This window comes from Pinus tabuliformis, chromosome 9, assembly GCF_031772625.1.
Source record: "Pinus tabuliformis cultivar Carrire ecotype Pingquan chromosome 9, CPIR1, whole genome shotgun sequence".
Classification (NCBI taxonomy): Eukaryota; Viridiplantae; Streptophyta; class Pinopsida; order Pinales; family Pinaceae; genus Pinus; species Pinus tabuliformis.
The window spans coordinates 1,752,443,476-1,752,515,564 of NC_142307.1; positions in this window are offsets into that span (position 1 = coordinate 1,752,443,476).

The window sequence follows — 72,089 nt, forward strand, 5'->3', positions numbered from 1 at the left end:
GCACCTTGTCAACATGTTCAACATGATCCTTCCAAGACTTGCTGTAGATTAGTATATCATCAAAAAATACTAACACAAATTTTCTAAGGAATGGTTTGAAAATTGAATTCATCAAACCTTTAAATGTTGAAGGTGCATTGGTATGGCCAAAAGGCATGACCAAAAATTCATAATGACCCTCATGAGTTCTAAATGCTGTTTTCGAAATGTCTTCAGTCTTCATTCTGATTTGATGATATCCTGAACGAACATCCAACTTGGTGAAGTAAATTGATCCATGCAATTCATCCAGTAATTCATCAATGACAGGAATGGGGAACTTATCTTTAATAGTGAGCTTGTTGAGCTCCCTATAATCCGGACACATGCGCCATGATCCATCCTTCTTGTGCACCAATACTACTTGAGCAGAGAAAGAACTTTGACTTGGTTGAATTATACCATCCTCTAGCATTTCTGCAACCATACGTTCAATTTCACTCTTTTGGACATAGGGATATCTGTACGGCCTAATGTTTGGAGGAACACTTCCTGGAATTAGATGAATAGCATGATCATGATCATGCATAGGTGGGAGACCTTTGGGAGTCTCAAATACCTTGGAATGATTGTCCAGGACTTTTTGGAGATCTGGAGAAATAGATGATTCTGATGTGGAAACATCTAGCGAGCATAATTGTGCAATTACACCTCTTTGCTCCCTTTTTAGAAGCTTTATCATACTATTAGAGCTGATTATTGTTCCTGGTTTCCTTGCAATACCCATTAATTCAACTTCCTTTCCTTCCATAGAAAATTTGATGAAAAGTTCTTGAAAATTAAAAGCTATTGTACCCAGGGATTGTAGCCATTGGACTCCTAGTACAACATCAGCACCTTCCATTGGAATGGAAAGCATTGGGCTAGTCAATACATATTCTCCCATGGATAGCTTGATATTATGACACTTTCCAAAGAAATTTATTGTTCCTCCATTTGCAATCATCACTTGACACTGTGGTGCTGGATATATGAAGCGATTCAATTCTTTTGCTACCTTACAATGAATAAAATTGTGGGTGCTTCCTGAATCAATCAACACTATTACCTTTTTCTTCTTGATTTGTCCTTCTATCTTGATGGTTTGAGGAGTGGTAATTCCCGCCAATGCATTACAAGATATGGTCGGATTTATTTGTTCTTCATCTAGGCTTTGTTCCTAGAGTATATCCTCTTCTTTTGACCTTTCTTTCTCCTTTTCTTCTTCCTCTTCACAATCTATGTAGAATAATTTCTTCTTAGCACACTTATGACGTTTAGTGTATTTTCTTTCACAACTGTAACAAAGCCCTTTTGCTCTTTTTTCTTCCAATTGTTGTGGTGTCATCCTTATAGGTTGTGGAAGACTAGGGGCAACAACACTTCTGTCTCTATTGTTGTGAGTGGTATGCTTCCTGGTTGCCATAATTTTGCTTTCCATTTTTCTTGCTAACCTGAATGCCTTCTCTAATGAAGCAGGTTCCCAAAGGCGAACATCATGTTGGATATTATCCTTTAAAGACCTTATGAACACACCAATCCTATGCTCCTCTGGAATATCTTTTACCCTTATGTTCAATTTTTGGAACTCCTCAATGTGCTCCATTATTGAACCCTTTTGTTTGAGACTCATCAATTGGCTAAAATAAGTGTTGCTTTTTGTATCCTCATAATGTGCTATCAATTTTTCCGTAAAAATTGCCCAAGTGATAAATGGTTTACTAGAGCAAAGCCATTGATACCATACAAACTGATTTGGTTCCAAATATAAAGTTGCCATACGTACCTTTTGTGTGTTTTTCACATTATTGAGATTGAAGAATTGCTCCATATGTAATATCCATGTGGCAGGATCCTTGCCATCAAACTTGAACCTCATATCGAGTTTTGGAATATGGTGAGTCTTCAATCCAACATTAGCATCTATGGAATCATGATTAACATTTCTTTTGTTCTCATCATGAGTTTCCTTTAGTATCCTTTCATCCTTAGGGACCATTTCTTGTAGCAACTTATTCATATTTATCTTCAATTCGTCCATGTCTGTCTTCAAATCTATCGTCAAATCATCAATCTTAGCTTCCACGTGAATCATCTTAGCTTCTACGCCTTTCTTTAAATAGTCCATCTTAGCTTCTACACCTTTCTTTAAACCATCCATCTTAGCTTCTACATCTTTCTTTAAACCATCCATTTTAGATTCTGTTCCTTTTTGTGCAAGGGACAGTTGTTGCACTTGGTCTTGTAATTTTGATATATCATGTTGCATTTCTTCCTCTTCTTCATGAGTCCTTCTAGATCTTTCAGGTTCCTTACTTGGTGTTTGCATTTTCTTTCCTCGGGGTATCAGTTACCGATAATAATTCTCTACTATGCCCTTTGAATTCCTTCAAAATAAATTTTCAAACCAAGCTTAAGCAAAAATTTAAGAAAATCTACACACCTTTTTTCACTTTGTAGGAGCTCAATATTGCCTCTGATGTATCTCTGTAGTTTCCAATCATCGAGCTATGAATTTTTGAGTTGTAGTAGCTCTCTATGTCCTCTTTCCAATGCCACAAGTCTGACCCAAATTGGATTCTCCAAGGAAGAGTTATGTGAAATCTCCCACAGTGACTTGCTTATAGACTAGTTCAGTAGAGTGAACTTGTACGACATGCCACAACTCACTGTTTTGACCTTTGGATCTGAAACATGTATACAAGAAACTGCAGTCCGTCCTCTTTTTGTACCTTCTTACGAAATTTTAATCCGATCCCGATAGAGAAAGTTATGATGATTTTCCCCAGGTCACCTGTTTTGAATGTAATTCAAGAGTCTGCAAAAAGACCAACTTCCTCAAATCATATATCCGCAAATATCGCGCGAGAAGCTCTGAAATTTGGAGCCAAGGTTCAGCGTGATTTCTTCTCAAATGGGTTTTCTTTGTGACTTCTGAAATGTCACAAAAACAAAATTATAGCAAAAATGCCACGATGACCTGTTTGGAGCAGCGAAACCCTAGAATCCAAAGCTCTGATACTAAATGTTATGAAACCAGCTCAAGAAAAGATAGAAAAGATAGATCAACGCCTTATAATTCAGCCTCTTCGAGGGGGCAACCTCCTTTACATTACATAAATGAACAATTCTTGGATGATTCAAATAAAACCTCCTTTCTATATATAGGAGTCTAAGGAGTCACAATATAATCCAGCCGACCTAACAATAATAATATAAAGCCACAAAAATAACAATAGAGGGATTCTATGGGGCACAGTAATAACAATATGGGGGAAATAGGGGCACAACAATATTAATAAGGGGTATAACTACAATAGCAATTGGGTAATCACTAGTATTATAGGGACCCAACATTCATACTATTGCATTCCCTTTTAAGGGTGGAATCACAGTCATTGATCAGCTAGCCTTCTTTGCCAATAATTCACGAGCTACGGTAATCATTCTGTTGGTACACAGAACCCTGCTATCACTTCAAAGTGTTGGAGTAGGTCTCTTTAAAGATCCTTCCCTAATAGGTACTTTTACCCTACCATCACCATCTGATTTGGTGGAAGTGGCAAGAGCAAAGACTTGCAACATGATTTCCTCTAGCTCATATGATTTAAGGAGGATTACCAACAAAGTTGAAGTTGATAGTAATATTGAGGTGATGTCGTTAAGCCCCATTGGATCATCATAGCAAAAAATCTTTCGGGCTTGTGCGGCAAACCCAAATCCACACTCAACAAATGTATGGATAGATAGGTCATTAGAATATGGTACCTCTTCGGATCCTTTTTCATGTATACATTCTACAGATGAAGGAATCATCCAATCAATGATGATAGGAGAGGAACTATGGGAAGATTATCATCATCGTTCCCATCTTCCATATGGAATTGAATATTATTCAAATGAACTAAACCACCCATCAGTCGTTGATATCCTATTGAATTCAATTTTCATAGACACAATCGAATTTGAGCAAAATCTGTCAAATATTGAAGAAACGATTTCTATTAATATTTCGACCAAGCCTAATATTGTAGAGAACATTCATGTCAGAAAATCTTGTTCTCCATTGGAACTTGATAATTACCGTGCTCTTTTTCGTGAATTTAGAGATATTTTTTCATGGTATTACGAGGAGATGCCAGGCATTGACTCTAGTATTGTTGAACATGAAATTAAAATGTACCCTGATGTCAAGCCAGTTCGACAGTGGCTTCGACCTATTCATCCAAAGAAAGTTGTTGCAATTAAAGAAAAAGTTGAAAAACTTTTGCAGGCTGGTTTCATTTACCCTGTTCCTCTTACTGACTGGGTTTCCAACATTGTTCCTGTCATGAAGAAACAAGGAACAATACAAGTGTGCGTTGATTATAGGGATGTAAATCAGGCATGTATAAAGGACAATTATCCTACACCTTTTATTGACCAAATTATTGATGAATGTGCTGGATGCAAAACATTCTCATTCATGGATTGATTTTTTTGGCTATAATCAAATCAATATATGCCCATAGGACCAATCAAAAACAACATTTATTTGTTTATGGGGCACATTCACCTATAGGAAACTCCCATTCGGTTTGAAGAATGCTGAGGCCACATTTCATAGGGCAATGAATTATGCCTTCCATGACATCAAGCACATTGTTAAACCTTACCTTGACAATTTACCTGCTCATTCACGAAAGCAGTCTGATCACTAGCAACATTTGGGAGCAATATCTTTACGGTGCCAACACTACAATATTCGACTCGATCCACACAAATGTGTGCTTTGTGTTGGTTCTAGTCGCTTGCTTGGGTTTGTAGTGTCTCAAGAAGGGATTCGACTAGATCCATTAAAGGTTCAGACAGTTTTGGATTTGCGTCCACCTTCAAATCTTTTACAGTTATAGAGACTCCAAGGGAAAGCCAACTTTCTGAGGAGGTTCATTCCTAATTATGCTAAAATGACTAAAGTTTTTACACGTCTTTTGAAAAAGGAGATACCCTTTCATTGGGATCAGGTTGTGCAAGCTTCCTTTGATGCTCTTAAATATACCTTGATTAGAGCTTCATTAATGTATTCTCCAAGTTACCAAAATGACTATTACCTCTATCTCACCACTGCGAATACAACCATTGGCATGGTTTTAGTCTAGGAAGAAAACAAAATTGAACATCATATTGATTACTTGAGTCATAATCTCAACTATAAAGAAAGTAAGTACTCTTATGTTGAAAAACTAGCTTTTGCCAGCTTTACAAATTGTTCAACAGTTTCGCCACTATATCCTATTATGGAAAACAACTGTCATTTCAGATTGCAACCCTATGACATACATTCTATCACGTCAATTGTTGGGGGGAAAATATTCAAAATGGATAGTTATTTTACAGGAATTTGATTTAAAATTCATCAAGTCTAAGTCAAAGAAATCTCTAGTTTTCGCTGAGTTACTATGTGATCGTCCCTCGACCTTCATAGAATCAACATACGAACCATCAATTTTGGATTAGTCTCTATTTCTAATTTTTTCATTTGACGCCTGGTATGGAGATATAATGATCTATCTCCAAACCCAAACTTTCCTGTAAGATACCTATCTGATCTGAATTGGATCCATGAAAATAATTAGAGAGCCATGACTATATCAAAATAGGATAGACTTCAAAATTTGTGAACACAGAGCGATCAGGAAGACCTCTGACAGTGGCAGTTTGCAACCAGTGAGGAACAACGAGGACCTCGGTCAAATCACACTGACTGAGGCCCATGGAGACTATGCGGGAGGCAAAACTAGCCATTGGGAAGCCCGGATCATGAAACAGAGGGCATTTTTGATGTGCGATTATCCGTTAGCGCTAATCGCGCATCACTGGGAAAAACCCCTCAAGAAGGAAAGGCCCCGAGTGCTTGGTCGCATGGAAGCTGGGAAAATAGTGGGGAAAGCACAGAAGGCTAAAGGAGGGATCCGCGCTACAAAACCGTGGTATATATTGGGGGCATCCTTGGGCGGTAAGTGGATTTGAAGAAAAGTAAGTGATTCCATTCAGCGCCTGACGCGTGGCAGGCGGAGAAGAGAGAAAACCGCCACTCATCGCACGCTAATGGTTGAGTAAGTCAACCATGCAAAATGAGTGAATGTCGTAGGATCTAGGGGCTCCAGATCTAACGGCTGAGATCATGCTCGATGGAGAAACTGGAATTGACAGGGGATTAAGCCACGACAGGGAGAAGTTTGACGTTCGATTTGATCACTAAGGTGGTGGATGACTTGTTCCACAGTGTAACTGAAAAACTGAACTAACGAGGAAGAGCTAGCACAGTTCAGAGGAGTACAAGTGGCGACTCCCTGTGAGTCATTGATGAAGACGCAGAGACAGGGAACTCCAAGCGAGTAGCAGTAGGTGACCCGATGGGGGACGGAAGAGGAAATGAGTAGTCATGGGACAGAGTGACTTTAAGCCATGAACAGACAGAAAACAGGACAACAGAGAGGAGAACAAAGACAGAGAAAGCGAGAGCAAAATAAAAGACAGTAAAGCAAGAAGCAGAAAGACAAAAAGCCGAGCTGACCAGCAGCATAAGGCAACATCGAGTAGATAGAGAGATTGAGAGGTTCAAGCCATCCCTAAGAGGATCTGTCAGGATTTGAGCACCACGTTAGGCTCCTTCAATTGAATACCAGAGAGGTCAAGAGCTGGTAAGGAAAAGAGTCTGTGCACTCTAGTGGCTCGAGGAATCCAAGAACCACACTGCTAAGCATCATTACTGTTTTAGGAGACTCAAATTGAGCTCCTCATTGTAAATCTCTGCTTTAAAGATAGAATGAAAGAAGGCCACCATTGAAAGCTAGATTGGAGATGTAGCCCTAGAGGATGGGGTGAACTCCTTATTAATTTGTCGTGTTCTTGTATTTTCTTGCTGTGTTTCTCTTGCTATTTTCCTATTTCCAGTGTCTGTGTATTTTGCAATCTGATCGACCCGTTGCCTAAAATAACATAGACACACCAGCACATGAGTTTGTAACACCTTCATTCATAAATTATTTAACTGAGGGTCACTCAAGGGTGAATTTCAGATCAACTGCTATCAGAGCCCTAGGCTGTTAAGGTTAGACAAGATTGTGTTGGTTTAGTTTTTGAATGCTAACTAGATCAAAGCTCAAGTTAGGAGAAGGAGAGTTGGTTGAAACTAATCCTGAAATTGGGAGACTCTATCCTCAGAAGACAATGTTAGAAGAAGGTTCTATGGGGCCAGACCCTCAATTCATAGATAGTTTCCTAGCCGTAAAGTCCATGGTTGAAGAAATGTATAGGGACTTTAGAAAACATAAGGAGGAAGATTCATCAAGCTTCAAGAAAGACAAAGAAGAAGACGAGCCTCACTTCCCTGACCAATGAAAAGGAAAAGGGAAAGAGGAAAGATTTCTCACACCTCCTAACAACCGTGAACACAAAAAGAAAGCATATTTGGTCAAACTAGATGTTAAATTTGATTTACCCATATATGATGGAGAGTTGAATACAGAAAAGTTGGACAATTGTATTAGATAAATTGATGTTATTGCAGAGTATTGATTCAGACAAGAGCAAGATTCAGCTAGCAAGCCTACACCTTGGAGGCACTACCTCAGTTTGGTGGGAAGGCAGGACCCAAGCTGACATAAAAAGACATGGTAAGACTATGTCTATCTGGAGTGAATTTGTTTCTGCATTCAAAAAGCAGTTCTATCCATTGGCCTACATGCAGCAAGCCATGATGAGTTGGCAAACTCTTCGACAGTTGAAAGGGAAAAGTGTGCAAGGGTACACTCAAGAATTTAGAAAGAGAGCATTGATTCTAGGAATCTCATTAGACTCACTAGAGACTCTGTTGAAGTACATTGGTGGTCTACACAGCTACATGAGGCATACCATCCTCATTTTTAATCCCACTAGTATAGATGAGGTATTTGTACAAGCTACTCATCTAGAAGCTAGAGGAAAGAATGGATGTCCAGAAGTTGGGGGATCATCCCAACCCACTACAAGCAAGAATAAGGAGAAAATAAAGAAGAAAGGAAAGCAAGGAAGGCTAATACTGCATAGAAGAGCAAGGCTTCATGCACTCACTGTAAAAAGGATGGGCATGATGATGAGCATTGTTGGATTCTACATCCAGAGCTGATACCTAAGAAGTTTGAGGGCAAGAAGAAGAAGACTGTTGTATCCATTCAGAAAGATTTGGGGTCAGACTCGGGAGATGAAACAACTATTGTAGCCACATGTATAGAAGGTAAGAGTTCTGAATCATATACTAGTAATTCTACACAATCTATTATTGATGAAGAAAATGAGAGAAAAAGACATGAGATTTTCCAGATTTGAGTTATTTCCAAACATCAAAAGATTGATACTTTGTCTGATAGTGGCTCACAAGTAAATTTAATTTCTGAGGAAATTGTAAAGAAGTTGGGATTACCAACTACACCTCACAACAAACCATACCCATTAGTATGGTTGAATGATAAAGCACAACTACAAGTGACTAGACGATGCAAACTCAAGTTTTCTTTTGGGCCAGCATTTGTAGATGAGGTTGAGTTAGACATTATTCCTTTGGATATATGTGGAATTGTTTTAGGAAGTCATTGTATGATAGAAAAGCTATTTTCTATTGAGCTGGGAACAAGTATATGCTTGTTAAGGATGGAATCAAATACATTGTAAGAGATCATAAGTTCAAGAATAATTATACTCTCATAAACTCAAGGCAGATGAAACGAATGATAAATTCATGTAAACAATTCTTACTAATGGTTGTAAAGGAAAAGAAACCTGATAAAACTAGTGTATTTGAGGGCTGTAATGCCAAGTAGCAAGCTGATTTAGAAAAGGTTGTTTCAGAGTATGATATCTTGTTTCAAGAATTGAAAGGTCTGCCACCCAAAAAGGAAATAGTACATGATATTATTTTGCAGCAAGATGCTCCATTGCCTAACATTGGAATGTACAGGTTGTCTGCTTTAGAGAATGCTGAAATCAAGAAGCAGGTGTAGGAGTTGCTCGAGAAAGGGTTCATCAGACCTAACACATCACCATGTGGGTCACCAATCGTTTTGATGAGAAGGAAAGATGGCTTGTGGAGAATGTGCATTGATTACCAAGCATTGAATAAGATAACAATAAAAAATTGTTATCCCATTCCTCACATAGATGATCTTTTGGATCAATTGAAGGAAGTTGTTTATTTTTCCAAGTTAGATTTGCAGAGTGGATACCATCAGGTCAGAGTTGTAGAACAAGATGCATGGAAGACTACTTTCAAAACAAAGCAGGGATTGTATGAATAGCTGGTTATGCCTTTTGGCTTAACTAATGCTCCTGCTACTTTCATGAGATTAATGAATGATTTACTCAGACCTTTTCTTGATGATTTTGTTATTGTGTATCTGGATGACATTCTGATATTTAGAAAAACATGAGAATAACACTTAAAGCATGTTAAACAGACACTAGATGTTTTGAAAAGACAAAAACTTTATGTTAAACTCTCAAAATGTGAATTTGGCAAAACAACTCTAAATTATTTGGTTCATATAGTAGGGGGTGGTGAATTGAAGATAGATCCCTCTAAAGCATTAGTCATTGTGAACTGGCCTAAACCCAAGTCTGCTATAGAAGTGAGAAGCTTCTTACGGGCAGCACAATATTGGAGGAAGTTCATTTCTAACTTTTCCTTAATTGTAGCTCCGTTACATGCTTTAACAGGATTGAACAAGGTGTTTCAATGGGGAGGCAAACAGTAGAAAGCCTTCGACACCTTGAAAGAAGAGATTAGTATAGCACCTGTACTAGCACCGCCTGATCTTCAAAGACCATTTGAGATCCAAACAGATGCTAGTGACTATGCCATGGGAGCAGTGTTGACACAACACGATAAACCCATATGTTATCATTCTGAGACTTTTGATCCTGCAGTAGTTAACTATCCTACATATGATAAAGAATTGTATGCATTAGTTCAGAGTGTGAAAAAGTAGAAACATTACTTAATGGGCAAAGAGACAGTAATACATACTGATCATCAACCACTTCAATATCTACACTCCTAAACTAAGTTGCAACAATCAAGACACTATAGATGGATGGGTTTTCTACAACAGTTTCATTTATTCATTAGATATAAAAAGGGCATACATAATAAAGTTGTAGACATGTTATCTAGACCCATTATAAATTCATCTACTATACTTAAGCATAATTTTGTGCTACATGAAAGCTACATTAAACAACATGCTAAAGATATAGACTTTAAAGATCTATATGCAACTTTGAGTCAAGGAAAACGGGTAGGACAATTGGATTATCATGTGAAGGACCGACTCTTATACCATTGTGGGAAGTTATGCATTCCACAAACTAAAAGAGTAAAGATAATTTGAGAAGCACACACTTCTCTAATATCAGGTCACTTTGGGGTAAGTAAAACAGTTGAATAGCTACAAAGATTTTGTTATTGGCCAAAAATGAATGAGACAGTTTCTGGATATGTAAGAGGGTGTACTATGTGTGCTAAAAGCAAGCCCAAAAATAGAAAACTAGGCTTGTACACTCCATTACCAATTCCTTCTCACCCTTAGGAAAGTATTTCCATGGATTTTGTTGGAGGACTGCCTAAATCTAGGAAAGGTCATGATTATCTATAATTTGTTGTGGATAGGTTCAACAAAATGTGTATTTTGATACCTTGTAATAAACAGATTACAACTGAACAAACTGTAAAACTGTTCTTTGAACATGTATGGGTTCATCTTGGATTACCCACTTCCATTGTATCTGTTCGAGACACCCGATTTGTGGGGAAGTTTTGGTCAAGTCTATGGGAACTGATGGACACCAAATTGAAGAAAATCACAACTTTTCATCCACAAACTAATGGCCAAACAGAAGTAGTTAACGGGACAGTGATCTAGTTACTCAGAGGATATTGCAGCAAACATCCTAAGCTTTGGGATGAACATTTGTGTTATGTGCAACATGCTTACAACAAAGCAAAACATTCTTCTACACAAAGATCTCCTTTTGAGACCCGTTTTAGTTTCACACCAAGGTCTCCTTTGGATTTTTTCTTCGGTAAAGATACCACAGTTGAGGGACACAATGATGTGGATAAGGAAACTAGGTTCATATCCACCAGGCAGTACAGGAACAGCTGGAAAAGAGCCAAGCCAAATACAAGGCAAGGCATGAAAAGCATCGGATGGAGCATAGTTTCTATGTTGGTGACCAAGTCTGGTTGTACATCAGCAAGGAAAGGATGCAAGGTGACGGTAAAAAGCTAAAGCCTATTAGGTATGGACCTTTTAGGATACTTGAGAAGATTGGTGAGAATGCTTTTGACCTAGATCTACCAGCTTACATGCACATCTACTCAGTTGTAAATGTAGATTGTTTGAACCCTCACTGATTGAGGATCCAAAAGAATAGATTCAATTGCCTTCTATTGATGACCTGCTATCTGAATATCTTAATGAATAGCAGGAAGACAGAGTGCTACACAGGAAGGTGAGGACGACGCGCAAGGGAGATGTTGAGTGCCTCAGAATTGGCCTCAAGGGTTTAGAGCCGAGCAGTGCAAAGTGGATAGGGATTGGACAAGTGAGATAGTTGTACCCTCACTTAGTTGATGCTTAAAAACCAACTTTTGGTGGTCCAAAAGCTTTTTTAGTGGGAAGGCCGTGATCAGAATTTGATCCATGAAAATAATCAGAGAGCCATGACTGTATCATAATAGGACATACTTCAAATTTTATGAACATAGAGTGATTAGGAATACCTCTGACAGTGGCAGTTTGCAGCCAGCGAGGAACGACAAGGACCTCTATCAAAGCGTGTTGACTGAGGCCCATGGAGACCATACGGGAGGCAAAACTGTCCATTAGAAAGGTCAGATCAGGAAACAGAGGGCATTTCTGATGTGCTAATCGCACATCATTGGGAAAAACCCCTTAAGAAGGAAATGCCCTGAGCACTCAGTCGTATGGAAGATGGGAAAAAAGTGGGGGAAGTGCTGAAGGCTAAAGACAGGACTTGTGCTCCAAAACTGGCGGTGTATATTGGGGGCACCCTTGGGCGGTAAGTGGATTTCAAGAAAAGTGAGTGATTCCATTCAGTGCCTGACGTGTGGCAAGCAGAGGAGAGAGAAGAATGCTACTCATCGCACGCTAACAGTCAAGAAATTCAACCACGCGAAATGACCAAATGTCGTAGGATCTAGGGGCTCCAGATCTAATGGTTGAGATCATGCCCGATGGAGAAACTAGAATTGACAGGAGATTAAGCCATGACAGAGAGAATTTTGACGTCTGATTTGACCGCTGAGGTGGCGGATGACTCGTTCCACAGTGTAACTGAAAAACCGAACCGACGAGGAAGAGCTGGTGTAGTTCATAGGAGGACAAGTGGCCACTCCCTGTGAGTTGTTGATGAAGACGCAGAGACAGGGAACTCCAAGCGAGTAGCAGCAGGCGACCCGATGAGGGACAGAAGAGGAAAAAAGTAGTCATGAGACAGAGTGGCTTTAAGCCATGCATAGACAGAGAATAGGACAACAGGGAGGAGAATGAAGACAGAGAAAGCGAGAGCAAAAGAAGAGATAGTAAAGTAAGAAGTAGAAAGACAGAAAGCCGAGCTGACCTGCATCATAAGGCAGCATCGAGCAGATAGAGAGCTTGAGAGGTTCAAGCCATCCCTGAGAGGATCTGTCAGGATTTGAGCACCACATTGGGCTCCTTCCATTGAAGACCAGAGAGGTCAAGAGCTGGTAAGGAAAAGAGTCTGTGCACTCTAGTGGCTCAGGGAATCCAAGAACCACCCTGCCAAGCACTATTTCTATTTTAGGAGACTCAAATTGAGCTCCTCATTGTAAATCTCTGCTTTAAAGACACAATGAAAGAAGGCCACCATTGAAAGCTGAACCGGAGACATAGCCCTAGAGGATAGGGTGAACTCCTTATTAATTTGTTGTGTTCTTGTATTTTCTTACTATGTTTCTCTTGTTTTTTTCCTATTTCTAGTGTGTATGTATTTTGCAATCTGATCGATCTATTTCCTAAAATAACATAAACACACACCAGCACATGAGTCTGTAATACCTTCATTCATAAATTATTTAACAGAGGTCACTCAAGGGTGAATTTTAGATCACTCTCACTCGCAACAACAACGCATTCATTACCAAGCCAAAGATTATCTGATCATTGGCGACACACTTTACCGTCATGGTATCAATACAATTTTACAAAGGTGCCTCATGAATGAGGAGGCCGAGAAAGCATTGAATGATTGCCTTTCAGGTTCCTATGGTGGACACTTATCTGGATATGCAATTGCACAAAGAATTCTTCATGATGGTTGCTTTTGGCCAACTATATTTAAAGATTGTATTATTGTTGTCAGATGCTATCATGCATGCCAGATATATGACCAAAAAACCAGATTACCATCTGCACCATTACATCCAGTCATTTCTGTTGGCCCATTCGTCAAATGGGGCATTGAATTTATGACATGTAGCCCCACCTCAGCTGGGGGGCATGGGTATATTATAGTCATCATTGGCTATTTTACCAAATGGGCTGAGGCAATGGCAACATTTAACAACAATGGCGAAATGGTTTATCTTTTATTTTTTAACCATGTGGTTGTCTGGTTTGGTGTACCACAAGCCATAGTTACATATAATGGGTTGCATTTTCGCAATCACATGATGGCTGAGTTGACTACTAAGTTAGTACTGTCACATGATAATTCTACCTCGTATTACCCGTAAGTGAATGGACAAGTTGAAGCCATCAACAAGGTCCTGAAGCATATGCTGCAAAGAATGATAGGGGTTCATAAAAGAAACTGGCACTTAATCCTGTACTCTGCCTTGTGGGAATTGTCTAGTCAATTTAATGTCTTAAATTGCTCTACATAAATTATCAATCCGGGTATCGTAAACTGATGAAGTGTGGTGCACCATATGTGCTTAGTTAACCTTTCTCTTACTTCGTTGTTTTATAGTTTATGTTGTTTTTGGGGTTTTGTTCTTGTTGCTTTTCTAAAGTGTTTAATGCAACTAGTTCAATCGAAATAAAATGAAATAATCAAATAATGAGAGAATGACTATGAGACCCAGTATCCTTGCTGCTTCAGCAAAAGGACAAGATGATTCTATCACGTCATTAGTTCATTAAAAGGCTATGTGCATCACTAATCTACAATCAACTTGAAAGCAATTTATGTACAGCTAATATACATGGTGAAATAAAATGCAAAAATAAAATGACAACTATACAAGGCAGGGGCCCCCTACTACCTATGAAATCAAAGCAAAATTAAACACACTTGCATGAATTAAAATTGCATGAATGAAAAATCTAATCTACCTTACATTCTACAAAGCAATATTTACAAAATGAAATCTACTCTACCTTACATTCTAATATGCTCCATGACATCTACTTCACATCTCCTTCCATGTTGAGAACATCAAAGCTTTATTCAAATTCTTCAAAAGTACAAAGTACAACAAAGTTCTCCAAAGCTTTCAAAAGCCATCAAGGAAGAACTACAAACTTAAGAACTAGGAACTAAAGACTAAAAAGGACTAACAAATGAAGGAGAGAGATCTCCTATTTATACAAAAAGATGAGAAGCCATCTCATTAATGAGAGTCCATGAATCTCTCCCTCTACCTCTAGAGTCCTAATCAAAATAGGAACTGATAAGACACATGTCTTTTTAGAGTTACAATACAATTAGGAGATGTGACACATATCCTCATGATCCCATGATTCTTTCCAACCAAATTCGAATTTGGCCTTAGAGTGCCACATAAGGGTCTTCTAGAAGTCTCCTTTCAACCTACACATGTCAACAACCTCAACCCATTTGTTAGGTATAAGCATATGCACATTATTTTCTAATGTTTAACCACAAATTCACTTAAAAGGCTTAGAAATAATAAAGATTGGAAAAACATAAAGGTGGCCCAATGATAATGAAAGTGGGATGAATGTGGTGACATAGTAGTGAAATGGAGGTGAAATGGAGGTGATATAATGGACATAATAGTGAAAGTGTAATGGAAATGAATGACATTTTCAAGACTCAACAGGAATATCGGACCTCAGTGAGAAATGCAACTAGATTTACACCCTTTCATTTGGTGTATGGTTTGGAAACAATCTTACTGATACAATGTGAAATTTTATCTCTCAAAATTGCGATTGACCTGTTACGTGTCACTTCTGAAGAAGAAGCACGTTTCTTGGAATCAATCCATCTGGATGAAACTCATCGTGATTCCACATTGGCTAATGAAGAACATAAGAAACATATTAGGGCGTAATATGATAGGAATGTCAAGCCTCGTATCCTCTTAGAAGGAGACCTAGTCTTGCTTTACGATTAGAGAGTTGATAAACTTGGAGTAGGGAAATTCAAACCAATGTTGATGGGTCCTTATGTTGCGAAGCGTTTTCTGGAAAAAGGAGCCTACGAGTTAGTAGACTATGATTGGATTCCATTGTCATAGCCCTGAAACGGGTTGTACCTTAAACATTACTATGCTCGATTAAGTGTAGTAAAACTCACTGTATATATGCTTTCACTGCATGTGTGTGTGTGTGTCTTTTAGATATTTTTATCTGGTTAGTAATCTGCTTTGCATTTGTTGCAGATGTCAAAGTCTTTAGAACATTTTTTTGGTTACACCGATGGTGCTAGTCGTAGTATGCAGAATTTGTCTTCTGTAGTGTGGGCCATTTTTTCTCCAAGTGGAGAGTTAGTGAGTTTTCAAGGGATTTTTATTGGTCGATCGACGAACAATATCATTGAGTATAGTGCATTGATTGAACTACTCTCTGATGCTATTTCACTTAGAATTCGCCGAATCATCGTTAGGCTAGACCCGCAACTCATTGTACTACAACTAACAAACATTTATATTGTCTGAAATCCAGAAATTTTTTGCATGTTCCTTAGAGTTCGAATTTTGGAAAGAAGTTTTGAACACATTCAATATCAACACATTTCCAGAAATATTAACACATTAACTGATTCTCTAGCGAATTATGTGTTAAATAGACATTTTCAACATATGTTAAAGTAATCTTTTCAATTCACAACATTAGTTGAATAGGATCACATAAATTTGTGCCCAAGACACATTTAGTGATCTGACCCAAAAACTCAAAAATGCATACAAAATATCCTAAGTAGATCTAGTGGTTCTCATGGTAACAGGTCACAGCCTGTGTTATCATGTGCAAAAGCCTAGCCCAACAGTTAGGAACACCAATAGTGTGGCGTTGTAGCCTCATAGGTAACTCCTCCATCCGGATATCCGGAATACCAAGGGTTAATCGCTCTATGTGATCGTGAAACTCTACTAAGGTCTTGACCAAATCCAAGTCCTCGAGAACTTCTCTCCTAATGTTTCTTTACGCTGGCCCACTTGCAACTTTTTGGCATACCGCAGGTTAAACAATACCCACATCTGTATGCATAAGAGTAATTTTAATTTAGTCTTGGAAACATTAAAAAACACAAAAAACATGTAGAAACTTGAAAAATCAAAAAACACTTTGGTCAAACAACTTACCCATAGCACTCCACTCTGCTCCAACTAGTAGAATCAAATTTGGATCTCCATGATAATCCATCCCTAAGTTTGGATGCTTCTCGATAATGACATGTTGTCGCTCAAGACAGCTGAAAAATGCAAGGGGGGAAATGGTTGTTGACTGACCAGCATGTCGAGCCATCAATTCAACCCACCTCTGCATACATGGATCTCTAGGACCAGCCACACCCAGTGATACATGTTGTGGTTGCATCAATGAGATTTTCTCTAAGGCAAAAGAAATCAAGATCTAACCATAGCAAAAATTCTTTGTCTTACCACTTTTTACCTTAGTCAATTATTCTTTCAGCAATGAAAGTACAGCCTCGCACGAGTTGAAGAATTTTGGCTCTAGACACTCCAGTGCATACTGCATATAAGATTTGTTCACCAGATGTAGTGTCACACTGCCAGCCAATTTTGTGATCGTAAAGAGGATCATTCTTAAAGCCAAATCACTTACATCCTGGATGTTTATGTTCCCATCCCTGCTAGGCTATGTACTTGTCTGAAAAAACTGTCTGATGTAATCTCTCACTGATTCACCTCCATGGGAAAATCCAAAAATTGATATGGGGGCATCTTGCCTCGACAGACTCGTAAGAAAGTAAATATCCTCAATAGTAATAGGGACCATCTTGTGCCTAATGTGAAATTTCTGATCTGTCGGATCCCATGCACAAACAAGGAACTACAATAGTTCTATTTGTTGCCTCATTCTGAACAACTTAAAGTATTTGAGTAACCTGCAATTCCTGAGGGCCTCAACTATACCCGAATTATTTAGGGCAACCATGTCTTTTTCTTCATGCTCTCTTTCTCGCCATGTAATCGACATTCTAATCCGATGAAATCCCGAAACACAATCATAAGCTAAATTAGAATCCTTTCCATGCAAAAATAGGGCAAATTTTGAAGAAAACATCTAAACCCAACTTGGGAAATGCGCTTAGCGCAACCTAGACATAGATACAGTGTGCTGCAGAGCATCTAGCCTTCTATCTGGGTGCTCTTCAGTGCAGTTTTCGATGTGAAAGCTTGCTCTGATCCCAGGGCAAAAAAAAAAAATGAAACCCTAGGGGCCCAAAAAACTCTGAAACTTGTATGAAATTACAAAGAATGAACTGAAAGGAAAGTAGATAGGTTTAGTTCTAGCCTAGTGTAGATGGCTCGATAAATGGTCCGCAAAATCTTTTGCAATCAGCCGGTGAAGTTTGAGGTAAAAACTAAGCTCGGAGCACAAAAACTGGATGGTAAGTTACAAATGGTAAAAATGGTATGGTAAAAACTTATTTTATGTTTATTTCATGTTAATTAATCGAGTAAACATTAGTATTTGCCTATTTTTACCTATGAAACTGATATTTTTAATCCATTTGGTGATGTTTTGAGCAGGTTTACAACTGATTTGCAGAATTCAACATGCTCGATTGTAAGTTGTACTTTTGACCATAAAGCACACTTTTATCTCTTTTTCTAGCTTTGTTAAAAATGAAAAAGGAACCCCCTTGGAGTCCTCTTTAAGCTCTTTTTAGACTCTCTAAACATGAAAATATTGTCAAGCACTTGTCCTCTCCAGCTCGTTAATGGATTAGAAACAATATCTCTCTTTTATTATTTTACGCCTTTTTGGACTTGAGAGATTAATTTATGAAAAAGAACTTGTTGAGTTTTATTTTTTTCCCTTTCAAAACTCTCTAAACATGAAAAGGACTGAGTTATCGTTGTCGTTAAACTCGTTAAAAACATCAAATAGCAACAAACTTTTCCATCTAGACAAGACCGAGTTTCACCTTCGCTAGACTCATTAAAACATCAAATAGCGATGGATTCACCTGAAGGGTGAAATTATACAACAAGCATATGTTATCCTCATCAATCTTGATAAAAATAAAGAGGTACTAGTCAGAAATGACTAGGGAAAATGGAAAAAGGTGAAAACCACTTTATGGTGGCAGGTCGCTCTTGAACATGAAACTTTCACTCCATCGCCGTGACTATTTGGGTTGGGTTATTAGCTTGATGGTTATCACACTGTTGGTATATCATACCATCCATTTCTTTGTTTTGGGTCAATGCTACCAATTCACTTTAGTGTCGCGGACATGTTCAATAGAAGTCATTCAGTCAAAATCCATCTTTTGCAATACCATAAACCTTCATTTTCGTGACCGCCATTCCCAAACCTTGTGTCGTTAGTCAAATTACATCTCTAAAATCACTACACTCATTTCGTTTTGTTTATGTGGGATACATCAAGGCCCTTTTGCAACAAGTCACTTCTTGTAGACATCAACTCATTATCCAAGAAGTTGACTTAGAAACACCCATTCAGTACCTTGAGGCTTGCATACATCAATGGCAGGTTTCTCGCTTTTGGTGATAGGCATACGTCAATATCCTTTGACCAAAAGACTTTGTATGGTGTTCAACATCAAATCATTGATTCACACTAAGCAGAATGTACTACATTACCTTGAGAATCATTATCATTATCTGTGATTTCTCTCTCATATGTTAACAGCTTACATCATCGGCTGGTAATTGGATGGTGTCTTCCCATGTTCGAATTCAGATCACATATTCACATTGTTAGACTCGTACTTGAGCAAACGGATGAATGAGATTGAAGACCCCAGATCCAATTTCATCCATCTGGGCTGCGATATCAAAAGTACTAAATCATATGTACAATGGCTTTACATTGATGGTCATTATGATCATGGGTCTATATCTGTAGACGACTGTTTATGTACATGTAATGAAAGTTTATAAGCTGAGCATGGGTATGCCTTCCCTCAGAAATTCAAGTAAAATCAAATATCATGATATATGTATTGCAATTGATGCAAGTCACCTTCACTTCGATACCTCCTCATCACATCGTAAAGCATTTCATTTGACATTGGCATTTTCCGACTTCATGCTTTAGGAGGAAACTGTTACAGATCCATTTGGGAACATGAAATCCCAACATTCAGATTAGTGATTTAGGACTCAACAAACCCTAAAATCAGTTATTTGATGCCCTAAACAAGTCAAACCCTTTGAATGCCTCCTTCCCAGACAGTTTCATGACTTGAAGACATCCAGAAATTGCCTCTAGATGGACCAACGTAGGTAAGCCCTTATGAAGGTGTGCTGTAGAGCAGCTAAGACCACTACCAAGGTGCTCCGAATAGCACTTAAGCTTCCTTTCACCTATGTTGGGTGAGAATGAGTGAAATTCACATAGGGTTTGGGGAATATTCTTATCTTGTGGAGTCATCTAGAAGTTTCCCTATCTTATCAACTCCTATGAGCTCGGAAATGGATGAGGAATGAGTTAAGGATCATCCTATCCTCTCATCCCTTCCTCCATGGAACTAATTCTAAGTATGGAATTCCATTCAATGTCACCATTAATGACAAAACCTCCTTCATCTTCCTATAAATTGACCACTCATCTAAGTGATCAGGGGCAGGATTATGTTGAATTGTAAGGAGATAATGCTGCTATGAGACTTGAATTTGGAGCAAATGATGTGATGCCACAAGCTTGTCTTGCTTTGATGTGATGTGGATGGGATCCAAGCTGAAGGAATGACTCTGAATTGGACACTGATGGTTGTAATTCTTTCCTCTACCTAAATAAAGTGTTTGACCTTTTTTCCATATGTTGTGTTCTTTCATAATGCTTATATGTATGATTTACTTCTGATTCCTTTCATTTACGTTTAATGGATCATATGCTTTGATCGGTTTTTGTATTTTGTTGTGTTTACAGGGTGCTTCTCAAGTGGATTAAGTATGGGAAGGAGTGAAAGAATCGATACAAGGGAGACTAGTGGAAAGCGAGACTATAGGTAGGCTTTCTATACTCTCTTCTTATCTATTGTTCATAAAGAAAGTTGAAAACACTTTAAACTGTTGTTCTACGCACAGCTACTGTCTAGTGAATTAGTGTTTATCCGTAGGTGCTAAATTCTCAAAAATAGATATGTGGAATGATGGGAATTCATGTTCAAACGAGGAAAAATTTGGTCAACCATAGTCAATCATGATCAACCAAATTCAAACCATGGTCAACCATAGTCTTGTACAATTGTTAACCATAGTCAAAACATAGACAATGGTATTTTAACATGGTCACCATGGACAACTAAAGTCAATTGCAGTGAACCATAGTCAAACACTTGTTAAACATAGCCATTCATAGTAAAAAAATAACCAGTGATGTTTAAAAAGGGTGAACATGGAAAACCATAGTCAATCATAGTCAGTCACTATCAAGATTTTAAAATGTTTATTAATATCAATATCAATATTAATAAATTTGAGTAGTAGTAATAATAATAATAATAATAAAAATAATATGTTGTAATGGTTGTGAAATATATCCAACATTACAATGTCATAAACATTATCGCAATGTTACATTACATTGTAGTTTATCCAATGTCACAATGCAAGATTACAAAATTAGGCAGAGACATTTGCTAATGTGGTCGATTATGTTTGACTATATTTGATAGTTAGCATTCTTCAATTTTGGTCAAACATAATCGCTTGTTATTATAATTGATGAATATTAATAGTTAAAGATAGTCAACCACATTAGTTAGAGATAGTAAAAGATAATCAACCTTTATAGTCAATGTTTAAATATTTGACGATAATTTTCAACTTTGTTCAAACATAATCTCCTATTAATATTATTGATTAATATTCATAATCAAACATGTTGTGACATTGGAATGGTATGGAATTTATCCAACGTCGCATTGTGACAAACATTGTCGTAGTGTGACAATAGTTTTCATAATATTACATTACGTTGCAATTTATCCAATGTCACATTGTGACATCACAAAATTAATCAACCATATTACTAATGTGGTTGACTATGTTCAACTACATTTGTTGACTATGTTTGACAACCAAAACTCTTCAACTTCATTCCAACATAATTGCCTATTATTATTATTGATTAATATTAATAGTGAAACATAGTCAACCATATTAGTCAACAAAGTCAAACAAATTCACCTTTATAGTCATTTTTTAAATTGTTGAGAATGATCAAACTTTGTAGCAATTCCACAATCATTGTTGCAATGTTACATTACATTGCAATTTATCCAACGTCACATTGCAACTTTACAAAATTAGTTAAGCACATTTACTAATGTGGTTGAATATGTTTGGTTATGTTTGACAAACATAGTCAAAGAAATTCAAACATTGTTAAAGAAAGTCAACCATAGTCAATGTTTAAACATTCGACAATAATCTTCAATTTTGGTCAAACATAATATCTTATTAATATTCATAATCAAACATTTTTTGACATTGAAATGCTACATAAATATATCCAAGGTTGCATTTTGACAAACATTATCGTAATATTACATTACATTACAAATTATTCATTGTTGCATTGTGACATGACAAAATTAGTCAACCACATTTACTGATGGGTCAACTATGTTTGTTGACTATCTGTGAAAACCAACAATCTTCAACTTCAATCAGACACAATTCCCTAGTATTACTATTGGTTCATATTAATAGTGTAACATATTCAACGACATTAGTCAAAAATGCTAAACAAATTCATCCTTTATATTCATTTTTTAAATTGTTGACCATGATCAAACATTGCCGCAATGTGACAATCATTGTTGCAATGTTACATTACATTGCAATTTATCTAACATCATATTGTGACATTAAAAAATTAGTCGATCACATTTACTAATTTGGTTCACTATGTTCGATTATGTTTGATAGTCAACACTCTTCGACTTCATTCCAATATAATCAACTATTAATTTGTTAATTGATATTAATAATCAAATATGGTTAACCACATTAGTTAAACAATGTCACTCTCCATAGTTAATGTTTGAAAAGTTGACCATGATGAAACTTTTCCAACCCTATGTTTATGAAATTTAATAATTATCAACCTCATTCACCATATTTAATATTTAGGTTTGTAATATTGGGTTTGTAATATAGGGTTTATACTATAGGTTTTTTAATATTTGATTTAATATTAAGCTTTATAATATTAGTTTTAATATTAATGTTTATAATATAGGGTGTTTAATATATAGGGTTTAATATTAAGTTTATAATATGGAGGATTTAATATTATGGTTCAATATTGGGTTTATAATATTTAGTTTAATATTAGGGTTTGTAATATTGGGTTTCTAATATTTTGACTTAATATTTAGTTTAAAATATTTGGTTTTAATATTAAAGCTTATAATATTACAATTTATAATATTAACCACATGCACAACCACATTACATTTTATCCAATGATGCATTGTGACATTACAAAATTAGTCAACCACATTTACTAATGTGGTTGACTATGTTCGATTATGTTTGACAATTAACACTCTTCAACTTTGGTCGACATAATTAGCTATTGATATTATTGATTAATATTATTAATCAAACATAATCAACCATATTAGTAAAACAATGTCACCATCTATAGTCAATGTTTAAATAGTTGACCATGATGAAACTTAGTCAACACTATGTTTACCATATTTAACAATAGTGAACCGCATTCACCATATTTAACATTTGGGTTTATAATATTGCGGTGTAATATTTGAATTTATAAAATTGGGTTCAAAACGTCAGGTTTTGTGATATTGGGTTCAATATTAGTGTTTATAATATTGGATTTATAATATAGGGTGTTTAATATGTAAGGGTTTATAATATTACAATTTAATATTCCAATTTATAATATATAGGGATTTATAATATTGAGTCTTATGTCAGGGTTTATAATATTATGATTTATAATATTGAGTTGCATATTACGGTTTATAATATTATGATTTTATATTAGGGATTTATATATATTATTAATTTTTTTCCCCTGGAAAAATCCGTAATTTTCATTAAGATAGAGAAAATTACATATTGTAAATGCAGAAGCATATGCAGTATCAGTACCGTCAAACAAAATCCACCACGCAGGGTGATCAGTCTGTTTAAACAAAAAAGTTGTTTGTCTTGCGAGTTTAACAGTCTAGTTGATAGTCGCCTGTACATGACCATGCAGGGTCCTTTATCAATGTATCTTTCTATATATATCAAAAAGATTTACAAAAAATTTCCAGATCTTGAACATTTAATCATTAGCTATGGTCAGGGACTATTGTCCCTCTGATATCGCTGATCTATATACGACCTGTGGTAATAGCGGTATTCCTCAGTCCCTCGCTGCTCCAATATTAACCATTCTCCTCTGGGAAGTAGCACGGCCTCCTTGGATAATTGATCAGTGCTGCAGTTATGTTCCCTGTATATGTGGATACAAGATATATGGTTAAAAGCTGCCTTGAAAGTATGTGTTTCATACAATATGTTGCTAAGTGTGTGAATGTGACATATTGTAGAAAGATTGAACCAGTTTACAACAATCTTTGAATCCCCAAATATGTTAAGATTTAAACACTGATGTCCCAGAGAGAAATGTAATAAGTGTCGTAGGGTCATGAGTTCCGCAAAATTGTTAGAGCCCACACCGAGCCCCAGTTTTACTTTGTAACTGTGGTGTTCATTGATATGGAGAATGAAACCACCCCCACAACCATTTTGATTTGCGGCCCCATCGAAGAAGGCCCAAGGTACTGATTTGTCAATGATGGGGGTTGGTTGTATGTGTCTCTCCCTAAGGGGATTAGAGTCGGGCAGTTCATGGTATGCGGAGATAATGCCGGCTTCCGTTCACGGCCAACACACAGCCAAGTTATCAAAGATATATCTGTGCGGGCCTTCCATATATGCCAAATGACCACTACGGGAAGGTTCAGTAATTTTGATCCCGAATGTCTACGATTCCAATCTTCCCATGCACTTTGTATATCGTCACCAGCCCAAGACCCAACAAAACCAATAGATGTGGAGATGTTTTTCCAGAGAGTGCGGGTTGCTGTGCAATGTAGGAAGAGGTGTATAGTTGATTCTAATGCCTCTTTGCACAGTATACACCAAGATGGCCCATAAATCGCTCTATGGGTTAGATGCTCTCCCGTGGGAACAATATTATTAAGTACACACCAGAAAAAAAGTCGGGTATGTGGGGGAGCAGTAAGCTTCCATATATCTCGCCACTAGTGCAATGTCAAGGCCGGTTTTTTATGCTGAATGAGGGAACAGTAACCAGGCTTTGGTGTGTATGTACCATTATCTGCCAAACACCAAATTAGTTCATCAGGCCCCTGTTTGATGCGGATATGCGATTCAGTTAATGTTGAGGTATATTCTAGCCACTCTTGATGCCAATGACGGGGGAGATCAAGTTGAAGGGCTGACTTCCATGCTTGTGAGAAGATATCAGTGTTCTGTTGATCGACAATGTGTGCAAAAACCTTGATCTCTCGTGCATGAAGGTGCCTGATAAGTTCTCTACTAAGTATGTGTCTTCCTCCACTTCCTATCCACGGATCTTGTCCAATCCTTCCCGTCGTTCCATCATTGATTCTCCAATCCAAATTTTCTTCAATGAGGGGAAGGGAATGGAGCAGTGCCTTCCATACAGAAGAGCATCCCGATGCCTGCCATGATGGTAGTCTGATCCAGTCCAATAAGCTCTGAGGCCAAATGTATTTATGGTATGATATTTGTGCCCAAAGATTCTGACTTGTCATTAGTGTCCAACCCATTTTTGCAGCAAGTGCTTGGGCGAAGAGGGGAAGGTCCTTGAGCCCCCATCCGCCCCATTTCCTTGGTAGGGCGATCTTTTGCCAGCTTATCTAGGCAAATAAACTTTTGTCCTGATTGCCATTCCAGAGGTATCTGTTACAGAGTTGTTTTAAACGCCCTAGTATGTTCCGCGGAATCCATGCAAGAGCCATCTAGAAGACCGGAGTGGCCTCCAAGACAGATTTGATAAGTACCAGTCTGCTTGCCCTAGATAAGTATCTGAAGCTCCATATAGTGAGTCTCTTTTCCAACTTTGTAACCAACCAAACTCAATCAACAATTCTTTGGCAGGTAGGTTTTAGGTAGTACCACAGATATTTTAGGCCCCTATCCAGGGGGTGAATGCTGTAGGGAAAGGCCTGCTGTGCAAGATGAGATTCCTGAACTGATGTATGAGTGAAAGTGATAGTGGATTTAGTATGATTTGCGAGCATACCTGTAGTGGAGGAAAAGAGATGAAGAATCTTGGAAAAAGTTCTGGTATCCTGAATGCTACCATCCAACAAAATGAGAACATCGTCCACAAATAGAAGATGAGTGAGAGAGCAATCATCTGAGATCTGGAGAGCACCGATATCGCCATTCCTTTTTGTAGAGGCTATGAGCCGACTAAGACCTTCCATGACTATCAGGAAGAAAAGAGGAGACAGAGGGCATCCTTGCCTCAGACCCCTTTTAGAGTGAAAAAATGGTGAGGCCGAGCCATTGATGAGAATACTGAAGGAAGGAGATGTAATACAGGCCATGATCCAAGTGATGTATATGTGAGGGAAACCCAGATGAATAAGAAGCATTTTGATGTAGAGCCAACTGACATGATCGAAAGCTTTGGATAAGTCAATCGTGAGAATGATGCTCTTGAGATGCTTGAACCAGATAGAATGGATGGCTTCTTGAGCCGAACCAATGGCTTCATGAATCTGTCTGGATTCAAGGAAAGCAAATTGTTGAGGGGCAATATGTCTGGAGAGAATCGGTCTGAGACGGTTGGCAATGGTCTTGGAAATGATCTTGTATAGACAGTTGCACAAAGAGATAGGTCTATAATCATCAAAAGAAGAAGGGGAGTTAGATTTTGGGATGAGAGCTATGAAGGTCGAGTTGATGGCGTGGTAGATGGATCCCGTAGTTCTGCTCTCCTCCACGACATTCAGAAGATCCTTCCCCAGTATTTCATAAAATGCCAGATAGAATTCAATGGTCCATCCATCCGGGCCTGGACTCTTATCTTTTTTGAACCATTTTAAAATACCTTCTAGCTCCCCAGAAATAACCGGTGCATTAAGCTCTGCAGCATCATCCTCATCAACAAATCTCGGAAAATGTCTCGCTATATTGATAATTTCAGGAAGATTTGTTTCACGGGGGCATTTGTAGAGATCTCTGAAATGAGTGATGCCAAGGTGGGCAAGCTTATTAAAGGAGTCAGCCATATCTCCCTCAGGAGTGGGGAGTTTCCAAATGGTGTTGGACACCTTTCGAACCTTGGCATAACTATGAAAAAACTTCGAATTATCGTCCCCTGCTTGTAGCCAAATAGCTCTACTCCTCAATCGCTGGGATTCTTCGCGCTCCTTTAGGATTTTAGCCTTCTGGTTTTCCAATTCAATCAGTCGACCCTTGTTCTCAACTGAGATGAAACCCAGGCCCCGTTCATCCAGTAGTGCGCTCAACTCTGATTCGATATGAGTGAGTTGAGAGGTTTCCCGAGCATGCTTATCCTTGGCCCAATTTATGGAGAGGTGCTTGATCTCATAGAGGTTTTTGCAGAACCCTTTTGCAAGTGTTTATGTGCCATCAATGGGATGAGAATTCCAATATTCAGAGATCATCTTAATATATGACGGGTCCCTCAGCCAGGTGTGATTGAATTTGTAAGGGGCTTTTGGTTTCTTAAAAGGCCCCTGGATTTCCAGATATATAGGCGCGTGATCCGATATGCCTCCCGAGCCCACCCATTGCTTGTAATGATGCAACTGTTGAAGGAGCGAATCTTTCATGATGAATCTGTCAAGTCTGCAAGCCAATGCTGCATCGCCCACCCTCCTGTTCCTCCAGGTAGGAAGGAGTTTATGCATGGGGATATCCACAAAATTTGTCTGCTCTAAGAGATTAGTCATATAATCTGTAATAGAGTCGATTTGTGCCGCCGATCCCCATGATTCCCTGAATCCTAATGAAAAGTTGAGATCTCCTTCGATTATGGTTTGCCCCGCATCCATGAGGGAGAGATGTAAGAGACGCTGCCAAAATTGTTCTCTTTGATTACAAGGGGCATATACATTCACTAACCTGAGATGCATGCCCAGATCAGTGGTGAAAAAATCCAGACCCAGATAACCGCCCCCCCCCCCCCCCCCCCCCCCCCAAGTAGCTTCAACCTTAATGGATCGAGGGTTAACTCCAATGGCCATCCCACCAGATCGACCAGTAGCATCGAGGGCTACAAAGGACCAACTCGGGGTCAAGGATTGAAAGGATTGGGAGATTTGTTCGGCCGAGCAAAGGGTTTCTTGTAGCAAAATGATATCAATAGGTTTAGTCTCTAAGAGACGCTTCATGGCTAGTTTCTTGGGAGCACTAGCCAACCCCCTGCAATTATAGGATAAACACTTCATGGGGGAACACTGTGAGGGGTATATCCTGCTCTAAGGACCCTGTCAATGGTGGATTGACGACCAGAGACAACCTCCGCCCCTGCTTTCTTAATAGCCTTTGAGAGATCTGATTTCCTGCCTCTGGTAGGCAGGGGGCCGGCACCCGGCACAAAGATACCAAGACCAGACTGGTGGGCCGACAAATCTTTGGAATGAGATCTGGACCGAAGGAAGTATGGATGAGGGGGGGAGACCTCGGAGGATGGATGGGGGGAGGAAGATGAGGAGGGAGAGAGTAAGGAGGGGCCAGTGGTGGCAATGGGGGGGGGGGTGACATAGTACAATGAGCCATAGATGTCTGGAAAGAGGTACCAGAATCATTTATAATATGATCAATAATAGAGAGAGGAGGGTTCAGAGGAGTACCTGAGGTTGTTACAGCTTTAGCTACCGAGCGAGCCCTGGTCATCGACAGTGAGGAGTGCCTAAGTCCAGGGTCGACCGCTGGTGAGGATGTCACCGGAGACTGCCCTGTAGGAAAGGGGCGCGTGGAGACCGGTGAGGCAGCCCTGGAAGGTGCAGGAGTGATCTTTGAGGAGTCCTCAGCTTTTCAATTGAGTGGCAATCTTTGTATAGATGCCCAACCTTGTGGCATCGCCTGCAACAGAACGAGACCCCCTCATAATCTAGTATCTGAACTCTGATGTATCTCCCCCACTGAAGAGTGATCTTTTCCTCCAGCCCTTCACGAGTGTCCAAGTGAACCAATATACGTGCAAGGGTCCTACTCCTTGATTCCACAAATGTGTAGTCATGATCAAGATATGTACCTAGTGCATTACCAATCCTGATGAAAACTTCTTCACCCCAGAACTGAAGAGGAAGACCCGACAAGTGCACCCAAATCGGTCCAACTTTCTTTTGTTCGCGTTCTGGGTCAAACAGAGGACTCCACCTCTTGAGGAGTACCGGGGCCATTTCAATGTGCCAGTACCTGGCCAGTACTAGGTCGGTGTAACTCTCCTTTGAGAAATGTAAAGAGAACCAGCCTCTTGGCAATATATGGACTTCCGGCAGATCAATAAGCAAACCTCCCCAAATCTCCTTCACCCATTGAGTCAGCCTTTTTTCTGAATATGCCCTGCCCCTGACATGCCCTACCAGCACAGTGTTTGCCATGATAGCCAACTCGCCTATTGCCGAGGTCTCACCGAACCTTATGGTGATATCCTTTGAGGTAGCCTTAATGCACTTCGACTTCCTTTTGCTGGTACGGGGTGCAGATGGATGGTCCACCAGGGGGTTTGGTACTCCTTCCTGAGGAAAAGGTTTAGCAGGTTTAACCTTGACAGCAGGGGTTTCGAAACACCCAGATGGTCGGGTTCCAACATAGGAGGTAGGTGCCACAGTAGAGACCGGAGGGTTGACAGAAGGAGCAGTAAAAAAGGAAGAGGAAAGCGGGTCAAAAGAGGGCGAGGGAGGGGTATGAGAGGATAGAATATGAAGGGTGCCCGGGGAGAGTGGAGGGACTTCAAAATTAGGGGAATCGATGGGGTGAGATCCGATGAGGGGAAGGACAGAGCTATGCTGCGGAAGGGAAACAACGGGAGGTCGGTGAGATGATTCCGAGCCAGCAAACGGCGAATAAGATACAACCCGAGGGGCAGGAGTGAACCTAGGGTTGTCAAAGATGACTCTGTCCGGGAAAGGCTCCACAGTGTAATCAACCGCTTCCATATCCATAGTATCATCCATCCTGTCCACAGGTCGAAAAAAGCGACGGATGTAGACTGCTACGCTGTACAGTGTGCCTTGAAGGGACCGTGACCGTATTCTACAGAGGTCAGGTAGAAACCCTAGGTTAAACCTAGGCCTTCACGAGTGCGCATCATCCTGTCTCATATATATTATTATTTATAATATAAGGATTTAATATTAGGGTTTTAATGTTAATTGAATCTTACTCACTTAATTGAATAGTTAACTTATATTTACTTATATTAATATGCTTAAAAAAATAATAAATAATTATAATTATTAAAAAAAATACTAATATACACCTAATAATAGAAAATAAAAAAAAGTAGTATCACGTCTTGTGAGAAATGTTAGAAATTAATTAACAGAGTAATGAAATACATAAGATATTGTGGAAAACATAAATACAGAAATGCATAAAACAAGAGAGAGACAAATATACGTGGTTCACCCAATTTTGGTTACGTCCATGAAGAAACAACCAGTCCTTCCTTTCATATTATCTAGCAAAATGAATATATACAACCTACAACAAATCCTCTGTAATTTCCTCTTCACTCTCACACAACCTCCTCTCTCTCTCTCACTCAGAATAATAATATACATAGTCACAATACAATTCTCTCATATAAACTGAGGGTTTCCTTTGACGGAAAAAAACCATCATTAACATAAATTCTATTGTTAGATCATTCGCCTAATGAATAACCCAGATTGACTATGAAATTACAATATTTTACAAGGCAAATTTTCATCTATTTTTAGCTTCGAGGGCACTGCCCCTGAACCTACGCCAGGGGGGGCTCATTAAAAGAAATTGTTGCTCCCCCCCCAGACCCCCCTGATGACTATCATATGGGAGGAGTTGCCACCCTGTTTAGGAACTGGGGTCCAACATGGCTGAGACCTTTGGATCAATAAGATAACTAGGCTCCACACCAAAAAATCTCTCACTTGGAGACCGATTATATAAACTCTATCGTTGCTTCACTTGCTGGACAATGACTCCACTTGGACCTTGCAACAAGCATGTCATCTACGTACAATAGAAATATAATATAGTTGCGATAATTTTTATTTTTAAGATAAACACAGTGGTCAGAGTGACATCTAGTATAAGCTTGTTCAAACATAAACCTATCAAATTTTAGATATCACTACCTTGGAGCCTGTTTTAAGTCATACAAGCTCTTCTTCAATTTGCACACTAATTTCTCCTTCCCTTTGACCTCATACCATTGTGGTTGTTGCATATATATTTCTTCCTCCAAATCCCCATGGAGAAAGGTTGTCTTTACATCTAACTACTCAAGATGCAAATCTTCTGCTGCTACTAGAATCAAAATAAATCTGACTAAAGTCATTTTAACAAAAACATAAAAAATTTCATCAAAGTATATACCTTTATTTTGTTCAAACCCCTTCACCACAAGTATAGCCTTATACCTTTGTTTTCCTCCATCTTCTTCCTGCAACTCGTAAATCCATTTATTATTCTATGTTGTTTTACCTATAGAGAACTTGACTAATTCCCATGTTTGGTTATGCTTCAAGGATTCCATCTTTTCTTCCATGGATTTCTCCCACTTCTTCCTAGTTTATACCTACATTGCTTCTTCATATCTTTCTGGTTCACTAGAATGAGTTAACAACACATAATATAATGAAGGAGAGTATCATTTTGGGCGTCTACTTATCGTGGGATATCTTCTAACACCACTTTCAGGTGTTTTAGGTGCCTTTTGTTGTTGTGGTCGATGATAATTATAATTTCTAGGCACCTATACTTTTCATGTGATCTCATTAAGCACTGTGTATTATTTTTTTTCCTTTTCATGTTTCCTTTCACCCATCTTCTCCTTATACAAGACCTTTTCATTGAACATGAAATCTCTTTTCATAATTATTTTGTGATTTTCATAGTCATACAAGCGATAATCAAAATCATTAACACTATATCCAATAAAGGGACATTTATTTTATTTTTCCTCGATATTTGTTCTATTTTCTTCATTAATGTCGATAAATGCGTCACAACCAAAAGTATTTAAAAATGATTAGCTTACCTCTTTACATGTCCATGGCTCCTCTAGAATACCACCATCAAAGGAACTTGAATGCTTTTTGTTTATTAGATAAAAAATAATAGTGCCTGCCCAAAATTGCAACAAAAATATTTCATGCAATCTCATGCACGTTGCATACTCCATGATTGCCTTATTCATCCTTTCTGACACACCATTTTTGTGTGGTGTTCCTGGAACTATCTTCTTTCGAATTCCATGCTTTGAACAGTAGTTATGAAAGTCTCTGCTGCAGTATTCACCTCCATTGTCTAATCTGAGACACTTCAATTTCTTTCATGTCTCATTATGAACCAAAGCTTTCCATTTCTCGAAAGTATCAAATACATCATATTTATTCTAAATACAATAAATCCAAGCTTTCCTAGTTGAATCATCAATTAAAGTAACATAATAGCGAAAGTCACCGAGAGATGATACCTGAGCTAGTCCCCATACATTTGTATGCACAAGTTATAACTTTTCACTCTTCTTTTCTTTTTCCAACTCTGATAAATTTGACTCTCTTCTTGTTTCCATAAACACAATTTCATAGAAATCTAAATCAACATGTTTCAAACCTAGCAACAAATTGCTTGAGTGAAAATTCCACATCCCCTTCTCACTCATGTGACCGAGCCTACAATGCCACAATGTCGTATCTACTCCTGTGGAGGTTAATTCATTAACAAAATTAGAAATTCCATTACCTAAATAGAACGTAACAAAATTTTTCCGTTTTCTATTACCAAAGCTTGTTTAGTGACCTTCCAGGTTTTGTCTTCCAATGTAGTTACACAACATTCACCACCTAACTTCCCCATTGAAATTATATTTTTCTCCAGATTTGGAACATCCCTTACCTCCTTCAATAGCCATTGGTTTCCATTTGTTTCTTTATAAAAACCTAACCCATTCTAATGATTTTATAGGGTTCATCATCACCAAGATGAACCTGTCCAAAATATCCTTGAACATAGTTATGAAAATATTTCCTATCAGGTGTGGCATGGAATGAGGCCCCTGAATCTACCACCCATGCATCAATAATATTCTCTAATGAAATTATCAAAGAATCTTGCAACACATCACCTATCACATTCAATTCATGATTATTCTCTTACTGTCCATCTCCTTCTTTTCTTTTTTGAGATTTGCAGTTTTTCTTCAGGCGTCCTTTGTTTCCACATTTCCAACACACTATCTCTAATTTGGATTTGGATTTACTTTTTCTTGACTTACTACAATTTCTTAGGCTCCTTTCTCTTTCCTATTTTCTTCCCCTAGTCTCCACAGTTAAAGCATTACTTGATGTCTCATTGGAGATTTTCCATCACATTTCCTCACTAAGGATGGCACCAACAACATCACCAAACTTTAAAGTACTAGATTCTAAGACAGAGTTATTAATAGCCATAACTAAGCCAGTCCAAGTTTCTAATAATGAGCACATAAATAACAAATCCCTAACTTCATCATCAAAATTTGCCCGTACAAAACTTAACTGATAGATCCACGTTCTAACATCTTCATATTAATATATTTGAGACTTCTGCGATCTGCATTTTTTGTGGTTATGTCTTCCGGATCCATCACATTTTATTGTTTTTTGTATCGACGTTTCAAACCATCCTTGTGGTTCATCATCAGGATTATATATGACACTTCATAAGAAATACCTTTTTTGAGGCTAAGGCTTTTCATATAGTTTAGCTAATGCCATTATTGAACATTCTGTTGTTGTTTCCTTTGAAATGTTTAATGCCACTGACGCTTCGAGACCCATTCTTATTCTTCCTAGTGCCTTTCTGTCGAAAATATCCCATTCTTAATTTTTCATACTCGTCTTCTTCTTTGATTTTCCACTCAATGGTAGGTATAGATATTTCCGATACTGATAATCTTCCATCTCCATCTTCCATAGCTAATAATATTGGCTGTTAAATTTCTTGACCTTAAACCTACCATATTCCTCCATTTCTCCAACTCAAACTAGGAACCCTTCTCTCATGTGAGTTTATCAGTCAAATACACCTTCGACTTTGATACTAGTTGATGAGCCCCAGAAATGGATAATTATATGGGCTCATTCAACCTCCTAATTCGACTTAATCAACCATTCTCATTAGTTTATTGCATGTTTTTTATTATATTTATGCTAATAGAGTGAATTGGGTTAGTCATTATGCCAACAAGTCTAATGTGTGCTTTGTGTAGTCTTTTTGGTCAATTTGGAGACAAAATCAAAGGTTTTAATGAGCACTTGGCAGCCAAATTCGTGGGAGAACAAGGGAGAGGATTTATAGGAAGGTGTCCCCTTCATTTATGGGCCCTTACCTCGAATTCTCCACCATCAGCTCGGAGTTCAAGGGCCACCAAATCAATTATCACAAGGGCAGTCGAGCAAGTGCTAGTAAAAGTGTTGTTAACTACAAGTTTTGGCAGCCGAGTTCCTAAAGTTTAGGAGGGTTGTTGGGGTCCTCAATTTGTATAAATAAGAAGGCTTAGGGCCTCATTTTGGTTAGCCAGTAGTTAGTCACTTTGTAGGTAGAAGTTAGCTAGTTTGTAGTTTGATTTTAGTCAGTAGATTAGCTTTGCATTTCAACACATTTTCAAGCTTTCCCTTGTGGACAGTTTTGATGTAACTCTTCTTTTCTTTCTTAATAAAGACGAATCCAGCTTTTCACCAGCTCTAAATCTCTCTTAGGAGGCTGTAGCTCTTTGGGCTGGGCCCATCTCAAGCGCCCAGTACCTCCTTTGTTTATCTTTATGTGTTTTTGCTGCATTCTTAGAATAAAATCTGCTATTCAGATTTAAATCTTGCTTTATTATTTAGATTGCTTTTGATGGTTAAAGTAGCTTCTTATGTTTAGAATAGATTGGTAGGATAATAACAGGAAAAAGGCTCCAAAAAAGGGTCAACAAACACTTTTGGTTTCACCTCTTCGTTATTGGATCAGCGGCAGGAATTGAAGTAACCGTGCTGTCCCAAACAAAAACACTAGTTTGCTTTACCATGCAATCCTTAGTGTAGTGTTTTCATTTGCAGAAGTTGGTTATGTGTTCAGATCTCTGAAATGTTTCATTGCATAGTTGATATACATGGTTCTCTTTCAAATAAAGTTGTTGTTCATTCACTTTATTGTTAGTTAGATTAGATTAGCTAGGACTTTGATTACTTGCAAGACTTTGTTGATTCAGTTGAATGTAAACAGTGCAGGGCATCTCTACCACTCTTTCATCCACCTAAGCTTCATCAGAGCCATCTTCTCCATCTCCTAGCTAGGTTCCTTGTCTCACATCTGTCCTCTTGCCCACGTAACCCTACCTTTTTGTGCAATCATTGTTTCAGCCTTCTTTGAGCCAATTTAGCCATCTACACCTTCTCACCACTCCATCCACCAGTCCCTGGGACACTCCAGACCCCTATCCTACCTCCTTATCCATTCATGCATCCTCCCTCACTCACCCATCCTCCAAAATCCAATTTTTAAACATCCTATAGAAATTTCTGAACATCCTATAGAAATTCCTGAACATCCTGTAGAACCCCTGCAGACTTCCTGTAGAAGCTCACAAATGAGGTTTCCTGATAGCAAAACTTTGTGAAACTCTCTGAAAGGGTGTTAGGGACTCCTTAGACCCTCTCTGAACCTTCCCAACCTCTTCCAAGAATTTCTCCTCCTTGATCCACCCCTGCACAGTCAAAGAACAGTGAAAGCATATGCATGATGAAACTGATGACTTAATAAAAAATACAAAAAGATTTTTTCTTCAGATAGAGGTAGTCTAGACACATGTATTTTACCTTCATAGCAGTAATGGCATCTCTTTCAATAGTTTGCATTCTCTCCTTTGCATCAGTAGGACTAGCTGGTAGAATTAGGGTTTGCTAGGGTTTGTGTTTTCCTTCCGTTTTTCAATCTCTTTTCGAAAATAGATTAGCTTCCTTCGAGTTAGCTTTCATCCATCAATTAAAAAGCTTCTTCTAAGAGCTCATAGAAGTTGGCCTAAGCTCCTAGCAGACTTGTGCTAGCTGACCAAGTGACAGCTGCAGCAAGAGCTAGTACTTGTGCATACAGCACCGTCGCTTCCAAGTTTGTGACGAACTACTGGGTTGATAAAAGTAAAGACGAGAGTCTCAAGAGTTGCAGCATTATTGCTGCAATACTGGAGCCCACCACTAGTTGTTCGAAATTAATTAAAAGAGAAATTAAATACATAAAATATTGTAGAAAAAAATATAGAAATGCATAAAAAAAGAGAGACAGATATACATGGTTCACCCAATTTGGAATATGTCAACAGAGAAACAAACAGTTCTTCCTTTTACATTATCTAGGAAAATGAAGATATACAATCTACAACAGATTCGTTGTAATTTCCTCTTAGCTCTCACACAACCTCCTCTCTCTCACTCAAAATAATAATACAAAACCAAAATACAATTATCTCATATAAACTGTGGGTTCTTTTCTAAGGAAAAAAACCTAAGTTAACATAACTTCTAACGTCAGATCATCCGCCTAATGAACGACCCATATTGACTACGAAATTACAATACTTTACAAGGCAATTTTTCATTTATTTTTAGCTTTGGGCGCACTTCCTCAGAATCCCTAGTCCCCCTAACAGTTATTATACGGGTGGGGTTTCTACCATGTTTAGGAACTAGGGACTAATGCGACTGAGACCTCTGAATCAAGAAGATAATCACACTCCACACCCAACAAGGTGGTCAATATTAAATGTATTTTATGGAAACTAATCAAAACAACAAACAAGAGAATCTTGTGAGTAGCTCAATAATAAAATGTGGGAGCCAATTGTGTTTAGAATCTAGAAGCTATGTAATTCACCGCCCATAGAATCTATTTGTTTATGAGCGCTGAAACACTATCATGCAAAGATACATTATTTATCCATTTGTTTTCGTAACTTCTCCCATTAATGTTCAATGTTTATTACACTTTTAGTTCTAGTCATGGCCATCATCGCCATCGCCTACCTACACGCTGGTTCTGGTGAATGTCACATGAATATGGTGTTGTACTTGCATGAGAATTTGACCGAAACGAATGTGACGTCATTTCCAGTGTTGAGATTAAATGGTGCTTCTTCAAACTCCGACAAGTTTGGAACCGTCGTAGTTACCAGCGATGTCATAACCAAAGGACCAAACTCAAATCCATCTCTAAGAATATTATGCACCGATCATAGGGAATGTACACGAATACAAATATGGTTACTTTACTTGATTCCTCCATGGTATTTACACTCATCTTTCATAATATTGAGTACAGTGGAAACACATTGGAGTTCGAGTTGTCAGTTCCATCAACCGTAGTTTGAGTATGAGATGGCTGGAGAAAGGAAATTCTTAATGGTCATGCACTAAGTCAATCTTTAGGAGATTATCTTAATGCAAAATATTGTTTTTTGTAAGATAATATATGGGATAAACATTTACATGCCATATGTGCATGCTACGGTGATCGTATGAAGAACCATGCTGGTAATGAATGATCAAACCCAAGTATGACAACTCCATTGTCTCAAATGATTTTTCAGCAACTATGATCCACCGTTTTTTCGACAGCTCTACTCCCAAGTTGTCACACGATACAAGATAAGACAATCCACCAAAATCATCAATGCGAAAATTTCAAAATTCAAATTCTATTTCCATGCCCAACATTTGAAATTAAGAGGTGCCCGCAAAATTTATGAAATTAACCCATGGAAGAAATTTTGAAAATCCACAGGGTTCTCTCCTCATTCGTCGTCTTCCAGAGAAGTCAAAATATGTGTTAAATCAGAGATCGAGTAGTCTATCAAACATTTGTATGACAAGAGATAGGATTAATATCTTTTGGACATACCTCTGAGCACTCCTTCGTAGGAGAGAGGATTCTCCACCAGGTATTTAATGAACACGTACAATTCAGATCTGGTTTTGTCATGGCCTTCTATTAAGAAGAGAATAAAGATCTTATCCTTATTCTCATATTGTGTGAGAGCTCCACCTCGTTCATCACCATTATGCAGTAGGAAAGACGGATCTTTCTCGGGAGAATATTTTCCATATTTTTAATGCATTTTTCGTCTCATGAAAGATGGCATCAAGCTTTTCCCAAATGGAATTAGCTCCTTTTTTGGCCTTGCTAAATCTTGTACTAGGAATATCTATGGGAATATATAGCATTCCTTTCAACAACAACATGAAATTACTCAAAATCCTAGCTTGGTAACCTTGATCATGTATGACAGGAAAATAAGTCACAAGCGACGGAAATAGTGTAAAGGTGTAGTGTTTCATGACTAGAAAAAATGACAATTCATGTCTAGCGATTCAATGTTTAGCTAGTTGATGTCTAGTGATCGAATATTCTAGCCCCATGAATTTTTGTAGAGCCTCCTTCCTCCGAACATCATGAGCATGATTTTCATCGTCTTGACATTTTTTGTGGCATTAGTTTGTGATCATAATTTTCAAGTAAGATATTTTTCAAAGCATGGAGATGGAAACATGGCATGGATAAAATTATAGACTTATCCTTCAAAATTGAAGTTGAAATGCAGAGAAAATGTCTACTTTAGTTTTCTCTTTTTGTTTTGGATCTGGAGCTTCTCAATAATTTTCAATCATCGTCTTAGAGATGTTTTGGATTTTAATCATGGAAGTCTAATGACACGTGCACTTTCTACATCACCTTCTTTGGGAAATATATATGGAAGTAGCGAAGGAAAGGGCATTATTCTTTATTTTGTGATGTTGAATAATTTTTATCATGGTTTAGGTATTTTGGACTTTTCTTGTGCGAGTGCAATGGGAAAATGAAACTTCCAAATCATCTTCCAAGGATGATCGAAAAGCAAAGTAGAGGAAAGCAGACATTTGGCTAGTGCTGTGTTAGTATTGACATTGATGTCAATGAGGGTCAACATGATGCTTGGAGTCAATCAGGGTCAGTGTGAAGGTATCTCATGATAGTTGTAGGCTTTATGTTGAGAATCACCATAGTAGCAGGCCTACTATAGAAGCCATAAAATTATGACTATGATGGTTGGGAGTTCAACACTCCAAGCACAAGAAGAAGTATCAAGGAGCAAAGAGTGGAAGAAAGTTTGCAGCTAGCTTAGAGGTAGCAGATGGGCTCAAAGTCTACATCAGAAACTCTCCATTAGAAAGTTCTCTGAAAGATCTTTCCAATGGTGTGCGAGAGCCTAAAAATGGACTCCTAGATCAAAAGATATGGTTTGCAGAAGTTCAGCTACTTGAAGTAGAAGGTTGAAATATCGGATGTCATCACATTAAAGCAGGGTATATCAAAGGTCGATCAGAACCTCAAAGACTAGAATATTGGAGCATCAGAGAAGACGATATCAGACTCTGGGATATTGGAATATTGAAGGTAATTAAAATATCGGAGGTATGGGATATCAGAATATCAAAACTTCTTGTTGAGCCTCCAAAATGTCATACATTTTTACCTTCATCGCCACTATTTCACTCACATTTCGCAACTCTATAACCTTACATTAGCCTCGCTTTTCATGTTCATATGTGGTGACATTAGTATTTTCCAAAGTTATTAGTTTCAAGTATTTAGAGTGGATTGATCATTAAAAGTTAGAAAAATAACATGTATTTACTTATACCTAAAGGTGGAATAAGTTTGGTGAAATGTGTAGGTGATTTGGAAGCTTCTAAGACACTCTTATATGGCCTCCAAGGTTCAATTTCGAATTATCCTCAAAATTGAAAGAAGATTTGGGAGGAGTCAAACATATCTTATGGGAGAAAATATGTGAATAAAGGATTATTCAAAGAGATTTGAGGAGATAATCATTCAAGCCCTTTTCAAGGAGAAGATCATGAGGATATGGATATCTCATCCAAGATTTGTGTGAGGATTTGAAGGGATCATATTTCATAATTATGGAAATTGGTTGAGAGAAAAGTGGAGTTTTACTTATGAGTTGCTTATCTCCTTTCCAAAGTAACTCATGTATAAATGTGAGTGCTCTCTCTCTATTTTGAAGAGATTTGATATGAGAGGAATGTAATGTTAGGTTATGTTATGTAATGTTATGGTTGGAGAGGATTGTAAGTCAGTGTAATGTAATATATTGAGATTTATGTATTGTGAATGTGAGCTCACATGTGTTTGTTTTTGCTATATTTGTTATTTTTTTGCTTTTCATATGTTGTTTTTATTTTATGCAATTTCATATTTCTAGAGTAATTTAATTTATGCAATTCAATTTTAGTTGTGTGCTTCAATTTCAAACATTATATTAGGTTAATTTTGCTTCAATTATGCATATATTGTGCATGTGCTTCGTAAGTCTACAAAATCCTTGGGTTGACAAGTAATGATTGGGAAATTATTAAACGACAATACTTTCGCCCAACAATTTCGCATCGTGCCAGGGAGGCATAATGAATTGAGGTTTAGTTTACTTTTCTGCAAGAGTGATTTCATTTCCTAGGTTTGATTTGATTGTCATTAAACTGCTTTCTTACCAACTATCCTAGTTTGCGTGCTTGACAACTGAATAAATAGTTGTTATTTATTGTTTTCTAGATTATCATAGTTTTCTTGCTTCATAACAGCAAGTGTGTTTAATTTCTGCAAAGTATGATTTATGATTTTCACAAGAATAGGTACATGAAACTAGTTTATTTTCATTTAGTTTTACATTCAGATTTTAGTTTTTTCCACTCCCACTAATCCATATGTATATCGCTAATCCATATGTATATTATTAAGATGATTCAATGATGAGTATAAGTTTGGAACAACTCACTTAGGTCCTAGCAAAAGCCAGGATCTCCTCTTCCCAAGAAGAGGAGATCTTGACGACAATCAAAAGCTTAACTACTATTCTAGAAGAAAAAAAGAATCAACCTTCGAAGAATCCTACACATCTGATGAGGAACATGTTGTGGCCACAACCACCACCCTATTAAAACATGTTCTAGTAGCAAATTTGAATGGCCCCCTTAGAAGTTTGCTCTTTCACTTCTCCGAATGAACTATTTTTATCTCAAGGATTCTAACTCTTTTCCTAGTCAAATTTTCAATTCTTAATGGTTAGACCTCCCTTAACAAATCTCTGACACATGATTCATCTATAAAAATTTCTAGCCCTTCATTCATATCCTTCATTGGGACCTTTTCAATCCTCATAAACCTTCAACAAACCCCCACTCTCTACTATGGTTGTTTTGGGATCCAACTCGCAAAACCTTCTATCCCATCCTTATTTTTATCTCAACACTTTTGCAACGGAAATACTTTGCAAACATCCTTAACTTACCCTTTCCATGCCTTGTCAGTCTTTACACATTTCCTTATGCCTTCCTTTATCGCTATCACAATATCAGAATTTGCACAGTCACACTATGCATTCCCCTCTTGCATCCGATATGCGATGACCTTTCGGGCTCCAGATACAATTAATCGCATACATATATATATATCGGGTCCACCGCTACATCGCTTATCGCAATCGACAGAGTCCATGGCATACACTAATCCATATTTAAATAGGAATGCAACAAATTACAGAGATAACCACAAACACAGAGATGCATCAGAAATAATACTTCATTTCATTAATGTAAAATACTGAAATATGCTTACAAAGAGAATTGGAAATAAACCAGCTATGGCGATGGTAGCTTATCTTTGAGAAGAGATGTGGCAACTACATGCCTCTAAACTGTGTTACAATGAGATTCTAAGGCCTATTTGTTGTTAAGAAAAAATGGAAAACCCTAAACATCCAAAAACCTAATCCTAGAAGATGAAACGCCAAACTGTGGGCCCCATTTGGGTAAATTGGTACATCAACTTCCCACGGTTGTAACTTTGGCATACGATCTCCATTTGACATGTACAATATCTCATTAGAAAGATCTGTCCAAGAACTACAATGTTGGGAAGAACATCATCGGTCCATGGACCCATGTTGCTCCCAATTTTCCCAAAAAACGTCATTTAGGGCCTCAAAATGGCTCCAGAAGTTCAAGACCCAAAAAACTGCTAAAAATAGTAAATTGTGCTACAATTAAGGAAACTGAAAAGCTGAAAGAAATAATGGTGGGGGTCCAAGTGGACTTGGTGGGTGGCAACCAATATCCACTTGGATCATTCCTCCCCCCCTTAGGAAGCAATGGTCCCCATTGCATTGAGTTCCTCCATGAGATGATGAAACCTTTGCTGAACTTGGTCCCCAGTGAGCCACTTGCAATCTCAGAAGTGCCTAGTAATGGTGGAAAGCATGGCCGAGGGCGGTACACATTGAACACTTGGTGCAAGAGAAGGAATGGAGGAATACTATGCTCCAATGCATTATTTACCACAGCCTTGGTAATGGTGTAAGGACCATGTCGGCATGGTCGGAGCTTCTGATGGGCTCTTGTAAGGCGTTCTTTCTGCAGATGCAACCAGACTTTGTTGTCCACTTGAAGCTTGTGTGGTACCCTTGTGGGTGAGGAGAAGTTGTTCTTGTGTTCTTTCATGAACGTATCACTATGTTGCTGCTGCTATGTGGAGGAACCCTTTTCAGGGGTCATGGATGTGGTGATGATCTTCCCCTTACTTTGGGAGTGAACCATATAGAAAATAAATTTCCTAGCCTATGAGATGAGGGTGCTTCCTTTCTTAGTAGTGATCAAAGAGGTGGCGGTAGGTGGGGCTACCTCTGGTATCCTGTATAATGAATTACACAAAGAAATAATGACAACACGAGGCCTTGACTCATACACAGCATGTCGCCTCCACAAGTATGGTTGGCCTAATAGTACATCACAAACATCCAGAGTTGTAACATCACATAATACCTCATCTGTAAAGGGCTTGATGTTGTAGGGAAGGTGGCACTGCTGGCGAACTTGGAGATCTCGTCCTTCATGAAGCCACTCGATACTATATGGTTGCAGGTGTGTTGTAGTCAGTAGGCCCAACCGCTTAACGACCTCTGCTGAAATGAGGTTCTTTTGGCTCCCACTGTCAACAATGAATTGTAGCGGCGAACCCTTCACCCACATTTGTGAGTGGAAAAGACACTCCCCCTCCTCTAGATCTTCGGGCTTATCCTTCTGGATCTTGGCTGTGGCAACAGTGATGCTGGCCTCCGCATCAATGATCTGCTTCCCTTTGCCATTCCCCTTGTCGGGTTTTGACGCAGGGTCGGAACATGCATACGATTCTGAAGCCTTCAACTCGGCCACCAACGACTGCTTGGTTCGACACTCACTTGTGTTGTGAGTCGAGCTCTTGTGGAACTCACACCACTTTCCTGTGTCCTTCTTTGACTTCGTGGTGTTGTTATTTTCTTGTGGCTTCGACGGGTTTTCTTGCGTCACCCCACCTTGGCTTTGTCCTTTGGTCTTCAGATTTGCAGAACCAAAGTCTCGCTTCTTCTGTTTGAAATTCTGCTCGATTTTGACAACGTATCAGTATGTTATGCCAAGTAGGAGATGTTTAGGACCTCCATCTCTTCTTGGATGTATCTGTGTAAGTAGCCGTGGTATTTGAGTACCAAATGAAACTCAAAGTCCTTGATACCCAACTGTGTGCGAAGGGTATGAAAAATGTTTGTGAACTCTGGCACATCTTGGTCCCTTCCCTGTCGCAGCATGGTCCACTTTATGTATTTGTCCTCATAGCTTTTGACAGGGTAGTACTACTCCTTGATGGCATCTCAAAATGAATTCCAAGTGGTTGTGGTTGAAATAGTGAGCCTGTGCTTTCATCCTTCTGCTCGCAGGAGGTTTCCCACAAGTCCTTGACATGGTGGGCTGCTTTGAGAAGAGCGAAAAAAATCTTTTCTTGACTCAAAAATTCATTAACATAAAAATAACCCTCTATCAGATTTAACCATTTAACTACTGCATCTGCATCTATCTGACCCTCAAATATGGGGATTTCAAAATTAACTTGTGCCGTAAAGGGCATGGCATTTCCAAAGAAGCTGCTGGAAGCCGATGCATCGCCTTTGGGTAGTCGCTGAAGGATCTGGGAAAAGTTGTCCATCATCGTGTTCCTTTGCTGCTCAAGGGCTTCTTTGAGCAAGATTTTGATAGGATCTCCTGCCCGCTCATCTTTATTTTCATTTTCTATGGGAGGCCATCGGCATTTGCGAGGCTAGCCTTGTAAAGGTTCAACAAGTTCAAGCCCTAACTCCTTATATCCTGACCTTGTTGGGGACATGCAAAGAAAAATAGAGAAAAAATAGACCGCTCTGATACCACTCATCTTGATTTAAATAGGAACGCAACAAATTACAAAGATAACCACAAACACAGAGATGCAACACGAATAATACTTCATTTCATTAATGTAAAATACAAAAATATGCTTACAAACAGAGTTGGAAATAAACCAGCTAGGGCAATGGTAGCTTATCTCTGAGAAGAGATGTGGCGGCTACATGCCTCTGAACTATGTTACAATGAGGCTCGAAGTCCTATTTATTGTTGAGAAACAATGGAAAACCCTAAACATCTAAAAACCTAACCCTAGAAGATGAAACAACAAACTGTGGGCCCTGTTTGGGTAAATTGGTACATCAACTTCCCATGGTTGTAACTTTGGCATATGATCTCTGTTTGACACATACAATATCTTGTTAGAAAGATCTACCCGAGAACTACAACTTTGGGAAGAGAAACATCAGTCCATGGACCCATGTTGCTCCAAGTTTTCCCAAAAAGGTTTTTTAGGGCCTCAAAATAGATCCGGAAGTTCTGGACCAGAAAAAATGCTAAAAATAGTAAATTGTGCTACAATTAAGGAAATTGAAAAGTTGAAAGAAACAATAGTGGGGGTACAAGTGGAATTGGTGGGTGCCCACCAATATCCACCTGGATCATATAAATAAAGCATGATGTGATTAGTGGACCCGCTGCGATTATTAAACACAACACATACATTTATCGGGTCTGCCTCCCCAATTGCAAATGGAAATCGGTGGAACCCGAGGACCATACACAAGGAACTCACCGATATGGTAGACAGACCGATATTATTAAGCACATCATATACATTTTCAGTTCCACAGCCCAATCACAAGTAACAATCGGCGGAGCCAGGGCTTATATATAAAACGTGATGCGATATGGTGGACCCGCCGACATTATTAACCATGGCACATATATATTTTAGGTCCAGCCTATCGCAAGGCACAATCGGCAGAGCCCAAGGCTTAAAGACAAGGCGCAACATGATTAGCGGAACCGAGGATGATTATAGATCCGGGGGTATATTATTTGAAGTTCGGCCGCGGGTTTTCCCGTGTATTCCCATGTATTGCGATAATATAATGTGGTCATGGTTTTCAAAGGGAAATCTTATGTGGCGGACCCGAGGGGATTATGAACCACGACACATATATATTTCGGGTCCAGCCAATAGCAATTCGTAATCAGCAAAACCCAAAACTTAAACATAAGGCGTTATGCAATTAATGGACCCGACAATAATTATACGCCTGGGTATATATTATTTGAAGTTCGGCGTTATGGCTCAGCCGTGGGTTTTCCCATGTTTTCCTGTGTATTTCGATAAAAGGCCATGCTCCAAGTTTTCGAGGGAAAATCCCGTAAAGTGAATGATCCCCTTTTGAAGGATTTATTAAGCAATCCTTGAGTAAAAATGAATATTATGGGCAAAAGAAATACATGTCACAGTAGGTTCGATAGGTTGATAATCATAGGTGCTCTACATTGTAATATTAAATAGAAATTGTGACTATATGCAAGGTTTTTTTGTGAGCATGTTTGTCATATTTATCATGTGAATTATTTCTACAGGCGAGTTCGAATGGACCCAGTAGCGGATAAAGGAGAATAATATCAAGATGACACCTTTGCACCACCAGTGTGTATATTGCAAGGGCATATTCTGCAGAAAGGGATATGAACCGCCATAGTGCATAATGGAGGCATGCTCCATGTCAAGAGAAAGCACAACGTTGATACATCAAGATGTTATTACCTCCAAACAAACCTTCAATCATGGTAGATGGGGAATGATGAGTGTGGTGTCTTCAGTTTCCTTCAGGAAATGATAGGGAATAACATTCGCTCAATACAGGTGTGAAGGGATGACACACCATCATTCTCTTTTAATCAACATCCATTCATTTCCCCAGAAAAGGAAGCATCGCAGTAGATATGCCTTCTACGTGTCAGTAGTGACACCAACTATTCTATGTCTATGTATTCTGATTTGTATATTGAAAATAACAAGGGGGAGGTAGAAAGTTAGGGGAAGACTAAGAGTCATTTCTAGTTGCATAAGTATTACCTCCAGACAGGAGAGGAGGACTTTTTTTCTGGAGAGAAGAGCTCTGTATTTATTGTGAATAAAGAAGATTGTTTGGTCAGGAAAGGGCCTTTTTCAAATCTATTTTCCTTTCTTTAATGTGTTTAGAATCAGTGTGTTGTTGCTAGCATGAAGATAAATGTGTTTTTCTTTATGCATATTGATAACATATAGTTCATGGTTATTTATGGTTATTCGAATATAATTCAATAGCATGGTTAACTCATGAAAGGTTGTTGATTCGAAACTTGTTAAACATCAATTGCAAATGTTATTTGTATGGAAAGGAATGTGTATTCCTGTATAAGTAATTGGATTGCAATTAGGATTTAAGACAACCTTGTTCTTAGGTGAACCAATAATTGATTCATTTGGACCTGGAATTTATATATGAGGTTTAACCTCTTTTTTTTATGCTCCTACAAGATAGATTAGGATAGTTAGGACTAGCTTAAGTAGTGAGAACTAGTGTAGATAAGATTTGATACATATAGGTTAGCTGTTTCTTTTGTTGATTTAATTGAAGTCTTCCTCCAAGAAGCAATCTTTCAACACCTATAACAGTTTACGGGATCCTTTAAAACCCGTTAGAACTAGCCATTCCAAACGAAAGCATATCTAATTGGGGTCTACAATCAGGTTAGTTCCCCTTGTTGGCATAGCAAACATTCACCCTATCAACAAATTGGCGCTGGAAGGAGGGCCTGAACTGCCATCCAAAATTTTTTATGATTCCATCTATAAATGTCGCGCATGGACTTGAAAATATTAATGCATGGATCGTAAAGGTCGAAAAGATCCTTCCTCCCATTTGGAAAAGCCTCATTTCGAAGAAACAAAGATCCTTTTAAGTCCCATGCTTGGGTCACCTGAAGAAGAGACACTATGGGAGTATCTTGTCACTCAGGAACAACGAGTCAGAGTACTTACTTGGGATTGCGCTCGTTCCCTTTCTCATCTCCTTGAAAACTAAAAGAAAGCCAAGGATCTGTTCCATAGATGAAGAGACATCTGCAGCCCCTTCTGTTGAAGATATTGTGCTAGAATCCTTGCAAAGTATCGACACTCCTTGGGAAGAAATTCTCGAGAATCCACTCTCTAAAGGTAATCCCTGACCTGATTTGGGAAATCTTAATAAAGAACAACTCGAAGACACCTTCGACCAGAACCTCCCTATCCATAATATGGCTAACGTTCCTCTTCCAGGTGGGAATCAGCTTCAACCGAGTGGGAATCAGCTTCAACCGGGTGGGAATCAGCTTCAATTAGGTGGGAGCCAACTCCCACCTCCCCTGGGAGCACTCCCTCCCTGGCTCACTCAAGATGTCATAGCGGCACCGGGGCAACAACATCCCTTACCCAAGAATGCAGAAAAAGTATTGCCTAAATTTGACCCTGAGCGGGGAGACACTACTGATAACCATATTCACTCTTTCTTCCTAGCCGTGCATATGTTGGGGGTAGCCGATGAATATGTGGTATGTCGCTTGTTCCCTTTTACCCTGATTAGAGCAACCTCCACATGGTACTTTAGCTTGAGAATAGGATCGATCACTTCATGGGTCATCTTTCAAGAGGCCTTTTTATACAAGTTTGGCGATGACAAAACACCTGTGACCTTAGATTTAGAACTATCCTGTTTGAAAATGGAAGCCAAAGAAAAGGTCAAGGATTTTAACATCCAGTTCAAAACTTTGTTCAATAGAATCTCGACCAATGCTAGACCTACTGAGGACGTGCTCATGGAATTCTACATCACTGCTCTCCCTATCCCTACTATGATGTGGGTCAAGAGGATTAATGCACAAACCTTACAAGGTGCTATCGATGAAGTAGTAAAAGTTGAGAATGAAATGATCAGTCTCATAGCATGTCATCATACAACCAAAGGAAAGAAAGCCTCTTAGTCATCCAAGAAAAATAATGGGAGTGATAACAAAGTGGCCGAGGGTAAAGAAAGGGACACCACAGATGTGGAAGGTTTGCATCGAATCATTAAGAAATTGAAAAACATAGTTATCAATATGAAAAGGAATTCTAGAGAGAGTACAAGTGGGAATGGAGGAGATTATAACAACAGAAAACCTTTCAAACCTTTCTATCATAAGAAGATAGAAGGTGGTCATGGTCAATTTACGTTGCCTACTCCACCCAATGAAGGGAATTTAAATATGGAAGAACTGGCTCTTATCGGATCGTTCTTTAACAAAGAAGAACCTATAGTGGAGCTGGAACCAGAACAAGAAAATGAGAAATAATACCAGTAGAAGAGCCCTTGGACGAAGAAGCTCAAATCGATGTATTGTGGGATTTCTATACAAATGAGAATGATGATGATGAAGAAGATAGTATGGTAGAAATCCACACTAATGAAATCCACACACGAAGTGAAGGGCCACTTGCGAGCGTGATGAAGCCTATAGACCAGACAAGGAAAGATGTTCGCCCTTTGAAGGCATCCACTCCCAAAGTTCCTATTGAGAAGGGTAAACCTAGTGGAGATTCCAAGAGTATTCCAGTTGCAAACTATCCAAAGAAAGATAATACATCTCCAACTGCAGCAATGGCAACTCAAAATGGTAAACTCCCACCTAAGAATGGAAAAACCGGTATGTTTACTCTGCCCTACCCTGTTTGTAACATTGATTAAAATATTGTGGATGATCTTAAGAAATCTCAAGCTAATATTACATACATCGATTTGTTAAAGTTAACACAACAAACAAACTTTCTTTTGAATGTTATGAATGAACGAAATTGCAAAACTCCCACCATCTCGATCAGCCAAAAGAAGAAGTCGACATCTAGACTTGTCAGTACCTTTAGTACAACCCAAACACCATCAGCTATGGAAGCCACTCTGTAAAAAATGAATCGAATCCCCCAAGATGTTAGTGCAGCCATGATAGGAAGGAAATCAAAATCCATGACTCCAACTTTCCTTATCACATTTGAAATCTTCAACATGAACGTAAACAATTGCATGGTAGATTTCGGTGCCTCATCCATTGTTATGCCCTACGCTATTGCTAAAACACTTCATGTGACCCAAGAAAACTAGAACTCAAAATATGCAATTGGACAGGACAAATGTGAAAGTAATTGGGGATTTGAAAGATATGTTGATTCGGATGGCTACTAAACCACAATACTCACAAGTCATTGACTTAGTGGTATTTGACATACCTAAGGCTTATGGAATACTGCTTAGTAGGGACTGGTCAGCAAAACTGAATGGATATTTCTCAACTAATTGGTCCAATCTCTTGCTGCCTTAGATGGAAAAACGTGATATTCTAAGGGTTGATTGAGAAAGATACACGAAGTATGTGGTGACGGAACTAAATGGCCCCAATGAACTTGTAATGTTTACCAAATCTATCCTTGGGAATTATAGTTTCGACGTTTGTGCCATCGAAACCTGTTTCGAAGAATTCCATGCAGAGATAGTTGAAGAAACTGTGACAAACACATAGTTGGAAGCACTCCCCTACAATCCAACTGATGAATTATCCTGTATTATAGTAGATGATAGGACTAATTTTGTAGAAAGCAGTTCAATTGATGTAACATTAGATTCTATATTCTGGACACTCTATTTTGATGGCTCTAACTACCTTGAAGGTGCAGGTGCTGGGAGAATTCTCATTGACCCAGAAGGGAACCAACATCTGATGGCTAGCCGGTTACAGTTCGTATGCACCAACAACATGACAAAATATGAAGGCTTGCTACAAGGCCTGAAGAGAGCCATTGATATGAAGGTGAAAAATCTTAAAGTTTTTGGTGACTCACAGATAATTTTTGACTAGGTAAGGAAAAGGATACATTGCAATTTGCCACACCTGGTAAGATACCAACATGACGTATGGAGCTTAATTGACAATTTTGATTCTTTTAATATCACATACGCACCTCGAGGGAAAAACCAAGATTCCGATCTAATGGCTAGTATGGCTTCAAAACTTTTGCATGTTCTTAGATTAAACAAGAATAAATATTATGTTGAATTGATTTTCAGACCATCTGTGCCTGATAACATCTCAAATTGGCAGGTGTTCGAAGATGAAGAGCAAGTCCTTGAGTTCCTGCACCGCGAGAAGACATTCAAAAATGCAGCCATTTATGAAAAAGAGCATGACAGGCTTATGAATGATAGGGAAGATGAGGAAAAAGATCAGTCCAATATAATTCCCAAGTCAGTTGTCAAGATGGAGCACTTGTATGACCTGCATGATAAATTCAAGAAGCTAACTAACTGCAAAACACATAGCTCATCCATGAAGTATGAATTGGTCAACCTTGGAACCAAAGAAGACCCAAAAACTGTTAATTTGGGCTTGGGGTGCTCTCCACAAGAAAAGGTTGCATTTGTCAAGCTATTTAAAGAGTAAAAGGATGTCTTTGCATGGACATATGACGACTTAAAAACCTTTGATACCAGTGCTATGTAGCATGTAATTCCTTTGGAAAAGGAGGCTAAGCCCTACCAACAAAAGCTTTGTAATATGCATCTAACCCTAGAATTGTTGGTGAAGAAAGAACTAAACAAAATGTTGGATGCCAAAATCATTTTTCCGGTCAGACACACTCGCTAGGTAGCCAATATCGTGCTAGTAAGAAAGAGAAATGTAGACATCAGGTTGTGTATCGATTTCAGAAACCTGAACAAAGCATCAAAAAAGGATAACTATCCTATCCCTTCTATGGAACACATTCTTCAGTGTGTTTCTGGGTTTGAAATGTTGTCCCTATTGGATTGGTTTTTAGGATATAATCAAGTGTTGGTGCTGAATGGAGATCAACTCAAGACAACCTTCAACACTAAATGGGGAACTTATGCATATCGTAAAATGCCTTTTCGAATTATTAATGTGGGTGCCACGTTTCAGAGAGCTATGGACATAGTTTTCCAAGGATTGATTAACAAATCAGTAGTAGTGTACATGGATGACATTACTGTGTATTCATATAAAAAAAGGGATCATATCTGTTACCTGAAACAAATTTTCAAAAGATGTCGAAGGTATGGAATATCATTGAATCCCAACAAGATCGCTTTCGCAATTACATAAGGGAAACTACTGCGTCATATCCTCTCTAAAGAAGGGATTGTTATTGATCTTGAAAGAATAGAGACCGTCATGAGAATACAACCCCCTACAAATAAAAAGGATATGTAATCTTTCTTTGGGAAGATTAATTTCATTAGGAAATTTGTCTCAGGTTTCATAGAAATAGTGCATCCCATGTAGCTGACGATGAAGAAAGATGGTGTGTATAGGTGGAGCGATGAAGCTAAGAAATCATTTCAGCGGATTAAGGAGGCCATCGTAGGAGCTCCCATGCTAGTTAGCCCTGATTTTGACAACGAATTCTTCTTGTACACTTTCGCTTCTAATGTTTATGATGATGGCAACAAAGTCCCTATTTCTTATATGAGCTCTAATCTTCAGGGGGCCGAACTGAACTACCTAAATGTGGGGAAACAAGGCTTTGTGGTTTATAAAGCTGTAAAACACTTCTACCCTTATTTATTAAAGGTCGGGACTAAAGTAATCATTCCCCATCCTATCATAAGAGCCCTCTTCGTGCATAAAGAAATGGGTGAACGGAGAGGGAACTGGATAACTGCACTTCAAGATTTCGACCTCGAGATTAAGCCGACGAAGATAGTTCAAGGGAAGGATTATGTAGGCTAGCAGCAGAAGCCTTGATGGATAAAGAAGGGGCATTTGAAGATTCCAAGAGTATTCCAGTTGCAAACTATCCAAAGAAAGATAATACATCTCCAACTGCAGCAATGGCAACTCAAAATGGTAAACTCCCACCTAAGAATGGAAAAACCGGTATGTTTACTCTGCCCTACCCTGTTTGTAACATTGATTAAAATATTGTGGATGATCTTAAGAAATCTCAAGCTAATATTACATACATCGATTTGTTAAAGTTAACACAACAAACAAACTTTCTTTTGAATGTTATGAATGAACGAAATTGCAAAACTCCCACCATCTCGATCAGCCAAAAGAAGAAGTCGACATCTAGACTTGTCAGTACCTTTAGTACAACCCAAACACCATCAGCTATGGAAGCCACTCTGTAAAAAATGAATCGAATCCCCCAAGATGTTAGTGCAGCCATGATAGGAAGGAAATCAAAATCCATGACTCCAACTTTCCTTATCACATTTGAAATCTTCAACATGAACGTAAACAATTGCATGGTAGATTTCGGTGCCTCATCCATTGTTATGCCCTACGCTATTGCTAAAACACTTCATGTGACCCAAGAAAACTAGAACTCAAAATATGCAATTGGACAGGACAAATGTGAAAGTAATTGGGGATTTGAAAGATATGTTGATTCGGATGGCTACTAAACCACAATACTCACAAGTCATTGACTTAGTGGTATTTGACATACCTAAGGCTTATGGAATACTGCTTAGTAGGGACTGGTCAGCAAAACTGAATGGATATTTCTCAACTAATTGGTCCAATCTCTTGCTGCCTTAGATGGAAAAACGTGATATTCTAAGGGTTGATTGAGAAAGATACACGAAGTATGTGGTGACGGAACTAAATGGCCCCAATGAACTTGTAATGTTTACCAAATCTATCCTTGGGAATTATAGTTTCGACGTTTGTGCCATCGAAACCTGTTTCGAAGAATTCCATGCAGAGATAGTTGAAGAAACTGTGACAAACACATAGTTGGAAGCACTCCCCTACAATCCAACTGATGAATTATCCTGTATTATAGTAGATGATAGGACTAATTTTGTAGAAAGCAGTTCAATTGATGTAACATTAGATTCTATATTCTGGACACTCTATTTTGATGGCTCTAACTACCTTGAAGGTGCAGGTGCTGGGAGAATTCTCATTGACCCAGAAGGGAACCAACATCTGATGGCTAGCCGGTTACAGTTCGTATGCACCAACAACATGACAAAATATGAAGGCTTGCTACAAGGCCTGAAGAGAGCCATTGATATGAAGGTGAAAAATCTTAAAGTTTTTGGTGACTCACAGATAATTTTTGACTAGGTAAGGAAAAGGATACATTGCAATTTGCCACACCTGGTAAGATACCAACATGACGTATGGAGCTTAATTGACAATTTTGATTCTTTTAATATCACATACGCACCTCGAGGGAAAAACCAAGATTCCGATCTAATGGCTAGTATGGCTTCAAAACTTTTGCATGTTCTTAGATTAAACAAGAATAAATATTATGTTGAATTGATTTTCAGACCATCTGTGCCTGATAACATCTCAAATTGGCAGGTGTTCGAAGATGAAGAGCAAGTCCTTGAGTTCCTGCACCGCGAGAAGACATTCAAAAATGCAGCCATTTATGAAAAAGAGCATGACAGGCTTATGAATGATAGGGAAGATGAGGAAAAAGATCAGTCCAATATAATTCCCAAGTCAGTTGTCAAGATGGAGCACTTGCATGACCTGCATGATAAATTCAAGAAGCTAACTAACTGCAAAACACATAGCTCATCCATGAAGTATGAATTGGTCAACCTTGGAACCAAAGAAGACCCAAAAACTGTTAATTTGGGCTTGGGGTGCTCTCCACAAGAAAAGGTTGCATTTTTCAAGCTATTTAAAGAGTAAAAGGATGTCTTTGCATGGACATATGACGACTTAAAAACCTTTGATACCAGTGCTATGTAGCATGTAATTCCTTTGGAAAAGGAGGCTAAGCCCTACCAACAAAATCTTCATAAGATGCATCTAACCCTAGAATTGTTGGTGAAGAAAGAACTAAACAAAATGTTGGATGCCAAAATCATTTTTCCGGTCAGACACACTCGCTAGGTAGCCAATATCGTGCTAGTAAGAAAGAGAAATGTAGACATCAGGTTGTGTATCGATTTCAGAAACCTGAACAAAGCATCAAAAAAGGATAACTATCCTATCCCTTCTATGGAACACATTCTTCAGTGTGTTTCTGGGTTTGAAATGTTGTCCCTATTGGATTGGTTTTTAGGATATAATCAAGTGTTGGTGCTGAATGGAGATCAACTCAAGACAACCTTCAACACTAAATGGGGAACTTATGCATATCGTAAAATGCCTTTTCGAATTATTAATGCGGGTGCCACGTTTCAGAGAGCTATGGACATAGTTTTCCAAGGATTGATTAACAAATCAGTAGTAGTGTACATGGATGACATTACTGTGTATTCATATAAAAAAAGGGATCATATCTGTTACCTGAAACAAATTTTCAAAAGATGTCGAAGGTATGGAATATCATTGAATCCCAACAAGATCGCTTTCGCAATTACATAAGGGAAACTACTGCGTCATATCCTCTCTAAAGAAGGGATTGTTATTGATCTTGAAAGAATAGAGACCGTCATGAGAATACAACCCCCTACAAATAAAAAGGATATGTAATCTTTCTTTGGGAAGATTAATTTCATTAGGAAATTTGTCTCAGGTTTCATAGAAATAGTGCATCCCATGTAGCTGACGATGAAGAAAGATGGTGTGTATAGGTGGAGCGATGAAGCTAAGAAATCATTTCAGCGGATTAAGGAGGCCATCGTAGGAGCTCCCATGCTAGTTAGCCCTGATTTTGACAACGAATTCTTCTTGTACACTTTCGCTTCTAATGTTTATGATGATGGCAACAAAGTCCCTATTTCTTATATGAGCTCTAATCTTCAGGGGGCTGAACTGAACTACCTAAATGTGGGGAAACAAGGCTTTGTGGTTTATAAAGCTGTAAAACACTTCTACCCTTATTTATTAAAGGTCGGGACTAAAGTAATCATTCCCCATCCTATCATAAGAGCCCTCTTCGTGCATAAAGAAATGGGTGAACGGAGAGGGAACTGGATAACTGCACTTCAAGATTTCGACCTCGAGATTAAGCCGACGAAGATAGTTCAAGGGAAGGATTATGTAGGCTAGCAGCAGAAGCCTTGATGGATAAAGAAGGGGCATTTGAAGAACCAGAAGTGCAGAGCATGCAAAATGTACAAGTAGAATTCAGGGAGGAGCCCCTATGGATTAATGAGACGTTGATGTATGAGCGCGAAACATCTGAAGTACCTTTGGACCCTGAGTCATGGTATTAAGACATACGTTTTTATCTAACACGGGGATCATGTCCTCAACATATGGATGCATCAAGAAGGAGAGTGCTCATATTGAAATCTAACAAGTATCACTTGGTCAATGGCACATTATACAGAAAAAATTATGATGGAGTGTGGCTGAGGTGTTTGGAGAAGGATGATGTTGATCACATCTTGAAAGAAATGCGTGATGGCCCAGTAGGTGGTCACTATGGAGGAGAGACCACTGCTTACAAAATATTAAGTGTTGGATATTATTGTCCCACAATGTTCAAAGACTTGAATGCCTATGCTCAGAAATGAGAGGTATGTCAAACTATTGTAGGCCAAGAAAGAAAGTCAGTCGTTCCCCTAAGGCCTGTTATGGTTCATCGCCCATTCCAACAATGGGGCCTAAATGTCATAGGAAACATCACTTCGAACTCTTCACAGTAGCATAAGTATATACTCACGGTGACCGACTACTTCACCGGATGGACCGAAGCCATCCCGCTTCGAAAGGTTAACGAAGATGAGGTAATATCTCTTATTCATAAATTTATTATCAGTAGGCTTGGCATCCTTGACGCTCTCACATTTGATAATGCTTCTTACTTTTAATCACTGAAATTGACTGAATTTGCTATTGATAAATCAATTCGCATAAGGTATGGATCAAACTATTACCCCCAAGGAAATGGAGTTGCAGAGTCCTCAAATAAAAACCTCATTTGCATAATCCATAAGTCTATCGTTGACAACCAGAGGAATTGGAACAACACTCTGAAAAATGCCCTTTGGGCCAATAGGGTCATCCCAAAAGTACTATTAGGAAACTCCCCATACTTCCTCGTCTATGGACAGGAAGCCATCTTCCCTCCTAATGTTACCCTTCCCTCTTTACAACTCTCCCAAGCCTCAAGAGGGACCCCTTCAGCCTTACTTCAAAAAAGGATCAACCAACTGGTGAGTTTGGAGGAATTAAGAGATAAATCCTTAAATAAATTTAGAAATCACCAAATGATTGTGAAGAAATGATTTTATCACCATCTAGAATGGGATAAATATTACCAAGTGGGAGAGCTAGTCCTGAAATGGGACAAGTTGAGTGAGCCAAAATGTAAACACACGCAATTCCAACACTTATGACTGGGCCCATTTCTAGTTGAGGAAAAAATTGGTTAGGGGACTATAGATTGAAAACTTTATAGGGAGAAACTGAAAAACTCCCTGTTAATGGCCAACATCTTAAGAGATACTTCCAGTAGCCACCACATGGTGGTTACCTCATGAGTAGGTTAGAATTTATTTTATTTTGCTGTTAGCTTAGTTATATTTTCATCCCTTCCGTTCTTATTTTTCCACAAAGTTTATTTTCTTTCTGTTTTGAATTTCAGTCCTTTCAGCCAACTGATTTCGGCCCTTTGGCTTCATTCTCACCTTTTATGAATCTCTTTAGATTTCCCTCATTCTCCACCTTCAACTTTTACCTTACAAATGAAGTGAACTTCAATGAGCTTATGAAAACTGGAAAATCAATGGTGGAATTTAAATTGAAGCCACTCATTAGCATCTCTTGGGAACTAGGTAGGATCTGTTGATAACCTGGATACCTGGAGCATGTAGGGGCATCTTTATAAAATGAGAAATGTGTAACCATAGCTGGATTGGCATGGCAGAACGCTGCATTTAAAAAAGAATAAAAAAAATCCCACATAGACCTAGCCTATACTTGCCTGTAAGGTGTGCAGTTATTCTCCATTGGTCCCATCCACCACACTAAGTTTTCCAATACCTGTCATCTACAAGTAAACCTCCTTTCATGGGCTAGGCTCACTATCATATATCCTGTGGCAAATCCAATTGTGTTGTAGTGCTTGTGCCTGAAACTGGAAGGACTTGTGTAAAAGAAAATGAAATGTTGAGTCCTTGTGCCAATTTGGAAGGACAGGTTGTTTGGGAAGCCAGTTGGAGAAAGGACTGTTGCTAGACTCGGAGTACCTGTTGACACAACAAGCCCAACTTGGCTTAAAGTAGTTTAAAAATATAGCATGATCCATGATTGCGCCCCATTCAATCATATGAAATTATAGCACTAAAGTTCTTACATAAAGTGCAGATAAACATATTTACATCAAGATTGATGAGAAATAAAGTGCTGAGGTACACACCTAAACAGGTATTGATAGACCGGTGATGGCCCTGAAAGGATTTTTGAAAGTAGAAAACAGGTAAAGGAGGATCAATAAATCCCATAATACTACCATTGCAGAATGCCTTTCAAAACCCTATCAGTAAGTTGAAGCTATTTGTCTTTATTCCACCTGAAGCAATTAATGTTGAAGTGGAACCCAAGCATGTCCATCTATACAGTTTGCATTTCAATTTTATCTTCACACCCTGATGTTCTATTGATCCAAGGTTTATTTGGAAACAAATATAATTGGTTCGCCCAACGGTTTGCCATTTGTTGTGGCTACAACCACCACCCTATTAAAACATGCTCTTGTAGCAAATTTGAATGGCCCCCCTAGAAGTTTTATCTTTCACTTCTCCAAAAGTTCTGTTTTTATCTCAGGGATTCTAACTCTTTGCCGAGTCAAATATTCAATTCTTAAAGATTAGGTCCCCCTTAACAAATCTCTGATGAATGATTCATCTATAACCCTTTCTAGCCCTTCATTCATATCCTTCATCAGGACCTTTTCAATCCTCATAAACCTTCACCAAACCCCCCACTCTCTACTATGGTTGTTTTCGGATCGAACCCGTAAAACCTTCTATCACATCCTTATTTTTATCTCAACACTTTTGCAATGGAAATAATCTACAGACATCCTTAACTTACCCTTTCCGTGCCTTGTCAGTCTTCACACATTTCCCTATGCCTGCATTTATCTCGATCGCAATATCACAATTTCCATAGTCACACTATGCATTCCCCTCTTGCATCCGATATGCGACAACCTTCAGAACTCCAAATACAATTAATCGCATCCATATATATATCAAGTCCATCGCTACATCGCTTATCTCAATCGGCGAAGTACATGGCATATACATAAAGCACGATACGATTAGCGGACCAAACACAACACATACATTTATTGGGTCTGCCTCCCCAATCGTAAATCGCAATTGGCGGAACCTGAGGTCCATACACAAGGTGCTCCCCAATATGGCAGACCCATCGATATTATTAAGTGCATCATATACATTTTTGGGTCCACAACCCAATTGCAAGTCGCAATCGGTGGAGCCAGGGCTTATATATAAAATGCGATGCGATATGGCAGACCTGCCAACATTATTAACCCTGGCACATATATATTTCGAGTTCGGCCTATTGCAAGGTGCAATTAGCAGCGCCTAAGGCTAAACACAAGGCGGGACGTGATTAGCGGACCCGACGATGATTATAGATCTGGGGGTATATTACTTGAAGTCCAGCCTTACGGTTCGGTAGTAGGTTTTCCCGTGTATTCCCATGTATTGCGATAATACATTGTGGTTGGGGTTTTCAAAGGGAAATATTATGTGGTGGACCTAAGGGGATTATGAACTGTGACACATATATATTTCGGGTCCGGCCAATCGCAAGTCGCAATCAGCAGAGCCTAAAGCTTAAACATAAGGCACTATGCGATTAACGGACCCGACGATAATTATATGCCCGGGTATATATTATTTGAAGTCTGGCCTTATGGCTTGGCTGCGGGTTTTCCCATGTTTTCCTCTGTATTGCGATAAAAGGTTTTGGTCCAGGTTTTCGAGGGAAAATCCCATAAAGTGAATGGTCCGCTTTTGAAGCATTGATTAAGCAATCCTTGAGTAAAAATGAATATTATGGGCAAAGGAAATACATGTCACAGCAGGTTCAGTAGGTTGAAAATCATAGTTGCTCTACATTATAAGATTAAATAGAAATTGTGACTGAATGCAAGGTTTGTTTGTGAGCGTGTTTGTCATATTTCTCATATGAATTATTTCTACAGGTGAGTTCGAATGGACCCAGTAGCAGATAAAGGCGAATTATATCAGGATGACACCTCTGCACCACTGGTGTCTATATTACAAAGGCATATTCTGCAGAAAGGGATATGAACCACCATAGTGCATAATGGAGGCACGCTCCATGTCAAGAGGAAGCACAACATCGATACATCAAGATGTTATTACCTCCAAACAAACCTTTAATCATGCTAGATGGGGAATGATGAGCGTGGTGTCTTTAGTTTCCTTCAGGAAATGATAGGGAATAACGTCTGCTCAATATAGGTGCAAAGGGATGACACGCAGTCATTCTCTTTTAATCAATATCCATACATTTCCCCAGAAGAGGAAGCATCGCAGCAGATATGCCTTCTACGTGTCAGCAATGACACCGACTATTCTACTTCTGTGTATTCTGATTTGTATATTGAAAAGAACAAGGGGGAGGTGGAAACTTAAGGGAAGACTGAGAGTCATTTCCAGCTGCATAAGTATTACCTCCGCACAGGAGAGGAGGACTTTTTTTTTGGAGAGAAGAGCTCTATATTTATTGTGAATAAAGAAGATTGTTTGGTCAGGAAAGAGCCTTTTTCAAATCTATTTTCCTTTCTTTCATGTGTTTAGAATCAGTGTGTTGTTGCTGGCATGAAGATAAATGTGTTTTTCTTTATGCATGTTGATAACCTATAGTTCATGGTTATTTTTGGTTATTCAAATATAATTCAATAGCATGGTTAACTCATGAAAGGTTGTTGATTCGAAACTTTGTTAAACATCAGTTGCAAGTGTTATTTGTATGGAAAGGAATGTGTATTCCTGTATAAGTAATTGGATTGCAATTAGGAAACCTCGTTCTTATGTGAACCAGTAATTGATTCATTTGGACTTTGAATTTATATATGATGTTTAAACTCTTTTTGTTATGCTCCTGCACGATAGATTAGGATACTTAGGACTAGCTTAAGTAATGAGAAGTAGTGTAGATAAGATTTGATATATATAGGTTAGCTATTTCTTTTGTTGATTTAATTGAAGTCTTCCTCCAAGAAGCAATATTTCAACACCTATAACAGTTTACGGGATCCTTTAAAACCCATTGGATCTAGCCATTCCAAATGAATGCAGATCTAATTGGGGTTTGCAATCGGGTTAGTTCTTGTTGGGTCCCTATAATACTAGTGATTACCCCATTACTATTGTAGTTATACCCCTTATTTATATTGTTGTGCCCCTATTACCCCCATATTGTTATTTCTGTGCCCCATAGAATCCCTCTATTGTTATTTTTGTGGCTTTATATTATTATTGTTAGGTCGGCTGGATTATATTGTGACTCCTTAGACTCCTATATATAGAAAGGAGATTTTGTCATTTGTATCACTGAAGAATTGTTCATTTATGTAATGTAAAGGAGGTTGCCCCCTCGAAGAGGCTGAATTCTAAGGCGTTGATCTATCTTTTCTATCTTTTCTTGAGCTAGTTACATAACATTTGGTATCAGAGCTTTGGATTCTAGGGTTTCGCTGCTCCAAACAGGTCATCGTGGAATTTTCGCTATAACTTTTTTTCTGTGATGTTTCAGAAGTCGCAAAAATAACCCATTTGAGAAGAAATTGTGCTGAACCTTGGGTGCGAATTTCAGATCTTTTCACACGATATTTGCGGAGATATGATCTGAGGAAGTTGGTATTTTTGTAGACTCCTGAATTACATTCAAAACAGGTGACCTGGGGAAAATCGTCATAACTTTCTCTCTGGGGATCAGATTGAAATTTCGTAAGAAGGTATAGAAAGAGGACGGACTGCAGTTTCTTGTATGCATTTTTTAGATCCAAAGGTCGAAACAGTGACTCGTGGCACGGCATACAAATTTGCTCTACTGAACTAGTCTATAAGCAAGTCACTGTGGGATATTTCACACAACTCTTCCTTGGAGAATCCAATTTGGGTCAGACGTGTGGCATTAGAAAGAGGACACAGAGGGCTACTACAGCTCACAAATTCAGAAGTAGATGATTGGAAAGTACAGAGATACATCAGAGGCAATATCCCGCTCCTACAAAGTGAAAAAAGGTGTGTAGATTTTCTTAAATTTTTGCTTAAGCTTGGTTTGAAAATTTATTTTGAAGGATTTCAAAGGGCATAGTAGAGCATTATTATCGGTAACTGATGCCCTGAGGAAAGAAAATGCAAACACCTAGTAAGGAACCTGAAAGCTCTAGCATGACTCATGAAGAAGAGGAAGAAATGCAACATGATATATCAAAATTACAAGACCAAGTGCAACAACTGTCCCTTGCACAAAAAGGAACAGAATCTAAGATGGATGGTTTAAAGAAAGGTGTAGAAGCTAAGATGGACTGTTTAAAGAAAGGCGTAGAAGCTAAGATGATTGACGTGGAAGCTAAGATGGATGATTTGAAGATAGATTTGAAGACAAACATGGACGAATTGAAGATAAATATGAATAAGTTGCTACAAGAAATGGTCCCTAAGGGTGAAAGGGTACTAAAGGAAACTCATGACGAGAACAAAAGAAATGTTTATCATGATTCCATAGACTCTAATGTTGGATTGAAGACTCACCATATTCCAAAAGTCGATATGAGGAAGTTTGATGGCAAGGATCCCGCCACATGGATATTACAGATGGAGCAGTTCTTCGATCTCAATAATGTGCAAAACACACAAAAGGTACGTATGGCAACTGTATATTTGGAACCAAATCAGTTTGTATGATATCAATGGCTTTGCTCTCGTAAAAAAAATATCACTTGGGCAATTTTTACGGAAGAATTTATAGCACATTATGAAGATACAAAAAGCAACACTTTTTTTTGCCAATTGATAAGTCTCAAACAAAAAGGTTCAGTATTGGAGCACATTGAGGAGTTCCAAAAATTGAACATAAGGGTAAAAGATATTCCAGAGGAGCATAGGATTGATGTGTCCATAGGGTCTTTAAAGGATAATATCCAACATGATGTTCGCCTTTGGGAACTTGATTCATTAGAGAAGGCATTCAGGTTAGCAAGAAAAATGGAAAGCAAAATTATGGCAACTAGGAAGCATATCATTCACAACTATAAAGACGGAAGTGTTGTTGCCCCTAGTCTTCCACAACCTACAAGGTTGACACCACAACAATTGGAAGAAAAAAGAGCAAAAGGGCTTTGTTACAATTGTGATAGCAAATACAGAAAAGGTCACAAGTGTGCTGAGAAGAAATTATTCTACATAGATTGTGAAGAGGAAGAAGAAAAGGAGCAAGAAAGGTCAAAAGAAGAGGATATACTCCAGGAACAAAGCTTAGATGAAGAAAAAATAAATCAGACCATAACTTGTAATGCATTGGCGGGAATTACCACTCCTCAAACCATCAAGATAGAAGGACAAATCAAGAAGAAAATGGTAATAGTGTTGATTGATTCAGGAAGCACCCACAATTTTATTCATTGTAGGGTAGCAAAAGAATTGAATTGCTTCCTATATCCAGAACCAGAGTGTCAAGTGATGATTGCAAATGGAGGAACAATAAATTCCTCTGGAAAGTGCCATAATATCAAGCTATCCATGGGAGAATATGTATTGACTAGAACAATGCTTTCCATTCCAATGGGAGGTGCTGATGTTGTACTAGGAGTCCAATGGCTACAATCCTTGGGTACAATATCTTTTAATTTTTAAGAACTTTTCATGAAATTTTATGTGGAAGGAAAGGAAGTTGAATTAAGGGGTATTGCAGGGAAACCAGGAAAGATAAGCAGCTCTAATGGCATGACAAAGCTTATAAAAAAGGAGCAAAGAGGGGTAATTGCACAATTATGTTCGCTAGATGTTTCCACATTGGAATCATCTATTTCTTCAGATCTCCAAAAAGTCGTGGACAATCATTCCAAGGTATTTGAGACACCCAAAGGTCTCCCACTTATGCGTGATCATGATCATGCTATTCATCTGATTCCAGGAAGTGTTCCTCCAAACATCAGGCCATACAGATATCCCTATGTCCAAAAAAGTGAAATTGAATGTATGGTTGCAGAAATGCTAGAGGCTGGTATAATTCAACTGAGTCAAAGTTCTTTCTCAGCTCTAGTAGTATTGGTGCACAAGAAGGATGGATCATGGCGCATGTGTCTAGATTATAGGGAGCTCAAAAAGCTCACTATTAAAGATAAGTTCCCCATTCCTATCATTGATGAATTAGTGGATGAATTGCATGGATCAATTTACTTCACCAAGTTGGATCTTCGTTCAGGATATCATCAAATCAAAATGAAGATTGAAGACATTCCGAAAACGACATTTAGAGCTCATGAGGGTCATTATGAATTTTTGGTCATGCCTTTTGGCCTTACCAATGCACCTTCAACATTTCAAGGTTTGATGAATTCAATTTTCAAACCATTCCTTAGAAAATTTGTGTTAGTATTTTTTGATGATATACTAATCTATAGCAAGTCTTGGAAGGATCATGTTGAACATGTTGACAGGGTGCTACAACTATTGGAGGAGAAACAATTATATGCAAAAAGATCCAAATGTTTCTTTGGAGTCTAGGAGGTGGAATATTTGGGTCATATTGTATCTCATGAAGGAGTTAAGGTAGAGCCTAGCAAAATCAAAGCCATTAAGGAATGGAAAATCCCCACATCCATAAAGCATCTGCGAGGATTTCTTGGGTTGACAGGGTATTATCGCAAGTTTGTTAAGAATTATGGGAGAATAGCAGCACCTCTAACAACATTATTGAAGAAAGATTCATTTTCATGGACTCCGGAAGCAACAAAGGCCTTCGAACATCTTAAAGAGGCAATGTGCCAAGCACCGGTCTTAGCTACACCGGACTTCACAAAAACCTTTATTGTGGAATGTGATGCTTCAGGAAATGGAATTGGTGCTGTTCTAATGAAAGATGAAAGACCCATTGCTTTTGAAAGTCGTTCAATCAAGGGAAAGTTTTTAAAAAAAGCTATTTATGAGAAGGAAATGTTGGCAATACTCCATGCACTTAAGAAATGGCGACCATACCTAATGGGAAGACACTTCAAGGTAAAAACGGATCATGATAGCCTTAAATACTTTTTAGAACAAAGATTATCCTCTGAAGAGCAACAAAAGTGGGTCACAAAGATGTTGGGTTATGACTTTGAAATCATCTACAAAAAAGGGAAGCAAAATGTGGTGGCAGATGCACTCTCAAGAAAGGATGAGGATGTGGAAGCATTGTTGTGTGCCATTTCTATTATCCAACCAGATTGGATAAACGAAGCAAGGGAGGAATGGAAGAATGACGAAGAAGTGTGGGCACTTATTCGAAAGCTACAACAAGATTCTAGTACTTCTGATACATTTAGCTGGCAAAATGATTCGTTATGGTACAAAGATCGCTTATACCTCTGTAAGAATTCCCAGCTAAAACAAAAGATTCTTATGGAATTGCACACTTCTCCCTTAGGAGGGCACTCAGGATTTTTAAAAACTTACCACAGGGTTAAGAAGGAATTTTTTTGGGATGGCCTTAAATCAGATATTCAAAAGTTTGTGGCGGAATGTTTGGTTTGCCAACAAAATAAAGTTGAAACAATTAAGACACCGGGTCTATTACAACCTTTATCCATTCCAAGCCAACGTTGGGAGGAGGTTTCAATGGATTTTATCACAGGTTTACCCAAGTCTGAGGGAAAGAGTGTCATCATGGTGGTAGTTGACAGACTTACCAAGTATGCACACTTTTGTGCATTATCACATCCATTTAAAGCCAGTACAGTTTCTACTGCATTTATGGAAACAGTTCAAAAGCTACATGGAAACCCAAAGATTATTGTAAGTGACAGAGATCCCATTTTCACTGGAAATTTTTGGACAGAATTATTTTCTTGTCTTGGTACTCAGTTAGCTCATAGCTCATCTTATCATCCTCAATCTGATGGGCAAACTGAGATAGTAAACAAATGTTTGGAAGGATATCTTCGTTGCTTTGTATCTGATAAACAGACACAATGGGTCAAATGGTTGCCTCTGGCTGAATGGTGGTATAACACTTCCTTCCATACAACAACAAAAATGACCCCATTTATGGCACTTTATGGGTATCAACCACCATCCATCACATCACATTTAAGAGAAAATTCTAAGGTTCAGACAGTGGAACATCACATCGAACATCAACAACAAGTCCTCCAACTCTTAAAGGATAACCTCGTGTTGGCACAAAATAGAATGAAACAACAGGCAGATCAACATCGCAGTGAAAGAAGTTTTGATGTAGGTGATTGGGTATTCCTACGGCTACAACCATATAAGCAAATGTCCCTAAAGCAAGCTAAGAAGGATAATAAATTATCACCAAAGTATTATGGTCCGTACAAGGTGTTGCAAAAGATTGGTACTATGGCATACAAATTGGAGCTTCCTGCAGCTTCTCGATTGCACCCAGTTTTCCATGTTTCATGTTTAAAGAAGGTTATAGGCAACAAGCTCCCAATTCAAACAATATTGCCAGAACTTGACGAGGAAGGAAAAATTATATTGGAACCGGAAGCAGTCACAGAAACAAGAACTCGACAGCTACGAAATCGATCAATTTCAGAGTATCTTATCAAGTGGAAGAAATTATCCGCTAAAGATTCCACATGGGAGGATGGGAAGTTTATGCAAAAGAATCCAGAACTACTTAAGCGTTGAGGACAACACTTTTTTGAAGGAGAGGGGCATGTTGGGTCCCTATAATACTAGTGATTACCCCATTACTATTTTAGTTATACCCCTTATTTATATTGTTGTGCCCCTATTACCCCCATATTGTTATTTTTGTGCCCCATAGAATCCCTCTATTGTTATTTTTGTGGCTTTATATTATTATTGTTAGGTCGGCTGGATTATATTGTGACTCCTTAGACTCCTATATATAGAAAGGAGGTTTTGTCATTTGTATCATCGAAGAATTGTTAATTTATGTAATGTAAAGGAGTTTTCCCCCTCGAAGAGGCTGAATTCTAAGGCGTTGATCTATCTTTTCTATCTTTTCTTGAGATGGTTACATAACAGTTCCCCTTGTTGGCACAACGAACATTAGCTCTATCAACAGAACAATTATTCGAATAGGAGATTAAGCAGGACAAGGAGGAGCTGTAGCATGATCTGAATCAGAGTAGAAATCACGCCTATAAAATCCTTATTGAAAGATGGTTTAGATGGTTTCAAGCAAGTACCAGGTTAGATCAATTTTGTTTTTGTTTTTATTTTGCTAAATCACAGTCACAACAATGAAATTTAATCATTATTGTATATTTTCATTTTAAATTCACGAAATTGGAAATGAATATATTTCTATTACTATTGCGAGAATGGTTACAATGGAAATTTAATTACACATAATGATTTGTAATTTCCAATTAGCATAGAGTAGGTAGGATATTGTTTTTAGTTTCGAATAAGTATGCTTTCATCCTGCGTCTTCGCATGATCTAGAGAATCAGAAAGTAGGATGTCTATAAATGATTTCAGGAATGAATAAATCAAGGGTTTGCAATATTCTTAATCAATTTCACCTGCAAATCAGTTTGTCTACATTTGCTTAAAAAGATACTTTTCTTCATCCTAAATCAATAAATTTTCTAGATTGTTTTAGAGATAGAATAAATTTTAATTTATTTTTAATTTTTTCTAGTTTTTAATGAAATTAAAAAAATATTAGGAATAAATTTAATTTCTTTTTTGTTGTTTTTAATAGAATACAAAATAAATAAAATATAATAAAAAGAATTGCAAAATAAAACATAACTCAAAGGAGTGTCTTTATATGTTGGAGTAATAATGGTGATATTGGTTTTGTGAGCGGTTTCTTTGACTTGATATGGCTGATTGATAGCTATTACCTTATCAAAAATATTAGACAATGGGGAAGGTCTTTTATACCCTCTGGTGAGCAGGTTGAAATGCAAGGATAAAATACCCATCTATCCATGACCGCATATCTTCCACCAGCGTTTCACCAAGTCTATAAGTAGATTGATTCTTTCACCTTGGGGCCAATTCAAAACTTCATGCATTTGCTAATTTTGATAGGAAATCAAATAAAATCTCGAAAACCTATCTGTCCATGAGAAAGTCGAATTTTTCTATTCACGAAATTTAAAAATGCAATTACTGTATAATCCAACTGCTGTGCAACCTCACTACTTGCAATCAAAATAACATATGGAAGGATTTTCTTTGAAAATCTGATAGTCGATTTCTTAGTGGTGGTAAAAGTGTGTACCGAGTTTTAAATATAACTTCACAGATGCACAATCAATGAAATAAGGTTTATTGTGATTTAGTTTTTAACCCTGAATCAACCAAGATCATCTCATAATTACCTAGGCATTAACTCCAGTCAGCCTTGCTATTGATAGAGGTGCAATGATACCTCTATTTAATGACAATGAATCCTAAAAATAATTGTGATCTCAGCTAAAAAATGAAATCTGGTTGTTACAATTTCAAAATCCTCAAAAATCCATGAGGAAAATCGGGTTCATTAAAGATAATGATGCGAAATTTAAGGGAGAAATATTGTTTTAAAATCTTTATGAAACAATGAATCTCTTTCTTGGCATTTGATTCCTAGTTCTTCTTACATATGGTTTGTTGAGCTCACCATTCCCCTATAAAATTGATAGGGTTTCCAACTGGAGCATGAATAAGCTAGGACTAGTTCACATCTTTGAGCTATATATTTAAGTAAACAGGGCTAGTGGGGGAGAAAAATCGTTGAAAATCCATCTGTCTGTGAGGAAAATCAGGTTTCTGTTCGAAGAGATCGTGCCAAGATATTCTCTATTATCAAAGAATTCTGATTTCACTAAGTTGTATAACGTGAATCAAAAGTTTTCTACATGGCGAATAAAAGAATTGTCTAGCATTGAATAGAAGCTTCTTATTCACAGGAATTGTAAAGTTGGCATTGTATTTTGTTCTGAAGTTCTTGGTTGGTTATGTTTTTCTGCAACAATATCTAAGGAAAAGTAGATGTCGTGATACGTCCTCATGCAAAAAGAGCACTGTTCTCAATGCATTCGATCTTAATATAACGGTGGGTTGAATTTCAACACCTATTATATCAAATCGAAATGCATGGCGATATGTGTAATGCATGACGTTGGGTACTTCTCATTCAGTCGCATTTGATATGCCCCCGCTGTCCCTCCATGAGGAGAAATTTGCAATTGATGAAGTAGATGTGGTGTTGAATTTAAATCGAATGTTTGAGCCCTTCTAGAACTAGGTGTATATGCTCATTCGAAGTCAAAAGAATGTCAGAGCTTTAGGAGGCTATACCACAGTTCTTTTCTGTCCTTCGTTCAACTAGGATGAATCATCAAATTCCCAAGAGAGAAATTGCGGGGTAAAATAGCGAGGAGTCAGTTTAGAAGGTCACTCGTGAATCAACAACAGAGAGCCACTATGGTTATTATGGTGATTTAACAACGCAATGGTAAAAAAACTATTTGTAGTTGCATGTTGAATTCAAATTATAGTGGGCTGTGTTAGATTTTAATAAAGAGAATTTAAAATGGCGCCCATATTAGTTGGTGATAAGATTTCAGAGGGTGTTCTGGCATATTTTGATGAAGAAAGAAAGTTCCAACAAGTTTTTGTCCACTCTTTGGCCATTGGGAAGAAGATTATTCTCTTCAGCACTCCGTAGGATTTCACTCTCATTTGCAGAATGAAGAATGTTCTAGGGGTTTTTGAGAAGGTGAAGGAGCTGAAAGGAAAAAGGATTGACGAAATTATCTGCATAAGTGTGAAAGATCCATTTGTGATGAAGGAATGGGGAATACATATATTGCACCATTGTTGAATGTAGACCTTCACACTATTGACAGTCATGTGCTTCATAGAAAGACCGTGGTGCCTATAGGGAGGAGTTCTCTCCATCAGGAGCCCCAATAAATTGAGCATCTAGGGGAGTTATCGATTCATTCGATTATTGAGAGGAGAGTCCACCTATGTGTGGAAATTATAGTTCTATCAATCTCAAAAACCTACGTTTTACGCAGAAGGGTAAAAATGAATGCTTCAACAAGGGCCACAACATCGTAAGTGAATCAAATGTGGAGGCTAGAAAGCTTGTTTTGTCGTCTTTAAGCCCACTTGATGTGCACATAGGCAGTGACAGTGAAAATAAATGCCTTGACAACCAAAGGCTCTAGGCATGTTTGATAGAGTATAGCCCATCGACGAACAAGCATTCAAGGTATGAATTTGAATCTTTGTTGTAGTAACCCCATGATTCTTAGCATATGAAAATCCCGATATCTATCTTCGAAGTCCCAGCAATCGAATCCTATTAGATTCTTTAATCATAGCGGTCTCTTAACATAGAGTTATGATTTTCCACTGGCAAAACTCTAATGATTAGCTTAGATTTAGGTTTCCACTGAGAATTTTCTTCGATTATTGGTTAATATCATTGTTTTATCTTTTGGTAGCATAATTAATTCAATGAAAAACAAAGGATGAATCCGATTCTTCAGAACTGAAAGGTAGCTACACAAAAATACTACAGTTAGACTCGCAGGATTCACTACCCTACAGCAATGTTCAAAATCCATGGCCGAGGCAGAAGAGCATTCAGATTCAGTATGGTGAGAAGAGTCTTCATCTATCAGAGTGCGGATCAAGATGTTCCTATCCTTGTTCTACAACTTCTCACAGAAAGCCATGCCTGTTTTCGTATGATTTTCTACCGACAGGTTATCTATGTTTAGTTTGATCATAGAATAGATTAATACTCCTTCTCATCCCACTTTCCATTCACTATTTCTCTCTATTCTACAATCTTTACCCAAATCTTCACTTCCCTAACATCTTCACCGATGACCTCAACAGATCCAGATCCTCCAACCCAAATTGGTCAGTACTGGGGTTAATATAAAAAATGGAATATGATTTCTCTCCACAATTGATTTCTTTTACTCGAACATTAATGTTTTGCAAGCTCGTGATTTTGAATAATTTAACAATGGTCAACCAACATATTCCTCAGTTAATTGATTGTTTTCGTTTGATGCTTACTAATGGGTTGTGTAAACAATAAATATAAAAATTAAAAAAAATATTAAAAACAAATAAAAAAATAAAAACAATTAAAAACCAATAAAAAAATAAAAACAATTAAAAATATATAAAAATCAAGACAAATAAAAACAAATAAAAAAATCAAAACAATTAAAAACAAATAAGCAAAACTTAAAAATAAAAACAAAAAGATTTCGCAAATGGAGATTTTGTAATTCTTGGAAACGATTTATGCTAATTCTTTCTTGGAGTTACTTCAAAGGAACTTATGCGCAAAGGCAACAGGTAAAAAAAAATAAAATCATTTTATTTCATTTGGTTGCTAGCATCCATACTCATTCTTTCATTTTATGTCTTTCAAAATCTCTCACAGTTTTCAAGTAGGATTTATACTAAGCTTTTATAGGTGCGTAAACACTCCAAGTTCATGCGGATGTGATCTCTAGAAATCACAATAAAACATGCATCATTAAAGCTTGAAGGAGATAATTCTTCATTACATATGTCATGACATTTTCCACTACACAAAAACCTTTTGCATCATGATATGTTTACCCACATTTCTCCTTCAAATATCATTAGTCATCCATATTGGATTCCACTGATTCATTACCTTACCCATCATGACTTCATACATGGCTACTTTTTTGAGTCATGTAAAGTTTTTCCTTCTTTTCAGTTCATCTCTTTGCCTTACGAATAAAACATCCATCTCTTTACATTTTCGTGTTTTCCTTGCCATAAAAATTGTTTGTTCGTGAGATATTTTATCTATATTCCTACCAATCATTTTGTACAAACTTGCATTGACTGATGTGGGATTACTTAAGGACCACCTTTCAACAAGTCCTGACCCATTGACCTCAACACCTTTTCTAGGATAAATACTAGAGTCCTTATTAGTACCTTGAGGCTTGTATGCCTTAATGACAAGTTCTCTCACCGACAATAATGGGAATACATCAATGTCCCTTGATCGTTGGATCCTGCAAGTGGCTCAACATCAACTCATCTGTTCGCATTTCGAAAGATGTATTTGGGTACCTTGGAACTCATTGACATTAATGGTGAGTTTTCCTTGCATTGGTTAACAACATTCATTAATGGTCGGTAATCCAATGACTTCTCTTCATGCTCAACATCAACACATTTATTTGCATGACTAAAATTGTACCATGGGGTTTTGTAGCAAGCGAAGACTATATACTTTTCATGATTCCATTAGCAGTTGCAGTAGTATGTTTTCAACCATATAAGAGTACCACAGTTCCACTTTCAAACTCCATCTTTTGATCTATGATCTAGAAGCAGTAGCAACCACATTTTCCATGATCCAACATCAAAATTAGCCACATTCCCATTGCATAGTTCATCAACTTTTGATATATGCACAGTTTGTCCACATCTTAGGTAAGTGAAGGTATGTTCTTTCCTATATTTTTATCATATAATTCCTTTAATAATGAAATTATAATTTTTGGAAGATACTTCACCGTATTCCCTTTCTCATTTCATAAAAGCCAAAATACCTTTAGGTGGATGAGAGGATACCAATTCATGTTCATACCTCATGTTCACATTTCATGATACATATCACATTCATATTTCATAATCTCCTTTGATATCACATTTCATCCTAACCGACATACTTTTCTAGACAACTACTATTGCATTATGATTCAAAATTTATATGTTTTACAAATGATGATCAAAAGATATGCACATTAGATTGTTGATCAAATGATTTCAAGCGTATTTTGTTTTATGCAACACAAAAGCATTGTTACACAACAACCAATA